Source organism: Elaeis guineensis, chromosome 9 (assembly GCF_000442705.2).
Source record: "Elaeis guineensis isolate ETL-2024a chromosome 9, EG11, whole genome shotgun sequence".
Taxonomy (NCBI): Eukaryota; Viridiplantae; Streptophyta; class Magnoliopsida; order Arecales; family Arecaceae; genus Elaeis; species Elaeis guineensis.
Window position 1 is genome coordinate 24,601,471 of NC_026001.2, and position 72,089 is coordinate 24,673,559.

General features: G+C 35.6%; 1 protein-coding gene across 1 annotated transcript; it reads left to right on the top strand.

Annotated features, from left to right (window-relative positions):
• Positions 1–14,682: 14,682 nt before the first annotated feature.
• On the top strand, positions 14,683–42,410 carry LOC105031938 (protein-L-isoaspartate O-methyltransferase). Its single transcript, XM_010906238.4, has 4 exons — positions 14,683–14,974; positions 17,447–17,717; positions 31,574–31,738; positions 41,917–42,410. Exons 1-4 carry the CDS (start codon positions 14,969–14,971, stop codon positions 42,165–42,167), a joined length of 693 nt encoding a protein of 230 aa, XP_010904540.2. The 5' UTR covers positions 14,683–14,968; the 3' UTR covers positions 42,168–42,410.
• Positions 42,411–72,089: the final 29,679 nt, after the last annotated feature.

The following is a 72,089-nucleotide window of genomic DNA, read 5'->3' on the forward strand; positions in this document are numbered from 1 at the left end:
CTTCTTGTTCTTCTTTTTCTCTTTCTTAAAGAGATGACACCTAGAAGAAGAGCCACTCATCATATTCATCGACTTCTTTTGAAATTGGTGATCTTTCTCAAATATCTGCAGTAATTCTAGCTAATCATGATAGTTTACTGTAGGTTTAATTATTCTATAATGACTAAAAAAGGGTAGATAGGACTTGGATAAAGAATTCAGGATCACATCTTTTTCTACCTGCTCATGCAAGAAAAACCCGAGTTTGCTCAGACGCTTGATCTGCTCGCACTACAAGAAAAAAAAAATTATAATAGAATTATTTATAATGAAAATATTTTCATCATCAATAATTGCATTTACAATGAAAATAATTTTTTATCATAAATAATTACATATTAGCAATGAAAAAATATTTCATCGTAAATATGAATTATTTATGATGAAAATTTTTATCATAAATAATTCATCATTTATTTTAATTTTAAGTTTTAAAATATTCATAATGAAAATATTTTCAACATAAATAATTTAAGAATTTATGATGAAAATAATTTTTTATCGATAATAAATTTATTCTCAATAAAAATATTTTTATTGTTAATATTTGAAAAAAAATAAAAATTTAAAAAATTTAAAAATTATAAATTATTTACAATAAAATTATTACATCATAAATAATTGAGTATTTATAATAAAAATATTTTCATCATAAATAGTTAAAAATAATCAAAAATTAAAAAGATCAAAAATTACTCATTATTTGTGTTGAAAATTTTTCATCATAAATAAGCACTTTTTATGATAAATTTTTTTTATCATAAATATGAGATTATTTTTGACTAAATATTTTCATCATCAATAGTTAAAAAAATTAAAAATTTAAAAAAAAATCAAAAATTAATCATTATTTATGATGAAAATTTTCTATCATAAATAATCACCTTTTATCATAAATATGGGATTATTTTCGATGAAAATATTTTTATCATCAATAGTTAAAAAAATAAGAAATTTAAAAAAAAATAAAAATTGATTATTATTTATGATGAAAATATTTCAACATAAATAGTCTATTTTTATGATAAAAAATAAATTTTCATCATTAATATGAGATTATTCTTGATGAAAATATTTTTATTACCAATAGTTTAAAAAATTAAAAATTAAAAAAAAAAATAAAAGTTGGTCATTACTTGTGATAAAAAATTTTCATCATAAATAAGCTCTTTTTATGATGAAAAAAAATCATCATAAATATGAGATTATTATTGATAAAAATATTTTCATCGCCAATAGTTAAAAAAATTAAAAATTTTAAAAAAATCAAAAGTTAATCATTATTTACGATGAAAATTTCTGTCGTAAATAATATCTCTTATGATGAAAAAAATTTCATCATAAATACTGGATTATTAACGATAAAAATATTTTTATCCAAATAATCAAAAAAAATTATAAAAATTAAAAGTTGCTTATTATTTATGATGAAGTTTTTTATCGTAAATAATGATTATTTATGATGAAAATTTTATTTTCATCATAAATATATTTATTTATGATGAAAATATTTTCATTATCAATATATAAAAAATTAAAACTTTAAAAAAATTATAAAAATTAAATTTTTAATTTTATGTAAAATAACTACATCTATTTTTTGTAGCAACTGTATATATCTTTTATCCTTTTACATGATAAAAAATAAATATGAGTTATGATCCAGATCGAATTTTTTGTATGAAAAAATCATATGAAAGTGGGTGATATTCGCAGATTAGAATGAATAGATTTTTTTGAATGAAATGAGTTATACATTTATTTATACATAAAATTTATCTGTTCATCGCTGTCACTATTACTAATGATATCAATGAATCTTTCTGATGGAGTGTCTACCTTAAGCTACATGAAAGGAACCTCTTTTCATATAAAAATCATATAGTTAAGTAATGTATTCTAACATGACTTCCACGATCTTGAAAGGTACTGCACTTTTTGCATCGATCGACATTTCAATGTATCTCTGTAAGAGTTTTAATCATGAGAAGACAAATAATAAGAGCACTTATCTTCCTAGCAATGCAAAGTATAAATATAAGCTTGTGCTTTATAACATAACTAGCACTATCTGCAAATCTGCTTTGATACTGGCTAATTGCTAGATCTTTGATACTCATACAATTTCTAACAAACTTCTCAATCTCGATCCTTACATGCATGCAATATATGAACTTTTGGAATAAGGACTCTGACTTCCGGAATGAAAACTCCAAGAAAAAGATGAACTCCTTAGAGATCGAAGATCTCAAAGCTATTGATCTCCCATAGTGCCCATTCCATTATGGAAGTAGAAGAGTTGTTCTTATAACAATTATTAGCAACATAAATAAAAATTTTTGTTGTAATTATATTTTTTATGTACATAATTCTTTTGGAGGAAAAAGTTTTTTTGGAGAAAAAATCATCAATTAACTATTTATATAAAGTTTTATTGATTAATAAAAAAATAATTTTTTTGATAAAATTATTTTAATTTTTTTTAGATCAAAAGTTTTTTAGATTAAAAAAAAATTATTTTATCTTTCACCATAAATTTTTTTTAATCTCATTTTTTGTTAAATTTTTTGGATGGAAAATTTTCTTGGTTGAAAAAATCTAAAATTAATTTTTTATAAAATTATTATTGAAAAGATATTTCATTATTAGCAACATAAAACCAATTTTCATCGTAAATAGTCTTTAAATTTTTTATGAAATTTTTTATGAAAATATATTTGCAACACAAATTTAGTTTTAATCAGCAATCATGTTTTAAAAATATTATTTTAATCAATTTTAATGAACAAAAAATTTGTTAAAGAGAAAAAATTTATTAGAGGGAAATTTTTTTTTAGCTGTAATTATTAGTGATGGAAATCAAATTTCTATTGCTAATAATTTTATTAACGATAAAATTTTTTTCCATCACCAATAATTTATTTTTGGATAAAATTTTTTTAGAAAAAAATTTTTTTAGTAGAAAATTTTTTTGATAGAAATTATTGGCAATGAAAATTAAATTTTTATTGCTAATAAATTTTTTAACAACGAAATTTTTTTGTTTCATCGCCAATAATCTTTTTTTAAAGAGAAAAAAAAAATTTAGTGGGAAAATTTTTTTAGTAAGAAATTTTTTTTGACAAGAATTATTGACGATGAAAATCAAATTTTCATTGCTAATAAATTTATTAATGATAATTTTTTTCATTACCAATAATTTTTTTAAAAGAAAAAAGTTTTTTAATGAAAATTTTTTTTTAGTAGGAGAATTTTTTTGGCAAAAATTATTGGTGACAAAAATCAAATTTTTGTTGCTGATAAATTTATTAACATTGAAATTTTTTTTCAATCACCAATAATTTTTTTTAAGAGCAAAAATTTTTTTAGTGAAATTTTTTTTGGCAGAAATTATTAGTGATGAAAATAATTTTTCATCGCTAATAATAGTATTAACGATGAAAATTTTTCTCGCTAATAGTTCTGTATTCAATGCACATCAACTCAACGTCCCTTCATGTGAAATCTATTTTCTTGCCCCCTCTCCCCTCCTCTCTCCCTGAGCTCTCCCCTCTCCTCTCTCACTCTGAGCTCTCCCCCCACTTGCTGTCGGTGAGTCTGTCTCCACCGTCGCCATCGCCGTCCACGTCGTTGTGTGCTGTCGTTGCCATCCGCCTTCTGTCAAAGGTAAGGGTTCTTCCAACCCTTTTTTTTTTTAGGTTGATCGGGCCATCGGGGGGCAGAGGGGGTTGCGATGGGGGGGGGGCGTGGGTGACCGACGGTGCCACAGGGCAGGAGAGGGGGTTGGTTGGTGGAGGGGGTTGCAGGATGGGGGTGGGTGGCCGGGGGTGACACTGGGACTGAGATGGGGTCCGAGGGCGACCGAGGGTGACACAAGGACGAGGAGAGGGCCGTGGGTGGCTGACGACACCACGAGGTTGGAGAAGGGGTCGACCAGCAGAGGGGGTCGGCGGGGGTGACACGGGGGCAAAGATGGGGTCGGGGGGTCGTCGGGGGTGACACCAGGAAGGGGAGGGGGCCGTAGGCAGTCCGTGGTGCCACTGGGCCGAGGAAGGGGTTGGCCGATGGAGGGGATCGGTCGGGAGCGACACTAGGGCAGGGATGGGATCGAGGGGTGACCGGGGGTGACACGGGGCCAGGGAGGGGGCCGTGGGCGGCTGACGATGTCACGGGATCGAGGAGGGGGTCGGACCGTGGAGAGGGTCGGCCAGGAAGGGGTGGGTGACAGCTGGGAGGGAGGAAGGGAGGAGAGAAATGAGGAGAAAAAAAAGAACAAAAAAAAAAATATTAATTAAATATTTTATTATTTAATTAATAAAAATAAATTTAGATCACGATTCGAATTGGATCAAGGTCAGGATCTGGATCGAGATCCTGATTCGGATTGAGATCCAGATCGGGATCTGATCAGGATCTGAGTTGGGATCCGGGTCGCGAGGGGTTGGAGAGGGCGGCAGCACTACAGGAGGTGGGTCGCAAGGGGTGGATGACGGCAGTGGCACTACAGGAGCGGGGGTCGCGGGGCCCAAGTCCAGGCGATGCAGGTTGGGTGACGGCGCCGGCACCGTGGGAGTAGGGCCTGTGGGCGATCGAGTCCGATGCTCATTTAGAAAAAAATATTTAAAAAATATTTTTTTAAATAAAAAATATTTTAAAAAATAAAAATTTATCTATTATTTTTAAGTAAAAAATATTTTAGAAAAAAATAAAAAACCATCAGGCCTCAGGATTAGGTTTCGTGTTATTATTTTGCGTTAATATTATTTTGCATGCTCAACTACTTATAGTTTATTTTATATTTATTATATAAATTTTATAGTATTACTGCTGAAATTTATAATTTTTTTATTCCATTGGCACAATGTACATTGCTGTTGCTTATTACAATTTAATTATTTTGTATGCGATAAAATTCTATTCATTAGAATATAATTTATTTTTTATTATTATTGTTCAATTTTATATTCAATTATATGTCAAGAATTATAGGTATGGCATCGGAGACAGATGATGACGTTCGCGTTCGTAGTCTATCTTGAAGGCTGAGATGCCTTCACCAATTTTCACTGTCGCACCAGCTCCATCGTCAAAGGATCCTGCACTGGCAGGTCTCATGAGGTAGGTCCAAGTGAGGCAGATCCGAGTGAGGCGGGTCCAAATGGTATTATTATACTTTTTATATAATAAAATTTATTTTTTTATTTAGATAGCTATTATACTAATGATTTATTTATTGTTGTTTCACGTCAGTCTCCATTAGTAGTGAGGTGAGGGTGAGGTCCATCGAAGAACCTCGCCCTAGAGTGTTAGAGAGCGAGCATCTGGCACAGCATCTCCATATTAAGATACCATCCAGCTATGCCAGGCCCATTAGGGGATGGTGCGAGCCGTTGCAGACTGAGCTGGGCATCACATGCCGCAACTATGCCCCCGTGATACTTTTCGATTGGCATCATATTGTACCAGCTCAGAGAGAAATTTTCTACACCCAGTTACAAGTAAAATAAATTATGCTGTGAATATTTAATTAGCACAGTATTCTTCTAATATTTTTTATTGGTTGGGTGTATTTGATATTATTGATTTTGAGGAGGATCGCGTGCGACGAGTTGTAGATGCTCATTTATCTTTGCATTTCAAGAAGTATCACCATCGCATTCATCAGCATTGATACCATGTGATGCAGCATCATGGGGTGGAGGCAGTGCGGTAGTGGCCCTATGACAGCATCACTATAGATGATTGGGCTCTCATAGGTCGGTATTATGAGGATCCGACATATCAAATTACACATCCAATTTTTTTTTTTAGAGTTTAATGATTGAATCATTTATTCTTAAATTCAATTTGTTACCTACTAATTTGACTACTAACTGTACAGAGAAGATATACCCAGAACGTCGTAAATCGGACGAGACAGATCGTATCGCATTGTGGATATTCGAGATCGTTCGCTCGTCATATGAAGCAGATGATAAACAATTTCTAATTAGTATATTTTAACTCTTTAACTATTTAAAAATTTTTAAATTAATTATTCTTAAATTGCAGAGAGATGCAGAGAGTGGCGAACTTCTTGGTACAATCGATATCTATCAGTGGACCCACCAGTGATGGTTAGGAGAGTGGACGATGGGGAGTCAGAAGCTTTTTATAAGTTTTTTCAATTATTTTTTTCATTCACAGTTTGATTTTTAGTATGAAATTAAAATAACTATAATTTTAATTTTCAGAATCGTATGATAGATATCAGATCTCAGTCTATCCCTAAAGGCTTGACCGTACCCATAAATGACGAGATCTATGATCAGATGCTTGGTATGAGATCCGGTTATGTTAGAAATCTAGGATATGGGATCACTACTCCCTCACCTCACACTCATCCAGGACTAACATCTATGCTACCTGCGATGCTCAACTGGCGGAGGTGCAGAGGTAGGCTGAGCAGCGAGCTGATGAGTTGATTGCATGCATCGACAAGTACCAACGGCTCCAAATCTAGATGATGGAGTAGATAGCACAGATAGAACAGATGATGCAGCTAATGAGGCAGCAGCAGGCCAGTCCGAGCTCATCCGAGTGCTCTCCTTCCTCGGCCCGTTCCCCTTCTGTAGATGCCAACACTTGACAGCCTATTTGTATAGCTTTTTATTTTTATTTTAGACCTCTTATAATTTTAATTTAATATAATAAAATAATAAAATTTATTTATAAATTTATTATATAAATTTTTTAGTTTAATTTTATATTTTTAATTTATAAAAAATATTATAAATATAAATTAAATATATATATATATTCATAAATTATTTTTTTTAAAAAAAATATATGTAAATTATTAGTGATAGAATTATTTTTGACAAAATATTGGTTGTAAATAAAATTTTTAATAAATTTAAAAATATCAAAATTTTATATTAAATTAAAAGCGATGAAAAAATTTTCATTATAAATAATTTAAAATTTATTAACAATGAAAATTTACATCAAAAATTATTATATTTACAACGTAAAATGTACGTCGCTAATATTTTTTTAAATTTAATTTTTATAAAAAATTTTAATTAAATTAATAGTGATGAAAATATTTTTATCATAAATAATTATTAGTGATAAAAATTTACATCAAAAATTATCTTATTTGTGATGAAAAATTTATATCGTTAATATTTTTTTAAATTTAATTTTCATAAAAATTTTTAATTAAGTCAATAGCGATGAAAATATTTTTATTATAAATAATTGATAATTTATTAGCAATGCAAATTTATGTCAAAAATTATCATATTTATGATGAAAAATTTATGTCACTAATACTTTTTTTAAATTTAATTTTTATAAAAATTTTTACTTAAATTAATAGTGACAGATAATATTTATTGTAAATAATTATTTTTTATTAGTGACATAATATTTCATCATAAATTATCTTTTTTATGACTAAAATTTTTCTTTGTAAATAGTCTTTAAAAAATAAGTTTTTAATGATAAAAATTTTTCATCGATAATATTGATTATTGGTGATGAAAATTTTTTTTCATCGTTAAAAATTATCAACAACGATATTATTTGTGATCAAATATTAGCAATGATAATTTCGTTGCTAATAACTATTAGCGATAAAAATTTATTATTAGTGATAATTTTTTTTTATCGCTAATATCCTATTTTATTGTAGTATTGATCATGTATAGTACATGATCAGTGATCGGTACCCCTTTCCTCATTCATGCGTTGAAGACAGCACAAGCTGTTTTGTATCTCTCAACGTCATCAGAAGTGCCAAAGGACTCGTTCAATATTTGAAGGATTTTCTTCAACTAAGCATCCTCAAATTATCAACTGAACTCATCGTTCATAGCCGCCCTCATAATGCAACACATAGTGACTCGATCATTGAGCCACTTCTGATAAATATCTCTGATCGCACTATGAGCATTCAGGGTAGGCTCCTCAAGTGCCGAATCTGTAAGTACATACAAGATCCTCGCTTACTTCAAGACAATCTTGAGCTTTCGATACCAACTATCGAAATTAGGTCCGGTGAGCTTGTTGCTGTCCAACAACGAGCAAAGTGATAAAATATTAGTTATTTCTGAAAAAAAATATAAAACTTATTAGTATATGAATTATTTAATCTTAAAGATTTGGACTTTAGTTTAAAGATTCTTTCATTATTTTATATGAATTGATAGCCTCTACCTCTAATTCGAGAAATTACATTAATTTCTTAGTAGGTACTAAAATCTCATAGACTGCACACGGATCTGAGTTTATTCAATCAATCCCTGTGCATCTATAGATAGATTTTTAACTAATTATTTTTTTAAATAATTTTTAATAATATATTTTACCCCAAGTATCGCTTCCGTAGACGTTTGCATCCCCATTAAAAATTTTAGTTAGATCCAACTATTAACATGACCATACCTAGTACATCTAACAAACGAATGCCCAAATTCAAGTTTGCTCGGCCAACCTAACCATTGATTTGAAAAACACAACAAGATCGTCATATGATGAATGATAATTTCAATACCTAATAAATATCAGGCATGTGGCACCTCCAATGTTTATATAGAATATTGGACTCATTATCTTGCACCTTAATGGGAGGCTATGAACTAGTTATCCCATAACCGTATCATTTTAATGACCTAATAATTTAGAGAATTTAATTAATTGGTTCAGAATAAAGAGAAGAGGTTAACCAGCATTTCGATAATCCTCCCATTAACTTTAACAAGTCATCAAAGAGAACTAGAAACTAGCTAGTTTGAGAACATCTGAATCAGTCACACTGATTAACCTTAATGGCATGGGTCAACTTGAATCATTCAGCGATCCAATCAAAACATAATCTATCAAATTGGTCAGGTAAGTGAAATCGATGGAAAAATAGCCAATGCTTGCCTTAGACACTATATAGGTTAGGTAAGCATACCCCCAATCAAAAACTATCGATCGTACTGTCGAACTTATCTTAGATACCAATTGATTGATTAGTTTTAATTTGATCAGCCAAAGGATTCAGACTCAACCACTGAGCCACAATCAGGTCTATTTAGTATGGTTAAAATATGAACTTGATCAAACTATAACTATTGAGGTTGATCTAGAGAAATCTTGACCTAATCTAATTCAACTCTTGATTAAATTTAATTTATTTCTCTATTTAGTCCATATTTATTTCTAATCCTAGGTCTAACCTGATTAGATGATCTGATTCGAACTAATCCATAGCCCTTGGTTTATGAAGTATCTTAAGATCTTTAATTCTCAAATCTAGATCTTTTAATTTTATATCTTAATTTTTAATTAAGTGTTGAAACTATTTCAATTTATAAAACTATTTTACAAAAGGTTTTATGCAAAAATTACATCATATGTGATTAATTTTTAAATTATAAAATTTATTTTTAAATCTGAATATTTTTCATAAATCAAAAAAATTAATCATAAATCTCTTAGATCTAATTTAAACTAATTTATGATTAGAATAATTTCAAAAAAAAATTTTGCTATTTTTTTTAAGAGTTATTATCACATCAGCATCCCTATACGTCATAAGAGAACTCATTGATTGGATAAAAAAGAAACTTTAATCCTTGCTTATTCTTATGACTGGATAGCCATAATGATCAACTCGATCTGAGTACTTGGCTACTAAGAATAATTCTACACTATATATCATATATGTAAAAAAAAATTCTGATTTATATCATATTCATAACATGATAGCATACAGAATTTTTATCTAATCTAATTAGATCATTACTACAACATAAAATTTTTAGATATAAATCTTAATTATATCATCACATGAATCATTAATTTTAGATCGAGAAAAATAATAAAATATATTCAAAATATATATATGATTGCATAGAAAAAAAATTTTGATTTGAGATATGATCAAACATATGTAGATATATTGCTCAAATCAGATCTGAAACTCCATCAAACAGATTCAGATCCGAGCCTGATTCAAACATCAATTCTATAATTAAAATATATCCACAAAACTCTATCAGAAATAGATTTAAATCCATGCATAATTAGGTTTTAAATCAGAACAAAAATCTGCATAGAAAATTTTGCTAAAATAGATTTTTAATTGATCAGATTCAGGGGCTGATTTTGATCTGATAATCTGATCAAAATTAGATCAAAAAAATATAAAAAATATTATATCAAAATAAAGTTTAATCATATCAAAAATTATGATTCAAAATCAGATAAAAAATTCAAAAAAAATCAAAAATTAAACTATGCGATCATGACATATAGCCTGACTCTGATACCAGTTAAAAAAAAAAAATTATCCGATTAGATCGGATGTTAGAAAAAAAGAAAAGATTTCTAATTTAAATTTTTCATAACTCTTATAAAAGTTACCTCGATACGTAGTAGAAAACTGATCAAGGTTGATTGATTCGTGAAGATCGTTGCTTCACAAAATTCGGATGTTCAGACCTTCTACTTCACTCGCACGTCAAACAACATAGGAGAGAGAGATAAAGAACTCTTCGGGAGGAAAAGGAGAAGAAAGGCTTGAGATCATATCTTCAAGCTAGAAAGAAGTCCACACACCACACCATGAAGGGAGAGGGAGGACACCCAAAAGGAGAGAGACGCCCAAGAGAAGGGGATGCCCAAGGTGATGTCACACCTAGATCACTTCTCAATTGCTTGATTGATTGATTTCTCTCCTCTCAACATCCCTCTATAAATAGACATGAGATTCTAGATCAAATCAAACACCTTTATGGGTTAGAAATAGGACTCTCCAAATTTGAATCAATTCTAAACTCTCTAAACCATGAGGATTCTTAAAGAAAGTAGAAGAGGCACCAATTTGCATCTCTCTCCTTATGCCGCATGCCCAAGGGGACTCCTCCATCTTGATCAGCCACAAGGTGAGAGAATGCAAGAACAATATGGCTTAGTGTATCAAATCTGATTTGGTTTAAATTTGAATTCAATTCAAATCATATTCGAATCCGATTCAAATCAAATTCGAAAAAAACTGTTAATCTTAATCTAATTAAGATTTAGGTCCAAATATAATTTAGATAATTAATCTAATTTAGCCTCAATAAAATCAAGCTCAATTAAATTAGATCTAATTTAAAATAATTAAGACTTAAATCTAAACTCTCATAATTCTTCGAATCATAGATTTGATTAAATTCATCCCCAAAATCAAACATATTCCTCATATGCAGTACTAGCTGCATATAGTCAATATTTAATTCCGTATGACTCATAACTTAATTTTTAATTAAATAAATCTATATATTCAATCAGGTCTCATACTTTCAAATTGAATACATAGATATTTGATCAATTTTTTTCTACGTTTTTGACTTTATGCGTGACTCCATAGGTTCGAACACTAAGTCCTTGCTATACTAATTGAAGTGATCATTTAGCAATGATATCCAACATTCGATAGATCGAATAATTATATAGCAACATTCAAGAACCTCGACATATGGTTATCGCATAATTCATCCCTTTGATCCTAATGCTTAGGACGACCTAAGATTTCACTGTTAATCCTGGATGAGTCATCCACATTATATTTTAATCTTTTCAAATCCTATAATAGATTACTAGAATTATCCTGATCAAGATTTTACTGGATTGAAACGTAGTGATGCATTAACTCCTATAATCTGAAGAAGTCAATCCCATCTTGACTCACACACCGACTTCTCAAGTATCTGACTATACCCAGTGGCCTTCCGTCACTATATTAGAAATATAGGTAGTCCGACACTAAAGTACAGTGAGTTGCTTGCAAGTCACCGTAGTGATCTCAAGTCAGAAGGACACTTATGCCCATATCCTTCTTGAGCTGTCTTTGATAGTAGAGTACTCAACAAGTGAGTCACTGTTCGATGACGATGTACTCCTATATCTCACCTATATAACATACTAATGTCCCCGCACTCCTTGATTAAGAGGACAACCAACCCATATGGCACACAACGATATATCCTCGATAAACATTATTATCCTTCTTAATAACATATTATTTAGTCATGAATATGTTTAAGAACTATTCGATAAATCTTTCTTTATCGATTATATTATAGTTTTAAGGACTTCATCATAACACAAGAGTTCAAAGAAAGATGTACTTTTATGATAAACTTGCCAGAAATAATTTTTATTCATTAATAATTCATATGTAAATTATAAAAATCTTAATCATCTATAGATAGATAATTGACTTTAGGACATATTTCTCAATAATACTATCTTAAGATAATCTTGATAATTAATTGTCAATATTTTCAAAGAAATATCAATAAAAATCTCTTTCTTAGCGGTAGTATATATAAGTACCCTTAAAATTTCAATCACAACATTTTATCCAAAATATTTAGTTGTAATTATATATGTTGTCAATAAATCATGTTATTTGGTAAAAAAATTTCAAAAATTAAACCATATAACCCAAAATGCAAGCAAAGGGATGATTTCAAAAGTCTCTTTTTTTTTCTCTAGTACAGGTAAAAAATCTCTTTTTTAGTGGTATACATAAGTGCCCTTAAAGTTTTAATCCCAATATTTTGCCCAAATATTTAGCTATAATCATATATGTTGGAAAAAAATTTCAAAAATAAGGTGTATAACCCAAAATGCAAATCAAGAAAAAATCCAAACTAGTGATTCTTTTTTAAGGGGCAAGTTGTTAACCACCAAGCTACAACTTATGTTATGATAAAATAAAAAATAATTTATTTAGCTCATTAAAATTATTCACATCATTAAATAATTATTTGATGAATATTGTAGTATTTTATATTTTAATCATTATTTTATTTTTTTTTCATTTCACAAACATAAAAAATTGAACTTACTTTATTTTGTTCTTTATGATATTTTTGAAATGTTATTATTAAAAATATTTAAAAATTAACTTTTGTGTGCCATCATATTCATATATAATTTTTTTACAAGCTCTCTGAATAGATAATTCAGGATCATTTTAATTAATTCTATAATAAAAAATAATAATGATTATTCATGCAAAAAATATTAATATTCTTATATTATATTTTTATCTTAAATAATTATTGATTCTTATTATTTTAATACAAAGCCAATCAAATCAATGATCTATTTAAAGTAATGCTAAGAAGATACACTAACTTGTTTTAAATATTTTCACCATAAGAGTTTGATCATGAGAGATTCGATGACTACCATAATATGTATAATAACATATTTGATTGCCCCGATATAACTAGACCTAAGCTCTATATAAAAATAATAATTTAAGATTTAGTGATGATCTTCCAAAATTCAATAAATTATAATATCATTTATTGGCATACTAGTTAAATACTATAATAGTAGTTCTAGTTTCTAGCATTCAAATTATATATTGTAGTATACAAATTTATAGCGATATTTATAATAAAATATGACTAATAAGAAAATACTTATTGGAAGTTAATTGTATTTATACTATCATGATGCAAAAAAGAAATAACGATATAAACATAAGAACTGCCATAAGCAATTTGTTGCCAAAAATCATTTGTATTATAGTGTCATCAGTGCACATGATATAATGTATGCCATAATGTGTCCATCTCATCAATGCAATGATGAATGCATTAAGGAGTATAAAGAGCAGAACATTGGTTGATACAAGTTGGTTAATAGACCCATCTACAATATTGGACTAGGTGATGAATCTACCATCGAGATTGAAGTAGATCGGTGCTAAAGCCTTATGATATGCTGAATAATGTATGCATCTCAAGTCAAAGAAGAGGATAGGCTTTGAACCATTACTTTTCACACTCACTACATTGGGCAATATATCTGTAATGTTATCACCAATAGCAAAAATATTATATCTTAAGAAATTATTAACAAGCTTAATCTAAAAGTAGAAAAATAATTTCATGATCATACAAAATTGCCCAATTCAGAAAATGTAAAGATGTAACTATCTTGAAACACTATATTATCAATGTCCCTATTTGTAACACTTATGTTGTTAATATATCGTGCAGTGTAACATTGATGGATGAATCCCTATGAAGATCATGCTTTGACCTATGAAGGTTGAATCCCTATCAAAGGAGGAGGATCCAAGTCTTCTTACAATCAAAAGCTTCCTTGGTGAAAGTAAAGGCTTGGGTTGCATCTATATGGCAATTTATGGGGATGGAAACAGGGTGAGTATAGGTGGATATAGTTAGATGAGGCGAGTTGGGATGGACTTGAGTGGGTAAAGCTACAAAATTTTTTGTTTCAATAAAATTCAATCACACAAAAAAATTATAAAAGTAAATCCCAATATTTTACATAACATTAAACAAAACAAGAGTCAAAGATATAGGCATAGTAAATCATGACATTGGATAAACATTTTAATGGCTAAGGTCAATCATCAAAAACTAAACTTGGATTACTAAGTAATTAGTGGAGGAAATCAAAACTTTATAAATTGCTCCAACTACTACTAGTAGTAAAGTTGTTGAACCCATTGACGTTTTACGTAGGAGAATTGAGACCCAAACACAATCATTGACCTAATTGGGCCGGGCCCACTTCATCTTAGGAAGATCCGGATATGCCACTCTAGCCAACCCAGCCGACTCACACGCCCACGTACGGTCACCGCCACCGAACAACCGGGCCAAAGCCCCAGAAGCTGGTAGCGAGCCAGCGAGGCGATGAAGCTGAAGCCGATGCCAATAATAAATCCAACGCCCGCGCTCCTTCCTGGCCTCCCCAGCCGCTGCGCTCCTCCTTCCTCCTCCTGCTCTCTCCGCCGCTGTTCTCTCTCGGGCTTCTTCTCTTCCTTCTCCTCCTCCCCTTCTCCTCGCCTTGTTCCTCGTGTTCTTCCTTTGAGAAGCTCCCGAGGCCCTGTCCGTGGTTCTACTCTTTCCCAAGAATGGAGGTACTTCACTTCTTATCTCTTAGTCCTTTGTCCCCTTTCCTCGTTGATGTTTTCTTTGGTTTTAGATTTGTATTCCCTTTCCTTGCCTTGTTTTAGCGTTATTTATTGGAATTCGATGAGTAAATTGATGGGGTTTTGTGTAAAAGGCTGGATTTTGGAGAGGTTTTGAACCGATCTTGCCGAGGGATGTGAAATTCAAATGTATGAGGGTTGTGGGATTTCTTGGCGGGGGATATGTTGAAATACATGAAGACGGATAGTGATAAATGTGGAAATAATGGACTGTATGGAAGTACTTGTATTGGAAATTTTAAGTGTGAAAGTTGTAAATTATCGGAGGCTGAAACTTTTCATTAATTATCTTTGATTTTTATTTCAACAAAAAAATTATCTTTGATTTCATTTGAAGCCATTTATTTATGACCACTGGTTTATATGCTGAGCTGGCGGATGCTTCACTATTGCTCTCTAACTTGTAAACCACATCATGTATCGATTAGATGCATATTATTACCTAAAGACTTTACAATTTTCTAGAAACGTTGACTGGTTCCCAAAAAAAAAAAAAATCCAGAACACCACTTCTTAGTTCAGACCTCTGCAAAAGGGACTTCCTTAGTTCCTTTGAACTCTTCATGACCAATTGAAGGTTCTGTGTCGTTGCTTTGGGGTTTGCTTTGAAATTCTTGTAATTATTGAGGGACTTACTATTGACTGCATTTGTTTGTTGAATAAAATATTTATAATACTTTGAATGTTTAACACCTCTATCTTTCTCTCCAAACACCTTAGTATGTGACTAGTTATTTGTTTTATTTAATAGAGCCATAAAGATGATTGTTGCATTGAGTTAAATCACTAGGCATGGTACTTTTAGATGATTTTTTTTTTTTTTTTGGTGGAAGAATTATCATTTTTTAGATGAGACACTAAAATAAACGATGATATAAATGTTAATGTACTCACTTAATTTTAGGGCTGAAATCGGATCGAATACAGATCGAATACTAGCATATCCATATCCATATCCATACTTGTTTTATCTGACGAATACAAATATGGATATGGATATTATTTGGATAAAAAAATTCATATTCATATTTGTTTTAAATGAATATGGATACAATTTGGATATTGGAAGTATGGATATAATCACAAATATAAATTGTATAATTAAACTTTATAACTATAGAATCAAAGATATTACTAAATAGATGATAAATCAAGTTAATAGCATTTTTTATAGTGATATATTTTTATTAAAAATTAATAAATACTATATAAAATTATATAGGGTTACAAATAGATTTGGATATGGATCGGATAATTTTTTATTCATATCCATATCTATTTTTCTTTGATGGATACGGATACGGATATTAGTCGGATCATTAAATTTTTATCCATATCCAAATTGATTCGGATACAAAAACGGATTTGAACGGATATTATCTATACCACTTTCACCCTTACTTAATTTACCAAATCTTTGACAATTTTATATCATTTCTACTTTTTGTTACTTCCAATGCCTATGAATTTAGTTATGTTTTTATATGTTTTAGTACCATATTCTTACATGCCCATTGAAGTGTCTACATGGTTGTCATGCCCCCAACCCAGAGGCATGTGTGCCAAGGGACATGGCAAGTCAATATATAATTGTTAATGTGTTCACTTAATCCAAAGCTGCACATGCATAAGGCTTGGCTCCACGAGCATACAAGGCAACAACCTACAATAAGTACAAATCATTCTAGCAGGAATCCAGCACAGGCAGGATAAATTTCAATACCATCCAGTTTCAAAAAATCTGAATTAGCCATGCATCAATCCTAAAACCACCACTAACAATGTCACAAGTAAACATTAAGAAATTTAGAAATTATACCTAGAAAATAACTCAACCCTCCAAGTTTCGACAAGTTTTCAGTTTATCTCAGATGGTACTGAAAGTAGCCAGATTTGGAAGGAGCAGAGATTTTGCAAGTCCTCAGTTGATGTTGTAGGACTGAAATATCGAAATCTCAGTCAATATGGTAAATCCAAGATCAGGAACTTTATCTAGTCATTAGTTTAGTTAAAAATTCATTTTAAGAAATCAAAGAGCTGATTGAAAATTGTAGGCTAATATGTTTGTGCTGTGTCGGCCAATATATTGTATCTGTTTTTATTGCCGAGATATCAGAGGCCTAGATGTATGAGACAGTGCCTGATATCTCAGCTGAGATGAAAACCATGCAGGACATTTAGGCTATATTAGTCTTTTTTGCAAACTGTGCTTATCAAACTTGCTCTGTTTGTTGTGATTTTACTTCGCTCTGTAGTTGGGAAATTGATGTACAAGTATGGGATTTCTAATGAAGCTTATCTGCATCTTATATTCCTTTTACTCCTGCTGAAGATGTGAGAGCAGGACTTGTGATCATATTTTGAAGATCTTCATTATTGCTCATTTTTTTGATATTACAGCATTTCTGGACTAGAGGATCGGTTGATAAAAACAAAGCACTGGTGGAGCAACTGAAGCAATATGGTATAATCAGATCAAAAAAAGTGGCTGAAGTAATGGAAACCATTGACAGGGGTTTATTTGTACCCGATGGCAGCTCAGCTTATATTGATAGCCCTATGCCAATAGGCTACAATGCAACTATATCTGCTCCTCATATGCATGCAACTTGTCTGGAACTTTTGGAGGAGCATCTCCAACCAGGAATGCATGCTTTAGATGTTGGCTCAGGTGCTTTATATTCACCTTGCATGCTTTTCTGATATTATATTTCGGTATTTTGTTAGACGTTTTACTAGTCATTAAACATAGGCAGCTATATTTTGAATACATTCTTTTAGTATCTAAATAAATGTTAGCCTATTTCGCAAGTGCACGAAATCGCTCAAGTAATATAATGATAAATAAGAGATCGTTCCCACGAGGACTGAGTTTAATTACCAAAAATGAATGCTAATTTTACTAATATCTAAACGATAGAAACTGAATGACAGTGGAAAATAAAATTAACTCTAAAGAACTCAATGAAAGCTGAATCAAAATTCGATTGATAAAGCACTAGGGTATATCTGATTTCACTTGGACCAATTATCAATTCCAGCTATTCCGATTAATAATCCAAATTTAATTATTAATGCAAGGATAAATAATCCTAAATTATTTAATAATCTCTCCCGAGTCTTATTAAATATACTAATTAAAACCTATAATCTATCTTCCAATAGTAAAATAGATTTCAATTAGTTCAATAAGCACAGTGATTATTTTCAAGATCCCACAGGTCAAATCTTCTGCTCTCGCTCCAATTATTATTCCGATGATGTTTGTTATTAACTCCAATTTATAATCTTCCTTCCCAGTACCAATTATAAATCGAAATCAATCAAGTACCAAAGATAATAATACTTAAAAGCATTAAGTGCCAATAACAAATAATTGCATTAACAAAGAAAATTAATACAAGATTCTGGAATTGAAATTAAATCCAAGCTACATCAGGTACCCTAGCTAGAAATTTAGCTTTTCATCATATCAAAATCAAACTCAAGTTTACTTGAATAAAACTCCAAAATCATCCTAACAATGAGTTCTAGAAAATAAATTCAAAGTAAACAAGAGAAAGAATTAAAAACTCTGAAGGAATTGCAGAGCCGAATAAATCCTCTCTTCAAATCTTCCAGATACTCCAAACTCTCCTTGCTTGATTTCTAGCTTTCAAAGATGATTCTTCTCTCCCTTTTGCTGGTGTTTTTCGATCCTTAAATAGGGCTAGGGCTAGGGTTAAGGTGGTATTTTTTCTATGATTTTATTCTATATATCATTCTTTCTATTTGGTATAGAATCTCTCCTCCTTTGGATAGGCTTTAAGCAACCACCAGCCATCTACTCCTTATGCTGCCCAAATTTTCTGATTTTATTATGATTTTCATAGTAAAAGAAGGAAAGGAGGCATGGTTAATTAGAGGAGAAGAATTTCTTCCTTACTGGGTCCACAAAATCTGCAAAACAAAGTAAGGTTTCGGCTGCCCAAATCAAGTTTTTCAAGAATTGGTTCCAATTCTTTCTAAGTTTGCTCCTCATGCAGAATTAGTTTGGACTCTGATTTTCTTCCATTTAATTCTTTCCAAGATAGCTCTTTGCCACCCAAAATTGGTTGCCATATCAGATCTTTGTGCCAAGAAACACTAAGAAGAATCTGGGTGTATCGGGTGTTTCTTGTTGTGTCCAACATTGTTACCAACTTCAACCTACTGTAGCCACCTCATCTGAAATCCAAATTCAATTCTGTAAATTATGTTCCTTTCTTGCTTCTCTCAAAATTCTGTAGGATCTAATCTTGCTCAATTTGGAGTCCTGTAGCTTGCCTTTTAGGGGTCCTCACACCAAAATATCCAGAATTTAAATTGGTTGACTAGATGGGAGAGATTAACTGCTTGATTTATTTCCTGCACCTCTAGTTTCTTTTCTGGCTGATGATGCCAAAAAGGATAAAGTGTGGGGTCCATTGATATCTTGATTTGGTTATTCTGCTTTAAGGTGGACTCTGATTTTGATGTAAGACCTGATGACTCCGGATGACAAATCCTGCTGAATCGGACTCAACCAATTTCACTTAATTTGACTTTTAAAATATGGTTAAGCCCAATTAGGTGTGACCTGGCTCAATTACCTGCAATTGACATAAAACATATCAGGTTCTTACATTTATTTAGTTAATTATTATACCAATTTCATCAAAATCATTAAAAACTAATAATAATAATTACTATAAAAATGCAATACATCAAATACCCCCAAACTTAAGTTTTTGGTTGTCCCCAAGCAAAAGAAAAGTCCAAATAAAAAATGGAGAATCTCAAAAAATTAATGCTAAAAACTTTATTTAACATTAATATACTCAAAATCCATCTAGACACAAAGGAGTAATACCCAAATGCCATGGTTTAACCACCTCAACCCAAAACCGAAAGGCAAACCCACAAGCTAACTATTTCAAACTCATTCATACTCAAATAAAATTACGCACAATCAATAGCTACCTTGCTTCCTTTAGGTTTTAATAAAATAATTCGGTTCAAACATCCAATCCTGAATGCAAAATCCTATCAGTCCATCTCCAATAGTGTAAACAACGTACTCAAGAGATCAATAGGATTTTTTCGGATTAAAAAATGGAAAGCAAGCAACAAGAATGATGGTTATGGTCACATAAGTGAAAATAAATTAACCACAATAAATCAGAGCATACTCAATTACTTATACTTTACATCCCTTCCTTTATTTATTTTATTTTATACTTTTAGAACAGCCTATACACTTTGGCACTCTTCCTTAAGTCATCATTTGCCTTTTTACGCGAATACCAACATTGGCGATGAAGGCACCCGGTTACTCAGCAAGTCATATACTCAAAGTGCTTTGCATACTCATAATTCAAGTCACTGTTTGACGTAAAAGTAAACATGGGGCTCATGAATGCTCCTAGTTACTAGGCAACTTGAAACAGATATGAGATAGGATGAAAAGAAAATACAAGGGGTCAAAAAGGGTATGCCAAAGGAATGCCTATATCATTTCTCCCAAGTAAATTGTCTACATTTTATTGCAACAAAGCTCACAAATAGGATTGGCGAAGCAAAGTAACTATCTCCTATACGAGATTTTATTTAAGTATTTACAAGTTTAAAACAGTCAATCCCTGAATTTGACTTTCAAATTTTAAAGCTAAGATAGCCAAACAATAACACAAAAGTAAAATTGTCCCCCTCTATATCCTTACAAGTGATCAATGAATCAACATTCTAATTTTTTTTTTAAATTAAATTTTATTAAAAAATAAAGACAGATGCAAACATAATGGCAATCCTATATTATTAACACGAAATGCTCATGCAAATGCACCCCCAAATCTGAATTGGACATTGTGCTCAATGACAAGATCATCGTCACAATACATATTATAGCAAGGCATTCTTAAAGATTAGGGGTACTCCCCTTTGTAGCGTGCCTATGCGCTTGTGCGAGTTTGCAACTCGTCCTCAGTCATTTCATCTCTCTTGTCTTCTTCAATGTGCCTACAAAAAGTGAACAACGTCCATTCAAACCTTGAAAATATAGTGAGGATTAAAATTGACTCAAAAAATAAAGAAAATAAAAAGAATTTTGCTTGGGTTGCCTCCCAAGAAGCGCTAGTTTATAGTCGTTAGCTTGACTATCCCAATGCATTATGTCAGTGATATGGAGGTTTTTGGTTGTTCAAATCCTCCATCTATGTATTCCTTCAACCTTTGCCCATTAACCTTGAAGGTCCTATCACCACTCTTCAGCTCAACAGCTCCATGTGGAAAAACTTGTATAATCTCAAATGGACCTGACCACCTAGACCGGAGCTTGCCTGAAAATAGCTTTAGACGGGAGTTATACAGCAACACCTTTTGTTCTGCTTGGAATTCACGCCTCACAATATGCTTGTCATGCCATCTTTTCGTTCTCTCCTTGTAAATTCTTGCATTTTCATATGCATGGAGGCGGAACTCATCAAGTTCATTAAGTTGTAATGACCTTTTCTCCCCAGCAGCTTTCATATTGAAATTTAGCAACCTAGTTGCCCAGTAAGCTCGATGCTCTAGCTCCACAGGTAAATGGCATGCTTTTCCATAAACTAGACGATACGGAGACATCCCAATTGGCGTTTTGAATGCTGTTCTATATGTCCATAACGCATCATCTAATTTTAGGGACCAGTCCTTTCTTGATGAGTTGACAGTAGTCTCCAATATTCTTTTAATTTCACGATTGGAGATCTCTACTTGTCCACTTGTTTGGGGATGATATGGTGTTCCTACACGATGAGTAACACCGTATTTTGTCAATAGAGAATCCAAATAACGATTACAAAAATGCTTACCTCCATCCGTGATGATAGCCCTTGGAATACCAAAGTGTGTGAATATGTATTTTTTTAAGAACTTGAGCACACTCTTGGCATCATTAGAGGGAAGTGCTACTGCCTTAATCTATTTGGATACATAATCCACCGCCACCAGGATGTATTGATTTGAATGAGAAGGTGGAAAAGGCCCCATAAAATCTAATCCCCATACATCGAACAGTTCTACTTCAAGGATATTGGTTAGTGGCATTTCCTGTCTAAAAGAAATATTTTCAGTTCTTTGACATCGGTCACAAGAAGAAACAAAAGCAATAGCATCTTTAAACAGGTTAGGCCAATAAAAACCACACTGTAATACTTTAGCAGCTGTTTTGTTGGCCTCCACACTCTAATGAATGGCAGTGTTTTAAAATATTTTTAATTTCATTATCAGGCACACATTTCCTAATAAGCTGATCTGGACAATACTTATATAAATATGGATCCTTCCAAAAATAATATTTTGCATCATGTAAAATTTTTTTTTTTTGCTGGTAATTAAATTCAGGAGGAATAATATCACATGCCTTAAAATTAACAATATCAGTATACCAAGGTGTACTAGATGTGAGTAATGCAAATAATTGCTCATCAGGGAATGACTCATTAATGGGTACCTCAGTGTTCTCAATTTATTTACTTAACTCTAATCGAGACAAGTGATCTGCTACAAGATTTTCTGCTCCTTTCTTGTCCCTAATCTCCAAGTCAAATTCCTGCAATAAGAGCACCCAATGAATTAGTCTCGGTTTCGCATCCTTCTTTTCAAGTAAATATTTAATTGCTGAGTGATCAGTATAAACTATTATTTTTGCTCCTATAAGATATGGCCTAAATTTATCAAAAGCAAAAACAATGGCGAGCAACTCTTTCTCTGTGGTGGCATAGTTCAACTGTGCATTATTCAGTGTTCGACTCGCATAGTACACCACATGAAGTCTATTCTCCTTTCTTTGTCCCAAGACTGCTCCTATAGCATAGTCGCTTGCATCACACATGAGTTCAAATGGTAGATTCTAGTCAGGTGCAGTGATGATAGGAGCTGAGATTAATTTTCTCTTTAACTTGTTAAAAGCAACCAAACACTCATCAGTAATTTTAAAAGGCGCATCCTTGATCAATAAATTACAAAGAGGTTTGGTAATTTTAGAGAAGTCTTTTATAAATCTTCTATAGAAGCCAGCATGCTCTAAGAAACTCCTCACTCCTTTAACAGATGTTGGTGGTGGTAATTTTTTAATGACCTCCACCTTTGCTTTGTCTACTTCTATCCCTCTAGATGAAATCTTATGGCCTAAAACTACTCCTTCCTGTACCATAAAATGACATTTCTCCCAGTTCAACACAAGATTAGTTTCTTCACAACGCTGTAGAACTTGGGAGAGGTTAGTCAAACACATATCAAAAGAAGGACCAAAAACTGAAAAATCATCCATAAAGATTTCAATGAATTTTTCAACCATATCAGAGAATATAGACATCATACATCTTTGAAAAGTTGCAGGTGCATTACATAACCCAAATGGCATTCTCCTATATGCAAATGTTCCATATGGACAAGTAAATGTAGTTTTTTCTTGATCCTCAGGTACAATAGGAATTTGAAAATATCCTGAATAACCATCTAAAAAATAGTAGAAGGGATATCCGGACAATCTCTCAAGCATCTGGTCAATAAAAGGCAAAGAAAAATGGTCCTTTCGTGTGGCTTTGTTTAACTTCCTATAATCAATACACACGCCAATCGGTGACTGTTCTAGTGGGTATCAGTTCATTTTTATTATTTGTAATAACAGTCATCCCCCCTTTCTTAGGAACTACTTGAACATGACTCACCCAACTACTATCAGAAATAGGGTAGATAATTCCTGCATCAAGTAATTTCATTACTTCAGCTCTAACTACTTCCTTCATATTAGGATTTAACCTACGTTGATGCTCAATTGAAGGTTTGTAGTTTTCTTCCATTAAAATTTTATGCATGCATATACTGGGACTAATTCCCTTAATATCATCAATAGACCAGCCTAGTGCTTTCTTATGCTTTTTCAACACATGCAATAATTTTTTTCTTTTTCAGCAGACAAATGAGCAGATATAATGACAGAAAAAATAGATGAGTCTCCCAAGAATGCATATCTTAAGTGAGAAGGGAGCTGCTTAAGCTCAAGCTTGGGGTTTGGCTTAGCCTCTACTGAATCCTGTATTTTCTCAACATCATTTAATACATCAACATGCTGTTTATTTTTAACACCATCAATCAAGTCATATTCAGAATTGTCAATTATTTCACTAACAAATTTATTAATCACATCTAATCTAAAACATTCATCATTCTCAAGAGGATATTTAGAAGAATTAAGCACGTTAAAAATTACCTCTTCTTGTCCCACTCTTAAAGTAAGCTTACCCTCATGGACATCTATAAGTGCCTTGCCAGTTGCAAGGAATGGACGCCCCAATATCAAAGGAACCTCTCTATCTTCCTCTATATCCAAGATAATGAAATCCACTGGAAAGATAAATTTGTCCACCTTGACTAATACATCCTCCACTATGCCTTTAGGATATGTCACCGATCGATCAGCTAGTTGTAATGAGACACTGGTCGGTTTCACATCCCCTAGTCCAAGCTTCCTGAAAACAGATAAAGGCATTAAGTTAATGCTAGCACCTAAATCGCACAATGCTTTAGTGAATTCGATATTGCCAATATTGCATGGAATTGTAAAACTCCCTGGATCCTTTAATTTTGATGGCAACTTGTTCTGAATGATTGCACTGCACTCTTCGGTGAGCATGACTGTCTCATGATCCTCTAGCCTTCTCTTTTTGGAAAGGATGTCCTTCAAGAATTTGGCATAGCTAGGCATCTGAGCTAATGCCTCCGCAAATGGAATATTTATGTGTAGTTTCTTGAAGACCTCCAAAAACTTCAGAAAGTTCTTGTCATCCTTACTTTGCTTGAGCCTTTGAGGAAAAGGAACTGGTGGATTTTAGGGCTTTACTGGCTCTTCCTTTTTCTCTTTTAGCTTCTCTTTGACCATAGTCTCTTCTTGAGTTTGTTCCTTTACTTGTTCTTTAACAGGCTCTTTCCCTTGTTATTTTCCACTCCTCAAGGTAATTGTCTTCACATGCTCCTTCGGGTTCATTTCAGTATTGCTAGGCAATGACCCTTAGTTCTGTTAGCTACCATGTTGGCCAACTGTCCCATTTGTATTTCCAAGTTTTTAATGGCAGCTTGCTGGTTTTGAAAGTTTGCCTTAGTTTCACCCATGAAATCAGTAGTGGCCTTGGTGAGAGTTGCAACCAATTCTTCCAGGTTAGACTTCTTTTCTTGCTGTGGAAAATCAGGTGGTCCTCTATTCTGATAATTCTGTTGTTGCTGTTGATTTTCCCAGGAAAAATTTGGATGGTTCTTCCAGGTAGGCGTGCAGGTATTTGAGTATGGATTGTTCTGTTGCCTTCCTTGGTTTGCCACATATTGCACTTGTTCTTGTACTGGAGGCATGAATGAGCTGTCAATCGGACAATCTCGAGTAGCATGTTGCTCAGTACACATCTCACAGGTCTGCACACAAGTATTGACAGCATTAATAGACAAATGATCTAATTTTTGAAAAGAGTGTCTACCTTTGCATTGAGTGCAGTAATAGCGTCTATCTCATGAACCCTAGCAGGTCTCCTCGCCATGTTTCTCTTATTGGGCCATTGGTAATTGTTGTTGGCCATTTCCTCCAAAAGATCATAGGTCTCATCAAGCGACTTTTCCATCAATGAACCTCCAGCAGCAGCATCAATATTAATTCTGGTATGGTTGTTCAGCTCATTGTAGAAGGTTTGCACAACCAACCATTTAGGCAGCCCATGGTGTGGACACCTCCTAAGCAAATCCTTGAACCTTTCCCAGGCTTCATACAAGGTCTCCATATCGAATTGCACGAAGGTTTGGATGTCAGTCCTCAACTTGGCAGTCTTAGCAGGTGGAAAGAATTTTGCCAAAAATTTTTGTGCTAAGTCATTCCAAGTGGTGATCGAGCCGGCAGGAAGAGACTGTAACCATGCTTTAGCTTTATCTCTAAGTGAAAATGGGAACAATCTTAGCCGAATTGCATCATCTGACACTCCATTATGCTTAAGGATATCACATATCTCCAAGAAGTTTGCAATGTGCGCATTAGGGTCATCATTGGGCAATCCTCCAAACTGAACTGCTGTCTGGATCATTTGGATTAAAGCAGGCTTGATCTCAAAGTTGTTTGCTTGCACAGGTGGTCTTGTGATGCTAGATGAAGCTCCATTCACGGTAGGCATGGCATAATCCCGCAGTGCCCTGGGGTTTGCCTCTTTAGCAACCTCATTATTTCCTACTAGGATTACTTCTCTCCTTGGATCTTCAGCCATTTCTGGATCTACTTTTGCCTCAGATTTCTTCCCTTCTCTGACTGCTTTAATGTTTTGTTTACAAGTGCGTTCAATTTCTTGACTTGAAATGGGGTTTGATTCAATTCTCACAAGTCGACCCGATTCTCTTTTCCAAATTGTAATTTTGAAAGATTATTATCTCTTTTTTTTTTTTTTAAGAGAAGAGAGAAGAGAAAAGAGAGAGAAAAGGGTTCTAGAGATGAGTCCTAAGGAGTCCTAAATCTAGAGATGAAAGAGAAGAGTGTTTTAATTAGGTTTAAATTTTAATGGCAAACAAGTTAGCACAAAATGGACTTTCTATCCTAGGGTTAACCTAAATCTAGACAGCTCCTAACTGTTCCAAGATCGCCTTCAAGCACTCCAAGCTCAAAACTGACTAACTATCTCGGCCAGATAAGTGTAAGATGTGGGAGGTCCCCTGCTTGTTGCTTTCTTTAGACACCAACTGAGTTGGCCAGGTCAGACAACGGAACCAATTGAAAATCACCTTCTTAAACCACTTGCCTTAGACACCGAGCAATTAATCAATTCGAACCCGGTCTAACTTTAGGGCTTTCTTGTCCTATTAAGCTCGAATATCCTAGGGCCAACGTTTAATTGATTTTAGATTAAGGTCTAGGTTATGCAGGATGAAAGATGTGGTTTTTGAGCTAAGGAAGGGTGATCAAATCCCCACCTTATCTGATTAATGGGTTAAGTGCCCTTAAAGTTAATTGTGGAGATGCAATGCAAAGAAACAAGATGTCCAATCAAGTTTGATTTTTTTTTTTTTTATTTTTGGTTATACTATATTAGTTAAGCGTTATGAAATGTCAGTAATTTTTTTTTTTAAATATCTAGATTACTAGTAAAATCAACTATTCTTGATATTAAAGCACCAGTCCCCGGCAACGGCGCCAAAAACTTGTTAGCCTATTTCGCAAGTGCACGAAATCGCTCAAGTAATATAATGATAAATAAGAGATCGTTCCCACGAGGACTGAGTTTAATTACCAAAAATGAATGCTAATTTTACTAATATCTAAACGATCGAAACTGAATGACAGTGGAAAATAAAATTAACTCTAAAGAACTCAATGAAAACTGAATCAAAATTCGATTGATAAAGCACTAGGGTATATCTGATTTCACTTGGACCAATTATCAATTCCAGCTATTTCGATTAATAATCCAAATTTAATTATTAATGCAAGGATAAATAATCCTAAATTATTTAATAATCTCTCCCGAGTCTTATTACATATACTAATTAAAACCTATAATCTATCTTCCAATAGTAAAATAGATTTCAATTAGTTCAATAAGCACAGTAATTATTTTCAAGATCTCACAGGTCAAATCTTCTGCTCCCGCTCCAATTATTATTCCGATGATGTTTGTTATTAACTCCAATTTATAATCTTCCTTCCCAGTACCAATTATAAATCGAAATCAATCAAGTACCAAAGATAATAATACTTAAAAGCATTAAGTGCAAATAACAAACAATTGCATTAACAAAGAAAATTAATACAAGATTCTGGAATTGAAATTAAATCCAAGCTACATCAGGTACCCTAGCTAGAAATTTAGCTTTTCATCATATCAAAATCAAACTCCAAGTTTACTTGAATAAAACTCCAAAATCATCCTAACAATGAGTTCTAGAAAATAAATTCAAAGTAAACAAGAGAAAGAATTAAAAACTCTGAAGGAATTGCAGAGCCGAATAAATCCTCTCTTCAAATCTTCCAGATACTCCAAACTCTCCTTGCTTGATTTCTAGCTTTCAAAGATGATTCTCCTCTCCCTTTTGCTGGTATTTTTCGATCCTTAAATAGGGCTAGGGCTAGGGTTAAGGTGGTATTTTTTCTATGATTTTATTCTATATATCATTTTTTCTATTTGGTATAGAATCTCTCCTCCTTTGGATAGGCTTTAAGCAACCACCAGCCATCTATTCCTTATGCTGTCCAAATTTTTTGATTTTATTATGATTTCCATAGTAAAAGAAGGAAAGGAGGCATGGTTAATTAGAGGAGAAGAATTTCTTCCTTATTGGGTCCACAAAATCTGCAAAACAAAGTAAGGTTTCGGCTGCCCAAATCAAGTTTTTCAAGAATTGGTTTCAATTTTTTCTAAGTTTGCTCCTCATGCAGAATTAGTTTGGACTCTGATTTTTTTCCATTTAATTCTTTCCAAGATAGCTCTTTGCCACCCAAAATTGGTTGCCATATCAGATCTTTGTGCCAAGAAACACTAAGAAGAATCTGGGTGTTTCTTGTTGTGTCCAACATTGTTACCAACTTCAACCTACTGTAGCCACCTCATCTGGAATTCAAATTCAATTCTGTAAATTATGTTCCTTTCTTGCTTCTCTCAAAATTCTGTAGGATCTAATCTTGCTCAATTTGGAGTCCTGTAGCTTGTCTTTTAGGGGTCCTCACACCAAAATATTCAGAATTTAGATTGGTTGACTAGATGGGAGAGATTAACTGCTTGATTTATTTTCTGCACCTCTAGTTTCTTTTCTGGTTGATGATGCCAAAAAGGATAAGGTGTGGGGTTCATTGATATCTTGATTTGGTTATTCTGCTTTGAGGTGGACTCTGATTTTGATGCAAGACCTGATGACTCTGGATGACAAACCTTGCTGAATCGGACTCAACCAATTTCACTTAATTTGACCTTTAAAATATGGTTAAGCCCAATTAGGTGTGACCTGGCTCAATTACCTGCAATTGACATAAAACATATCAGGTTCTTATATTTATTTAGTTAATTATTATACCAATTTTATCAAAATTATTAAAAACTAATAATAATAATTACTATAAAAATGCAATACATCAATAAATATATACCTGTTAACACAGAGTCAATGATCTGACAGCAGAGGACTGAAAACATATAGTATTTTTTAATTTTCTTGTGTGCAAACTGATCTATTTATTGGAGTATTCTGTGGACATATTACTCAGTTGAGCGCCTATGTAGGCCTCTAAATACATTCCATACACTTCTATACATGGCTCTAGCATCGCTCTTACATATCATATACATCCTTTTGAACTTATAGAGAGTCTTAAGGTGCATTGGAAGTCAGAAACTGAAACCAAAAGTTTCAGTTTTAGCCTGAACCTGATTTGCTGGGGTCTATCCTGGCATCTTGGCCGAAACTAATTTATGGAACTAAATTCTTTGCATATGTATCTTATTTATCAGGATTATTTGCGTTTTATCATTCCAGCAAGATTAGGGAATCGATAATTTCTTGACATAGGCCTGACTATTATAGAATTAAAGTTTCATCAACAAATGTGTACGATCTTTTAGATTGTGAACGCTGTAATGAATTCTAAATATGGCTTTTTAATCTTTTATTTAGAAAAGAGAACATTTTTATTGTTTGAATGCAAGTTGATATTTTTTCACTATTCTTTCACTTTATTTTTAAATTTTAATGAAGTTTGAATTTTTATAGTTTTGAGTCAAAACTACCTAAACTAGAGAGATACTGCTGAAATCATTGAAGCTGTGAAAAACCAAAACTCATTTCATCTGGCTTAGAATCACAAGGGACACCTAAACCAGTTTCTTAAATGTGTAACTTTTTGTAGTTATTAGAATTGGAATCATGCAATGCACATGATTAAGGAAAGATATAAAAAAAGAAGCATGCTATCTGGGCAGCATGTGTTACACTGCGGTTTTAAGATGCATAAAGAATGGGGTTTTTCCTTGTCCTAATGGCATTGGCAGTCTTAAAGTCCACTTACAAAATGGCAATTCAGCTTTAGAAGTCCAGCTACCAAAAGGTAATCATCCACAGACAAAAGGTCCAACGTCTTAGGCTTCTCTCATTTATATGTTAGAGATGTGGTTCTGTTGTACTTATGGATGCTGAAATCACCATTACTATCAGCTAATTAGTCTTATGATGAAATGTATGCAAAATTGCAAATAATTACTACTTGCCATTTACCTCATTTATCTAACATTAAAAGAAAAAAGCAGTATGGCCAGAATAAAATAAGAAAGGTAGCGTGGTTACAATGTATGTTGACCTTTGGCTCTCATTCATTGGCCTATGAGATGACAATGCTTCTGGCTTTACCAAATGTTGTACTTGTAATGGTTGCAGTTTATTTGTCTTCTTCCTATAATTTGTTTTACTTTCTTGATCTTTCTAGATTTTCTAGCTGGTAAGGTTGGTCAGGTCATTATGATCCCATATTTAAGCTATTGCTTGTAAATGCTTGTAAATGTATGTTATGATAGTGAATTGTAAAAGCATGCCTTTTGGATATTGCAAGGTATCTTGTAAGGAAACTAATGTTACAGCATTGTATATGTGTGAAAAATCCATCTCATAGATGAGTCATGAGCATATTACATATCAGTGAATATATCCCTATATATAATCCTCTTTATTGGTTAACAAGATTTCAAGTTTTGGCTGGGATTAAAATACCCACTTCCATCTGCTTTCAGCTGATTTTATTGAAACCAGCTGAAGCCCATACCATATTTGTCATTTGAAAATGAGGCAGTGACTCTGCTACTTGGATCCTGGAATTGGATTTTGTGCTAGCACTTGGCTTGGCTGCTGGCAATACACCTAGTGCAGTATTTTAAAGAGAATTAGCATACAGGTATGCACTATGTGCATTTAGTAACAAAAGAATGTTTAGATAAGAACTAGTATATAATGTTGAATATAAAATTAAAATAAATATAAAAAATTAAAATGGAAGATGGAGATGGGAGGTGTGTAAGGTTGTTACGGAGGGACATATAGGGGAACAGGTTTGTTGGAGAGATTAGTTAGGATAGAGAGAAAGCAATTTGGGCTTTTAAAAACATCCAGGAGGGGTTTGGATGCAGGGAGGGGATTGAGATTAGTTACATGCACATTTTTGTTTCCAAAACTATCTATATTGATGATTATTGTATGATAAACTTCTGTTTGTAAGATACTCCATTCATGGGCATGTTTGACAAACCCAGAGAACTCCTTAGTGCTCTTTTAGTTTTTAATATATACCATAGATAATATGAAAGTGAATGGATGACACCATCATTTATGACAGTGACAGACTAATAACAACTGTCCATTCTTTATGTGTAATGACAGCTAGAATTAGATTAATAGACATCTGCACTTTGTGAGTTATTAAGCGCACACCCTTGCAATGTTATTTTAAACTCAATGTATTATTATGTTTCCTTGCTTGTGACTGTCATGTAGGGACTGGGTACTTGACCGCATGCTTTGCAATGATGGTTGGACCACAAGGCTGTTCTGTGGGTGTTGAACACATTCCAGAACTTGTTGCTTCTTCTATTGAGAATGTTAAAAGAAGTGCTGCATCATCATTGTTGGATGAAGGTTCCCTCTCTCTGCATGTTGCTGGTATGTTCTGCTTACTCAAACTATAATTTTATGAGAGATAATATCATTACTCAATTTATCCGGCAGGCAGCTTGAGCCTGTAATCTGAGTATTTTCAAATCTTTTCACCAAACCGGAGATGATAAAAATCATCTCTATGCATTTAACCTTCTCAACTAGAGGATGTGCTTTTTCTGATTTCCAACAGTCAACAAAACCTCTCAGAGTAAAATCATAATCATAAGAAGTAAAAAGGAAATGACATGCACATTAGGAAAGTTCTGCTGTTTAGGGCTTGTTCGGGTATTCCTGCAGGAAAATGCTGCAGGAATCAGAGAGGGGGGGCACGGGTGGAAGGGAATGATGGAGGACAGAGAAGATGAAGCATTGACTTGGATGAGGAGACGGAGATCAGCAAAAAATGACCCATGGTGGTCCTTTTTGCCCCACATGCTATGGTTTGGTTGGAATTCGGTTGATATGGGCGATGCCTAAATGGGCTGTCTAATCGATTCATGGGTCAAGCAGTGGGCTGGATTTCCTTCTGGATTACTCAAACTGGCCCTTACAATTTTGACTATGTAACCTGTACTTAAAAACTGTAATGTGTATATCAAAAGCTGAAATTGGGGGGTGTTTATACAAGATTTTATGGGTGGAATCTACTCGGAAGATAATATAGCACTTTATGAATGCAATAGGTTTTCTTATTTATCCTCTACCGCTTCCCTCAGTCAAAAAATTGAACAATGCTGCCAACCTATAGTGGTAATTGGGAGTTAAGTGAAGTCTTAACATCTATGATCATCTATAAAGGGCTTTGCACCAGCTTTTTTGTTTGTTATTTTACTCATCTACCTACTTCCTTGGCACTTTTTTGCAATATTTTTCTTGACAATACGGCTTGCCCAGTGGCATCTAAATCGGCTCCTGCACTTTCTTCTGAATTAGATAACTAACAATTTTAGATAACTAACAATAATATGTAACATGAAAGGAAAGTTGAAGACTGAACTTGACGATGTAGGATCTAGAGATGGCAATGACCCAAGCGAGCCAAGTACTTGGTAGGTCAGGCTTGGCTCACTATATGAAAGGGGTATTCGAGTCCGAGCTGAGCTTGAGTCAAGCTTGGAAAAAATGTTCAAGCTTGGCTTGTTGGTTATCTAGCGAGGTTCAGGGTGTGTTTCGATGTCGCAACAATCTATCCGCCAAACAGACCATTTATGGAGGCAGGGAAGAGGTTAGCAGGCAGAGAGGGAACAAGGGGAACTTTGGCCTTACAGTCCTGGAAAAAGGATACCAGAAATCACCTCTCATAGGGAATCCAGTATCCTTAATTTTTGGATTTTATAGTCCACAAGGCCTCCTTAATACAGTCATTTTTCCCTACTATAGCTGTGTTTCTCTTTTGAAACTTCTGGTTTTTCTGGAACTTATCCTTGGATAGTGTGTTTGGGCATCCAAATAAGACCTTTGATGATGTTGTCATTGAGTTGACTTTTAAAGTTGTCTCACTTTGCTAATTGAGCTTTAACGAATTTGTTATGAAGTCAAGTTGGAGCTTCTATTTGTTTGCGCAAACCCAGTGCTAAACCCATGGTTTTGTAGAATCGAACCATACTGGAGCATGATGGGCATACTGGCTTGTATTAGTGGTGAATTGATATTTAGTGTACCTCCCATATCAAGTGTCGATACCAACTATCAGACCTAGTGATACTGTAGCAGTCGGGCACCAGTACTAATGCTGAAACCCGCACTAAGAACCCTACTTCAACCATTTCTCTTACTGGAGTTTTGAAAATGATGTTTAGTTTTGTCTCATCTCCTCACAGAGTGAGATTAAGCCTGTTATTGAGCTGGGCCTGAGCTACTCATGAATATCCTGGTTCATTACCAGCCTAGTGCGATCAGATGGTAGATTTTAAATGGCATTCTTTTAAGTTATTTAGGGGTAAGCTTTATCTGAATAATAGATCAAATACAAAAGGATTTGCTTTAAGAAATGAGCAAGATTGAAGCCTGGGAAGACAGTAACAAAAGTTGAGAAGTTTAAAATTAAGTCAACATGTCTAGTGTAATGATGTTATGTGTATTCATTGGCAAGCATGATCATTGCATTTGAATAAAGACAACCTACCGTCAATGGTAGATGGCAAAGTCTAAAAGTTTAGAGATGCATGAGAAGCTGCAGCTAATGGTTTTACACAAGAAAATGATAGTAGTGAAAATGGAGGGAAAAGGAATAAAGAAAGAAAGAAAATGGTTAGATGAAAACATGGTCTCAAACAATGGCAGCTAAAGAAAGAAAATGGTTAGATGAAAACGCGGTCTCAAACAACGGGCAGTTATGATGTTTTAACACCGAGATGCTCCTTGTAATATGATCCTACTATTACAATGCAAAAGGCTTAGGCTGCTGCTATGAATGCTGGAGTTGCCTGCATTTGTCATATAGTAATGAAAATGTCTCTGTGATAGCTTTCGCTTATGAAATGGCAATCTCAGAAAAATTTGTTTCGAACCCATTTTAATCAGGTTAGGTGATGGATCATATGGAAACTAACCTGAATTTTATATGGTTTAGGATGTTGTTCCTGGAAGTTAGGAACAAATTAGAATAAGGAGGTTAATGATAACTTATCTGTAAACTGAACAAAAAGACTGCTCCGCCACAGAAAGAAATTTTGGCCACGAATGGGAGAACAAAAAATAAACTGTTGTGTTGTTCTTTGTGCTGTTATAATGGTATATAAATCATGGGTTCTTTTATATTTAGGTTATGGAATTTATATCAAAACAATTGTATTTGGATAAATATAATAAATTTAAAAATAATAAGCACTATAATATTAAGTTTTGAAGATATTTAGTTACCTACTTATTTCGCTTTTGTGACCATTAGATCTAAATCTAAATGGTCTGGATTTAGCCCCTTTTCAACATTTGGACGGAAAAAGAAAACGCTAAAATGATTGATGTTGAAATCACAATTTTTTTACCTACCTTTGTGGAGCCATAATTCAAGTGCTTTTTCCCCTCATTTTTATTTCTTTATTTCCCATCTATGTTCTTCCAACAAGCCTCTAATACTCCAACTGCCCCCACCCAAACTCAAACCTAGCCCACTAAAGTACTAGCATAGACACCTTATAATAGCCCCCTTCTTCCTTCAAGATCATAGCCTTGGAGAAGAAGGCAACAACCACCAGGGCAAACTTATAGGAAGATAAGATATGGTACTGGAGGAGGCAGCCAGAAGTAGGGTGGAGATGCTAAGGTGTAGAGAGATTGAAGATGTTGACATTTATGTAGAGTGTAGACTCTTATGTTGGTGATCGTGGCCTTTGGAATTAGGGTAGGTTGGGGATTGCATTGGGTGCAGCAATGATGGTGCCAAAGGAAAGGAGGATGATAGATTAAACCTCTTGAATTTTTTTGGTATTTCACTATTGTTGGGGGAATGTAGGACCCAATAGCCAGGGTGAGGTAGTGTTATTTCATGGTTAGTAATATATAACTTATTTGAGGTGGCGTTTGAGGAGAGGCTATAAAGAATGGTCCCAAGCCGTTACTTTTATTTACTGTTATAACATAAGCAACCATTATTTGGATTTGCATAGATCAATTGGTCCACTACATCTCAAAATAAAATATCAATTATTATGATGATTTTTATTGTGCTAATCATAATATGTAACATATGGATGTTTGATAAATTTTGTTTGAGCACTGTAATTAGCAAAAGCGCCACATTGAGATGTTATACTTTCATTTACTGCAGACATATTGTTATGGAGGGGACGAGTATTGTTGGTTGTTGTTTACGAAAATTGTTACCTTATTTTATTTTTTTTCTTTCCCATGAAAGTTAGGGTTAGGATTTTGTGTTTGGGACAAGCCAATTCATGCTCGATCTCCTTGAGGAAGTTGCCATGGCTCTAGAAATAGAGGTGGGAAGGATAGGTGGTGGCGTTGTTGTTTTAATTGACAAAGGCAGCACAGCCCTCTTTGCCACTGCAATTAAATAGTGTTGGGAGGAGGGAATGTTAGCTTTGATGGATGGATGTGGTGATGATATGTGTGAATCTACATTTGGAAAGGCAAAGGGCAGTGAGGGAAGATTGGAATGGGGGGATTAGTTTGCTGGAGGGGAAGGATGTGTTGTGGTTTGAGAGGGGGAAAGCCGGGGGAGGCAGCTCTTCTTGAATAGATGAGGGTGCTTGTAAAAAGTGGTATTCCAATTGCTGCAAATAATAAGGGACCATAGTCCATGACTTGAGGAACGTATCCTATCCTGTCAATTTGACTGCAGGATGAGTTGCTATATTGAGGTCAAAATGCAATTCAATTTGCTACAGCTTGCCGAGCTGTGGCTCAAACAACAAAAGCGGCCCAATTTAGTGCATCTGGACTTGCAGACCCATAGATGCATATCACATTAGGTGCATTGAGGATTCAAGTAGTATAACAAAGCATTGTAAGACCTAAGATGTTATTTGTTTTTCTTTTCCAAAAGTTATGCAATGAGATCATATTAAACAATAACAAAATTGTTAAATATGGGTAGTAGTAATTAGTGCGAGCGTGTCATTTATGTTGTGCTTTAGAATCTATTTGTAGATCAGTTTCAACCCATCAACCTTCATTTGTTCACAAATATAGGACTGGTGAGGTCAAAACCCGAAGTTTCATGAAAATATTATTGGAAAATTGAGACAAAGAATTCAACTACTCAAAATATTAAATTGATTTGTCACAATCTTTATAATCATAATGATTCCTTGGATGTTTGAGATCAAAAGAGATTGGGCAAGTGATGAGATGGATGAAAAAGTGCTTACTACAACTAATGTTTCTTGGTCCAAGCCTCAACAAGTGTCAGTTTTATGGAGGAGCGTCGAGCATTCTTAGTTTAAAGCCAGATAAAAGTCAGAGTAGCATGCTCGACAGTGATTGAGGAAGCATCAACCATTGCCTGGATGTTGTTGAGTTGCTTAGTGATGCAACATAGAGTACAGCCAGTATGTATTATGACTAGTTGGATCAAAGTTTTCTGAACCGGTACTGGATGCCGTTTCGATCGTCGGTCGGTATGGTACGATATCGTATCGATATACGGTACGATATCGGTTCGGTACCATACTGACACACGATACGACAGGCATGCTGGTTTGACCGTACCGACACACAATACAGCAGGCATGTCGGTCAAATTGGCATGCTATTTTTATTTTTGTTTTTTAGGAGTATTTAATGATTTTTTTTGTTTTTTGAGAAATTTTGATTAATAAAACTATTTTTTGATCCCAAGTTGTGTTTTTAGGAAGAATGAGTATCCAAAAAAAAATGCCACCTTTTTATCAAGTAACAAATAATTCAAAGGAGAGGCCAGATGTTTGGATTGACAGCCCTGACAAGTTGGTAGCTCTTTTTCTCTTTCAATTTCATTAAGTATATCTATGATCTTGCAATTCTTTATCACTTTTTAACTACCGATATCCGAACTATAACTAGCGATATCCGAACTACAAAGTTTGAGGCACTTTTTAAATTATTTAATTATTTTTTATTATTTTTTTAAAAAATAATTATATTAAAAAATAAAAAATTATGATAAAAATTGATCCTAGACCCATGTAGGATCCCACCATTTATGCTACATATACATTTCTTAGTCCGTGGAGAGCGATAAATGCTTTTTTTTCGAAATTTAGGCCTAGAATACTATGCGCAAGATGCGTCAAAATGTTGATCAATCGACACCAAATTTATGTCAAAAGTAGATTGTACAACCCTCATTCATAATCTGATTTTACAGTTCTTTTTTGAATTTTATTTTTTTAAAATAATTTTTTATTCCAAAAATATATTTTTAATTCTAAAAATTATATACTTAACGAAAATTAATGATTTTAGTGTCATTGTGTAGATCTTTCATACATCTACAACATATATTAAAATCAAACAAAAAAATAAAATTTTGACATAGTTTTCCTTCATTTTTTCCTTTTTCACAAATTTTAAGAGGAAAGGTGAAGAACGGGAGCTAGGATCGAATACGTACCTCTAATTAAGCTTGATTGCATATTTTTTTGGCCGTTCTTGAAATGAAAAAGGGACGAAAGATGTCTCTGCTACGTCGAAATAATAGAGAGAAAGCCTTTTGGCTTCTTCTTAGGCCTTTTCCCCTCTTAAAATAGCCGAATCAGTTGGTTCGGTCTGAAACAGAGTCGAACCGCAGTTCACTATTTTTTTTTCCTGTGCCAGTTTTCACGGCCGAACCGGGCCATTTGGCCATTGGTTCAGTTTGAAATGCCCCGAATCGGGCAGTTCAAGATAGTTTCGAAAACCATGAGTTGGACCATGCCAAGCTTTGCAGGAGCAGCAGATTGTGGGTGAATATTTCACCGGATTTTCCAATAAATTTTGCATTGAATAGTGTCAGATTTTAGTTTGGTTTCTATGTTTTTAGTTGAATAATTCTAGCATGTTTCATATTAATTTTGTAGCAGGTTTGCTCAAGTTAGAGTTAGGAATCATATCCTATTTATGGCTTCCAATACATTGTATGAAGGAGGATTTTTGAGAGATCCATAAATTTTTTTGGAGAAAACTTTCCCTTGACCAAAAGAAGAGTTCTTCAATTCAATTTGCTTCAATTTGTATGTTGATCTTCGAAGTTTAATCTCAACGATCAAATCACTCTTCACCCTTCTCACTGTGTCACTTAGGAGGTTATTGGTGATTGCATCGGCCCTCTGCCATCACCTTGGTGCTACAACAGAGGAGCCAAAACTCAGATTAGAAGAGCAGCAGGATATGTGGATGGTGGTAATCACCTTAGGAATTTTGAGAACCCTGGGTTTTGGAATTGGAGGAATGAATAGGGAAACAATGATAGGGGGAAGCCTATCATCTTGCTTTTCGATTTCCCTCTCATTCTTCCCTTCTCAGTTGACTAGATGCAAAATAAAAATTGGTATTGAAAATTGACAAAGACTGAGATTGGGAAAAAGGAATGAAGGATTTATCTGTTGGGAAGGTAGTTTCAGTAGAATTTGGATTTAGGTCCAGTCGAATTTTGATTTTCCTGTGGTGAAGTCTGTACCCTACTATCTAGCCACCAAAGTGCTCTAGACTCAGCAACCTAAATGTGCTATATGGAAGCTACTTATGTCTAATTAAGGTGATCCACATCATGGATCATTCTTATGCCTTCACATGCTTTCCCTCATGTCATATACATGAACTTGTTGATAATGCCCTTGAGGCCTGTTTGTGAATAATGGTGGGAAGTTATATCATAGGAGGATAATTGTGAAAGGTGCCAAATGAAGAGTAATGGCCAAAAAAAATGGAGGATCATTTAAGAGAATGTGGACTTAGAACTCAAAGCAAACATGCATTGATTTTATATAGAATGCATTTTGAAAGTCATATTTAAGATACCAAGAATGATTTATTTTCATTATCTCGCATTTAAAGATTCACAAAAGAATTTGTGAATGAGGATTGTCAATTTATTTAGATGAGATGGTGCTTTGAGAAAAGAAATATTATGCATCTTGATATGCAAACATACAAGTCGAGAAAAATCAATAAGATGAAAGTTCTAATCTGACAGGAGAGAAGGACTTTCTTCAACCAACTTGAATCTCTCAAAAATAATGGAAAAATAAATAACTTTGAAAGTAGGATCCTTACGCTCCCTTTTCTTTCATTAATTCCATAATAGATTGATTGCAGTGCCTTTTAGTTAAGATAAGATAGCGCTTTGAAGAAAGAAATCTTATCCATCTTGATATGCAAACATACAAGTCAAGAAAAATCTAGAAGATGAAAGTTCTAATGTGATAGGAGAGGATTTTCTTCAACCCACTCAACTTGAATCTCTCAAAAGATTAATAGAAAAATTAAATAACTTTGAAAGTAGGGTTCTATGTTCCCTTTTCTTTCATTAATTCCATAATAGATTGGTTGCAGTGCCTTTATTTATGTTATTGAGGTTCACGCATATAGAATCTTGGTTAGATTCCACTTTTAGTTGAAAGAGGTTACAATTCCTAAATAACCATGCTTAGTTGAAGTAATTAGGGAAAGGTTAAAATCCTATCTCGATCTTTATATCCACTTTGTCTTGGTCACTTCGCCTAATTCTTCTCAGATTGAGGGATATGCTTGATCAACATCTTTCGCGAAAAGGAGACTTTTATGTTGACTGGATCATTTGAAGGTTTAAACATTGTTATATGCGCCTGATTGATGCGTTGTTGCAGATCTTGAAAGTTGCTTCTTTTATTTTTTTTTTTTAAAAAAAAGCATCTCAATTGGATGTCACATAGGAAATTTATGGCATGCGGAAGTTTAGGTGCATGATAAAGTCCTGGATATGGTGATCTTGCTCCACAACCCTATCTAGACCTATGCAAGGTGGCTAGAGTGGTCTACAATGGGTTTCTGATTCTCCTGGATCAAGCTTGGTTTAAAAAGGAAAAGGAAAAAAAATTAGAATTCTGGTTAAAAAAGGGAAAAGGCCAAAAATTAAAATGCATATTTACATTGATTGCACTGTTCAAGGGTAAGACATCCTAGAGTTGTTCATGTATTCATTATACATATGAATATTCTCATGCTTAAAGAATATTGTGATGTGATATCTCTCTTTTCCCCAGTGACCAGATCTTTTTGCTAGACCAAATCATTCATTGTAAATTATCACCCATGAACCCTTAGAAGTTACTGATCATAGCCATTTGAAGTAAATTTTTAACTTTTGCAGCAAAATTATGTCCTTGTTTAAGACAGGAATTGCTTACGGTGGATATTGATATTGTCATCTTCTATATTTCATATATTGGCTTTATTTCAGCCCTTTCACAAAGAAAAGAGCGGCTTTTTTAAATGGCATTGCTTTGTCCGAAATTACTATATTTGAGAGCAAAAATGACCCCTAAGGGATCAAGGGTCATATTAGTTTAGCTGTCTTATGGCATGAAATTTAAAAACCACAACCAACAGAATCACAACTTGTCCAAACAAAATATGATCACATTTGCAGTTGCTCTTTTATACACCTACATCTGCCGAAAAATATTCACCAATTGAAGGCTCTATCTTGAATTAAAGTTCAAATAGAGAGGAGGCTTGGTTCCATTACTGGTAAAGGTCCACCACATAGAGAATCTCATTCTGATATATGGTCACATGCAAATTCAGGAAATAGGGAACCCTTGAGGATTTTGCTCAAAGAAAATTAAATATGAGAGCTGTAGGTACAAGAAACAATGGCATCAGCATAATCATGAAGCAAACCCTTTTTTTTTTGGGTGACAATGACACAAACCCTTTGCAGTTCTATCTCCTACATATATTCCGGAAGCTATACTATGAATTATTAACTAATACTCTCCTAATAATAGTGGCTTGGAAAAGGAATATAATATTGCTATTTATCTTCAATTACTCAGTTTAACCTGATAGTAACCTGACATTAGTTTACTGCATAACAACCCTAAAGTATAATCATGAAAAAAAATCTACTGACATCAGTTTGGAATTACAAAAACCCATTCCAAGTTTAAAAAGATGGTACATCAACAAGAAGTCAAATTTTCTGTCAGACAGCATTTTTATAAACCCTATATATGATGCATGCAGTTTTATATTTTCCCAGATTCATGCCTTGCTGGTTTTTTCATTCATATCTTTCTTCTTTGAGAGACTGGTGTGCATTAATTTGTACAAGAAGCAAGAAAAAAAATCTTTTTGGAATGAGAATGCCGGACTTGGTGTGAGTAGACAGAAAAGGCTTGTAAAGCCAGTGCCAGAGTAATAGGATAAAAAATCTAGTTGCTTATAATTATTATTTTGGCATAATGTTTCCAATTATGCTACAAATGTAGCTTATGCAGTCTGTTTTTTTTTTTTTTGGTGCTCATCTTTGTATTATGCTGTCTCATTTAAAAAAAAAAAAAAAAAAATCTTTGTTATATGCCATTGGGTATACTTGCTCAGACCAAGGTAGTAGAAACTCGGATCTAATTCTTTACATTGACATTTCTTCCAGCTGGGTTCATAGTTTTAGAAAATCATATATGCTTATCTTTATTTCTATTTACCAAGTCCAATTTATTTGAACTGAGGAGCCATGACTTGCTTGTAGACCACTGATGAACCTATTCCACTGGTTGCAGATGGAAGGCAAGGTTGGCCAGAACATGCACCCTATGATGCCATTCATGTGGGTGCAGCTGCTGCTGAAATCCCTCAGCCACTGCTTGAGCAACTGAAACCTGGTGGAAGAATGGTGATTCCAGTGGGGAACTTCTTCCAGGATTTGCAGGTGGTTGATAAGAAGCTGGATGGCTCCATCAGCATTCGAAGTGAAACATCCGTGCGCTATGTTCCGCTGACGAGCCGAGCAGCACAACTACAAGACTTCTGATGCATGGAGTGCCATCAACTTTTAGATGCTGGTAATAAATAATCAACAGATGAAGAGATTTCAATGCAAAGTATCGTTTCATCTGTGTTGCAGTCGTGTTATTATCTTCATGTTACAATGTTGTCTCTTATGTATGTGCGTCTCTAATTTCATCCTTCTGTATCTGGTCCTTGAAAATGGTCTTTAGTATGTTTGACTTTAAGTTTTACTTTATAGAATTATCTTGTCATGATGTTTTGCTAAGACCAGCAACGTATGAGAGTGGATTTGTAAGAAAGCCTGGATTTAGAAGCCTGGAACAAGTCATTCCATAGCAGCTTGTATAGCTATATAGGTTGCCTACCATAGAACACCTGAAGCATAGATTATGAAATTTAAGAGCCTACATTTAGGGATGGCAAAATTAATTCGACCCGATGGGTATACACCCTACCCGAACCCGGTCAAACCCGAAAAATAGGATTTGACTGGGTTTGGGTAAAACCCGAAAACTATAGTACGGATATGGGTAGGATATGGGTAGTGCTATTTTCTACCCGAACCCGATCCGAACCTATGGGTATGGGTAATACCCGAACCCATATCCGAATATATATATATACATATATATACATATCTGAATATATATATACATATACATATATATATATACATATACATATATATATATACATATCCGAATATACATATCTGAATATATATATACATATACATATATATATATACATATATATATATATATATATATCCGAATATATATATATATATATATATATATATATATATATATATATATATATATATATATATATATATACACACACACATATATATGATCTCTCTCTCTCTCTCTCTATATATATATATATATAATTATATATATGTATGTATGTATATGTATGCATGCATGTATGTATGTGTGTGTGTTAGAAGTGCGTATGTGCGTATGTATGTATGTATATATATATAATTGATAATATGCATAAAATTATTTTACTTTTTTTTTTGGTATAGAATGGATGGGTATGGGTTGGGTATGGGACGGGTATGGATTGGGTATGGGAAAATGGGTTACTCACGGGTATCCCCGAACCCGTTGGGTATGGGGATGGGTATCTTTTTTCTTACCCGATTGGGTATCGGGTAGGGGTTTGGGTATAGAGTATTAAGTTCGGGTTTGGGGATGGATAGTATACTACCCGATCCAAACCCTATCCATTGCCATCCCTGCCTACATTGTAGCATTAAGTAGCAGATGACAACTAGCAGAGATATAGTGTGCCCAAATAAATAGAGTATAAGACCCGGACTGTAGTATTGAACAAGGCCAGTGCAAGTTGATGAGAAGATCCACTGGGCGCAGTAACCCTGTAGCAGTAAACCGATGGTAGAAACCAATGAAAACCATCCAGCACATACAGGATCCCCACTCCAACATTTTAGACCAGATCCATAATGTGCCCCATGAACACTGTTGACAAAACGTTAATATTGCAGCATTGTAGCAAACAAGAGGATATGAAAGCCCCTGTTCCAGCTGGTAATCAGATAAGAGCCGATCAACTACTAGGCTGCATTTAGATGGACCAAACATCCATAAACACTGATATTCCATACTTTTGAGTAATCAGTGTTGGCATCATAAAAAACTGATCAGATTATCATCATGCACCGGTCCTTGCTCCTAAGCATGGAGTATAAACTAAGATCACAACAGCAATGAAATGACTCGTATGAGACACCAGTGTGCTGCAGAACCCCACCAAATCTTGTGTGCCAACTATCATGTATAGGCTGCAGGAACAGCCAGATGGGGAACTGAAGCCAAAAACAAGAAAAAGCTTCAGAAGAGATAACAGGGCAGCAGAGAGGAGAATAGAACTCTATGATTTTCTTCATTATAGATTAACAGATATAACCCAGTCCCACTCTATCGGACTGCAATATAGCATTGAGTTGGGGAGGTATAATACTATCTGAAAAGAGATTATTTTCCTCTTCCAATGCCCTTTTAGCCACATAATCAGCTGCTCTATTTCTTTTCGGTAAGTGTGTAAAATTTTACAGTTCGGGATATTTATTAACAAGTGATGGAGATCAGCTAATGAGGTATGGATAAGCGTCAAAAGAACCTGAAAATTCCAGCCAATGAAAGACAGTAGTTGAATCTCCTTAAGGTGTAACGTAAGGCCAGGAAACTCCACATGAACGACAGATTAAGTCTAGCCAAGCTGCGGCAAGTTTAGCATAAGGCATAGTGAGTTTATGCAGCATTTTATCTCACGTTCGCAATAAATTACCAGAAGAGTCCCTAATAACAAAACCAACTGATACCTTGGATTGGACCAACGTAGCATCAAAATTAATCTTAATAGTTCCAACGGAAGGGAGCAATCAAGAGATCAAGGAATGAGAAGGTAATGAAGATGCAGCGATACTACACCCATGCCATGACAAAACTATAACAGAATTTGATTCAAAAGACAATGTAATGTCAGCTAATACCTTGTGCACAAGTTGATAAGGAGATAACCCAGCTTGTTGGAAAATTTGCTCGTTTCGAGCTAACCAGATTTGACAAGCAAGGCTGGCATATGTAGCTTTCCTATTGGACTATTAATGCCGGCAAAGTTTTGTTGAGATTTGATGTCTTGAGATTCGGTCCACATTGAGCCCACAGTAAGATCCAAGACAATGAATGGAGTCCAACGAGTCCAAGAACAGCCCAAACGGAATCCAGATGGCGAAAATACATGTGAAAGAAGTTCGAAGCGGGTGGCACGGTGCACGAGACGGCGGAGGCCGACGGTGGTGCGGTCGGGCCCAGCAGACACATGTGTGCGCAAGTGCATGGGCGGGCCGGCCCAGCGTATGCGAGCACCCAGGCCTAGCGCCCTTGTGCAGTCCACCATGGATCGCGGGGTGCTGGGCGGTCCATAGGGCCACGTGGACCGAACACGCGGTCCACGCATGGTCTACGGTATTTTTTTGCGTTATTGGATGGCTCTGGAGTGAGTCGTTCATGATCGGATGGCTGAGAATAATTTTGTGTTTGATCAAGTGATCGGTGGTCCTGATGTGCGTGATTGGACGGCTCTAGTGCGAGCCGGTCACGATCAATCGGCCACGGATAGTTTCAAAGTTGATTGGTACTCTATATTCCTACTGTAATAGTATTTTTAAGATTCTGGAGCCTATATAGCTCCGATTGATGAGCTGTTTGTTGCGTCAGAGATCTGGTGAAGTCCTGAAGGTGTAAAAAAGCTTCAAGAGAGGTTTCAGAGAGCTTTTGTGATGCTTTTGGGGCTTTTCAATGAGAGACTCTTGTACAAGGGTTGAGTGGTGAGTCCTCTTTATTGATTTTGTTTTATTCTCTCATAGTGAAGCTTGTACACCCCATGGAGATAGGCTTGAGGTCAATTTATGTATTTGTATTATGTTTTTTATTTTGTTTCTTCTTTCTTCTTGCTGCACCATGTGGTACCGAATCCTGCACAACAATTGGTATCAGAGTATGGTGGTGCCAGAGCGTAAGTTGCGACGATGGTGATTGAGATAGAAGATAAGCATAATCAAAATGAAAATCAACAAGTTTGATGGAAAGAACAATTTTTCTTTGTGGCGGCAAGGATGAAAGACGTGCTCATCCAGTAAGGATTAATAGATACTCTCTTATGCGAGGAGAAGCCAACTGTCATAGAGGTACAGAATTAGAGACGGTTCTAGATGCAGGTGGTGAGTACAATCCACTTGTATATAGCGGATGAGGTGGTGATCCATGTGCTTGGCGAGACTTCCCCGATGATGCTGTGGTCGAAGCTCGAGGAGTTGTACATGACGAAGTCTCTCACCAATATCCTCTTCCTCTGAGGCAGTTCTACCCGCTGCGGATGACTGAGGGACAGAGCGTGCAGGAGCATCTCAGCCACTTCCAAAAGATCCTTATCGATCTCCTCAGTATTGGCGAGAAAGTTGAAGGGAAGACCACGGCGCTGATCTTACTAGCGTCGCTTCCCCCTTCGTATGAGTCCTTGGTAATTGCTCTTCTAGTGGGGAAGAGCACCATCAAGATGGACGAGGTTACCATGACGATTCTCTAGAATGAGATTTTCAGGAGAGAGAATCCAGCTTCGAGCTCAGGTGGCGGCAGCTCAGCTTTAGTGGTTTCTGGAGGAGCAGGAGACGGTAGACAGAGCGACAGAAGATCATGACGAGGGTGGTCCAAGTCCAGGATGAGAGACTTAAGAAAAATCAGATGTTACCGATGTGACGAGTTATGGTATCTAGCCAGAGATTGTCCTCAACTCAGGGATCGGACGAGGGCTACTACAGCGACAGCCAGTAGCGAGTCAGAAGATGATATCCTAGAGATATCTAACGAGGTATCTACTTTTTTTCAGTAATGAATTTTAGATTCTACATGCACCTATCATGTATGTTGCAGAGAGGAGCAGTTTGACTCTTTGGAGAGCAGTGAAAGTACTGTTTATCTGTCGGATGGATCGAGCTGTGCGATTATAGGCATCGAGACAGTCAGCTGGAGGACACATGATGGTGCAGTGAAAAGATTGAGGGAGGTCTAATACATATTCAATTTCAATCGGAATCTTATCTCACTGAGCAGATTGGATTCGAGAGGCTACAGGACAGTAGCTGGTAGAGGAATCCTAAAGGTGTTGCGTGGCGATAGGATTATTCTGAAAGAAAAGAAGAGGACGAGAGGACATTACTATCTGACAGGGAGTCCAGTGCGAGGTGGAGCTTCAGGAGCTAGGAGGAGCCCAGAGCGAGGTGGAGCTCCAGGTGGAGGTGGATCGGGCACTAGATGGGAGACTCGAGAGGATGAGAGGAGACAGCGCAGAGTGAAATTTTTATTACCGTAGGAGACTTCTCCGAGCAGATCTTTGGTCAGAGTGGACACAGTCCATGACAGAGGTGGGATCGAATGACCTGGCTCGACTCCTACATTTGCCCATCCATGAGACAACAGGCATGCCCCAGGGCATGGGAGTGAGATGGATCACAAACTCTCAGAGACAGGTGGAGGTCGAATATCGATTCGAGATGGAGATTGTTGAGATTTGATGCCTCAAGATTCAATCCACTTTGAGCCTACAACGAGGTCCAGGATGACGAACGGAGTCCAATGAGCAACGAGTCCAAGAACAGCCCAAACGGAGTCTAGAAGATGAAAATATGTGTGAGAAGTTCGAAGCAGGTGGCACGATGCACGAGGTGGCAGAGGCTGGTGGCAGCATGACCGAACCTGATAGAGATGCGCGCGTCCGGCTTAGCGCGGGTGCACGCACGGGTGCCTAGGCCCAGCTCCCCTGCACTATCCACCATGGACCGCGGGGTGCTGGGTGGTCCATGGGGCTACGTGGACCGAACACGTGGTCTACGGTATTTTTTTATGCGATCTGACGGCTCTGGAGCGAGCTGTTCACGATCGGACAACTAAAGATGATTTCGGATTTGATCAAGTGATTGGTGGCCCTAATATGAGCGATCGGACGGCTTTGGCATGAACCGATCACGATCGGACATTCACTGATAGTTTTATGGTTTCTATATTCCTACTGTAACAACATTTTTTAGATTTTGGAGCCTATATAGCTCTGATTCACGAGTCGTTTGTTGCATCAGAGAGCTGGTGACGTCCTGGAGGTGCAAAAAAAGCTTCAAGAGAGGTTTTAGAGAGCTTTTGTAAGGGTTTTGAGACTTTTCAGTGAGAGACTCTTGTACAAAAGTTAAGTGGTGAGTTTCTCTTATTTTGATTTTGTTTTATTCTCTCATAATGAAGCTTGCATGCTCTGTGGAGGTAGGCTTAAGGTCGATTCATGTATTTATACTATGTTTCTTATTTTATTTTTTTTTCTTCCTACTGCACCATGTGGTACGGAATTCTACACTACAAATTCCAGGGAGAAAGCATCGCAAGGTAAAATTTTGCAATATTTCCCAACATTATGTTGCATAAGAACAAGACATGATAACATGTCGGGCATCTTCCTGGACAGCCTCACTAGGTCACATTAGAGGATTGGTTGGTAGTTAATATTCCCTTCTTGTAGAGCATTTGCTTACAAGGCAAACAATTCCAACATAAATGCCACCAAAAAACTTGGCTCTTCTAGATACAGCAAACTTCCATATCCAAGAGAAATTATTAGATAAACCATCCTATACTAAAGGGCAAACAAGTGAATAAATATTGATAAAATAGACTCGGGATTGTGTCCTAACACAGCTGATTAGACTAGTTTCCTCTCAGCAAAATTATGCCTTCAATTTGGATTATCATCTCAACTGAAAATAAAGAAGCCAAAATAGATATGTCCTATTGCCAATTTGGGGTAATAAGCCTATGTATCATCTAAAAATTTATGTTGTCAACATTGACAAAAGTAGGCTACTTATAAATAGGAACCATAGATAGCCAAGGATCACAGAACACATCAACTACTTCCCTAGTACCTATTGACCATATGAAATGTGGTTGAACTAGGGCCCCAACCTTGTATATTTTAGACCAAATTGCAAAACAATGTTGGGGTTTGTGGTAGTCATCCAAACTTCCCTCAAAATGATATTTGGCATGAATGAGCTTTGCTCGTAGGGAATTTGAATGAATAACAACTTGGATAGCCAGCTTGCAAAGTGAAATAGTGCGTCGAGCCACCATAGTAACTAATCTATGTCTACCCTATTTCTTTGGCATACAAATCGTGGATCAAGCAATAGGATGGAATGCCATTAGATGAAAAGGGTATCTCTAAAGAAAGGCTTTAAATTCTTTCTCTAAATTGGATATAATAGAGACCGTTACTAGGGTCGAAGAAAGAGAATAAAGGAGAATCGAGATCAACATAGATTGAAGAAGAGTTGCTCTACCAACTAGTGGTACAGGCTTCCACTCTCAGATCATAATCTGTGAACAAACATTCTCCCTCATGGCACTGAAATCAAATGGGTGTAATGTCTTCCTAGAAATTGGCACACCTAAATATTTCTAAACTCTCCTGTATGTGAAATAAATTACTAATTGGATGCTTCACATTGCAAGGAGTGCTGAGAACAAACATGATTTAAGACTTTTGTGTATTGGGAGATTGTTTAGAAAGAGAATAGTATGCATCCATAATCGATAGAAGGGAAATATTATCTTTGACATTAGCCCTACTAACAAATAAGCAATCATCAGCAAAAAAATAAATGAGAAATTGACAGACCCCTACATCCTAGCCAGTAGACCTTAAGGATTTGGTTATGCACTATAAAATGAAAAAATCAAGAGAAGACCTCTAAACATAAATAATCATGTATGGGGATAGCGGGCAATCTTAGCGAAGCCCCTAGTTTGTAGAAACCAAGAAGTAGGTCTGCCATTTATAAGTAGAGCAAATGGGGATTGTGTGACACAGTGTTAAATCTAGTAAATGCATTTAGAATGAAAAAAAAATTATTGAAGCAATAGGAGCAGAAATTCTCAAGAAACCTGATCATAGGCCTTCTCTATATCTAATTTGAGCATCATTAGGCTACAAAAAGATGGAGCCCTTTGAAGAGAGTGCATAAACTCCTAACTAATCAAGAGTTGGTCATTGATAGATTGGCCCCACACAAAAGCATTTTGGTCTGGAGAAATTACATGAGGCAAAATAGGTTATAACAAGTGAATAAGGATTTTAACAGTAAGCTTATTAGTAGTATTACAAAAGCTTATAGGCCTAAAGTCATTAACAGACTCTAGTTTGCTAGATTTAGGAATGAGAGTAATATAAGTTTACTTATAGTCCTCTGACAGGATGGCAGTATTAAAAAAATGGACTGCTTGAACTACATCCTCGATGATATACCATAAACGTCTAAAGAATAATGGCTGAAATCTATCAGATCCAGGGCTTTATCAGGGTCCATTCTTTGGAGAGTATCCTCTATCTCTTATTCCATGACTCATCGGATAAGATCAATATTATGCTGCTCAATGGCAATTGATGAGACAACAAGCAAGGCTATCAATTGAGAATAGGTTGCGATAATTAGCATTGTTGAAAAGATTCCAAAGCATTCAATGGATTTGCTCTAGACTCTTGATAAGATCCCCATTAGAGGAATACAGCTATTGAATTTTTATTCTATCTTCATCTTAAGATTGCAGAGTGATAAAAAAATTTTATATTAGAGTCACCCTCCTTAATCCAAGTGATTCAAAATTTTTGCCTCCAAAATATTTCTTGATGACAAAGATTCTAATGGTAGTTCCTTAAAGAAGCAAGCAATTGTTGATATTAGTTGGCTTTAAGACCCCCTTATTGGGCTTCAAGAACTTATAACTAATAAATATAGTCATTCGATATAGCTCCTGTATGGAATAAATTTTTAATAGTCCTTTTCCATTTTCTTGACCCTTTACTAGTGTTAAAAGATAATTTAATCAATTTAACATCTGAAGAATATTCTCTAGAGCATGACCAAGCTCACTTGACAACCTCTTAAACACTAGCACATGTGAGCCAAAATTTTTTAAAACTAAACGAGGCTGGTCCACGAGGAATATTATTGATCATGGAAAGGGAGATTGGGTAATAATCCGATCTATACCTTATTAAATGATGAACAATAAATCTGAAAAAATTATCTATCCATTTGTCATTGGTAAAAGCTCTGTCTAATCTCTCCTAAACCTATGCACACCCTTGTTGGATATTGCACCACGTATATTTTGGCTCTTGAAATCTCAGGTCCAACAAGCCTAATTGATGTAGAAAAACCCTACACTCTCTAACTTCTCTATCTGGCTTAAAAGGTTTACCACCAACTTTATCTTCAGCCACCAATACACAATTGAAATCTCCAAAGCAAACAATAGGTAGCCCCAAAGATATTATCGAATTCAGCTACTCCCACAAGTATCTATACTCATGCATACAAGTACTTGTATAGACAATAACCAATAATCAAGTTGAGCTAGACATCAGAGTAAAGAGCCCAAGAATAACTTGCCATTATAGTGCATAAAAGTTATAGTGCGCTCCCCCTTTAACCAGGCTACTATAATGCCTCTGGACAATCCTATCGAATGAATCATATAAATATCCCATTTTGGCCTCAAAATCTTTTAGACATGAGCCATAACATCGGTAAACAACCTTGTTTCTAGTAAGCTCAACATTGATGGGCCATATCAACGAATAAGATTTTTTGTATAATTGACAAAGGAGGGTTTAGCCACTTCTTTGTAATTTCATGAAAAGATCTTCATTACATCAAAATGATGATCTACCTATCCCATCCGTACTAGGAGCCAAGCTATCAGTAGGTAGTTTAAGTTGCACACAACCCTCCGAATCTTGTGAAAGATCCAAAGAAGAACTTGGACAACTAACATTAGAAGCAAGCTTGGACCTTAACTATATGACATAATTGAGATGAGGATTGGTGTCAATACTCTACTGGGTATGATGATGCCTTTGGTCCACCTTGAGTGGTTGATTATCCTCCATAAGTCCTATGGATGTGTGCAATAAGCCTCTAGATCCCTTTTGTGCATGCTAAGCCACAACCACCTTCTACCTATGTTGAGCAATTACAATAGCTGAATCCTAGGACATATCTGATGCTGCCCCTTATTGCTCCATAATGATGATCTTTTGCTGTTGAGAAGAGTTTGAGCTAGGTGAAGAAGTATTCTTCTATGCTTTGGTGGAAAATCTCTTGCATTCTTCTTTAGCTAGTGGTGTATTAAGATATGCTTGTTTTGCCACATATGCCATAGTTATTTCCATGTTTGGGCTCTCCAATGCTACATCACCCGAATCATCCACTAGAGACCTGAAACAAGATACAAAGGCATTCACTATAGGGTCCATTGGGCTCTGTCCACATGGGGGGGATGTTTTCTTTGTGGTTTTCTTTGACAATGTCTATTTTGTATTGATCTTTAGCCATGATGGATTTAGGAGAGGATTTACATTCTGACTGGATACTTGAAATCTGAATCCTTGTCACTCGAATCCATAGGCCGTAGACCGGCTTTGCTTCAATCATAGTTGCTTCAGTACATGCATACAAGAGTGTTGGAGCAGCAAATTTATCAAAGGAGTAACACATCTCTGATTATTCCTCATGGATAAATTACTGCTATATGGTGGTTTCATCTAGCCAGACCTTTGCCCTTGGGCATAGCGGTTTGATAATATCAACGATCACCAAAATCCTAGTGAAGCCCATTCGAGTCGAAGTAGCTATCCAATCATCAACATAGAGTGGAGTCCTGGCCACTAACACTAACTTTAGAATTTTCTCAATCTTCTATAGTTTCAAAAAAAGATTAGGGAGCCAAATTTGGATGCAGGCAAATCAAATAGAATCCTTCTCAGGCTAGAAGTTGGGTCTCCAATTCTCAAGAGCTAAGATCTGTTCGGCAAGGGACTAAAATCCCTTATCAGGGACCTGATTCTTTACAGTTTCAGAAAGAAACTCAAACTATAGCAACCCATCAAAGAGTGATGAAATCTGAAAATGACCTTCTATATTTCACCTAACCGTCATCTCCTTAAAAAATAAAGTCAACTAAGAGACCCTCTATCCAAGAATTTATCTATTAGCTCATTCTTCCACCTTTTAGTTAACTGTTGAAGCTCCTCTCCTGAGACTACCACCAATTGGTTGAATCTAGTCTCCAATGTTTCAATCTTAGCTTTGGTAGCTTTGGAATACCTCTATTTGAACCTACAAGCACCCTATACAATCTAAGACTAAGTGTTTGCAGAGCCGAAACCCTTCAAATCACCTCGCTATGAAGAGCTTCTTGGCAGTGAAGAAGATGTTCTTTTGGACCCCGAATCCAGCCTTTAGTAGAGCTCCAATGAAGAAACTCTCATCAATGATGGACAATCTTGGACGGCATCAGTCCGCATCCTCCATGCTACAATGCACTCCTTAGAAATGACAAAGATGCCCCTTTGGACACTGAAGGTAGCCTTTAGTGAGCCTCCAACGAAGAAGCCCCTATCAAAGAAAGCCAATCGAGGTCAAAATTAGCCGATTTCCACCTTAAGGATGGTCCAATAGAAACCCTCGCCTTCCCTTTGTCAGTCACAAAGCCTTGACATTAACTACAACTAAATAGGATTAAAGAAATAGTTAAATGAAATATAAAAATAGCTTAGGCTAAAAATAAATATAGCTTTATTCATATATTAGATTGAAAATTGTTGGATTGGGTCTAGGTTGCTTTAGATTTATTTATTTATTTAGGCTCAACTCTAATGCAATCCAACTAGGAAATACTAGTTTAACTAATATCCAATGCCAATTGAGCTAACAAGGGTTGTGGCATAGTGATATGCCAAAGCAAGAAATTACAAATTGTTCTACTATGTTAGTAGTACTAAATGAGTCGATGCCTTCTTCCAATTGGGTTTCTAAATCTAGAATTTATTATATGTTGTAAATGTAAAATTTAATAATTGAAAATATTTTTATATTCTATCCAGTTATTTTTGAAGTAATCTATGCAGCAATTAGACCTCAGTTGTTTTCTTTTTGTTATTTCCCCCTCGCATCAGTCCATATGCATATATTTCAGAAGAAAAGGGACAAAAAAAAAAAAAAACTATGGGATGTGTTCCAATAACAGGTGACCAAAGATTACATTTTTATTAATCTGGTTAGATGTAATGACTGTTCCATTTAGGAGTGATCTTATTCCATTTGAGATTAATCTGATTAAAATAGTTGTTATTTTGACATAAAAATGATGTGTGCTCATGTGTCGTCCTGTAATAGAACCTTGGGAAAAAGGAAGGTAAATGTATAAAACAAAGAAAAAGACTGATGTTCAGCTTTGAATCTTGGAGCAAACTCGTTGCGTCCTCGTGAAACTAGCCAAGAGAGATGTTATAATATCTTAAGACACTTCTTTGATTAATCAAGAATCCGTTTCCAATATAATGTTAGATGCACTTGTTATTGAATTGAGAATGTGTTTGGTTTGTAATCAGAATCGAAATTAAAATCGAAATATATTGGAATGAAAATTGGAATGATCATATTTTCTGATGTATTTGATTGGTAACTAGAATTAGAATGAAAATATGATTTGAATATTAAGAAAGAGTTGGGATTAGTATATTTTCATTCTCCCCTTAGGATTGGAATGAAAATGGAACTCCCTCCGATCAAAGAGTTAGAAGAGAAGTCATTCATTCTCATTCCTATTCCCATTCTCATTCTAATTCTCGATTCTATCTACCCTCAACCAAACATACTTTATTTTTATTCAGGCGTTATATGGGGGCGGGGTGGATGGGGATGTGAGAGTAGCTGAAAGAGACTCTTTTTCCGACATATTGTTAGATTCTTGTCATTGAATTGATTTGTTTGGTTCTATTTAAAAAAAAAAAAAAAAAGATTTGTTTGGATGTGTTAGGCGGTATGATGTCTATCTTTTATGTTGATAAATATTGTGGCAGTCGTGGAAGGACAACGTCCGTAAGGTTTTTTTTTTTTTTTTAAGTATTTGTTTTCTGTATTAATCCACTAAAATGTAGTTTGTCTAATATCTGCCTTATCAAATCAAAAAATGTGCACTGGTTATATTAATTGAATTGGTTTACTATATATAAAAATAAAAAGTGAGTCAATTAGACAATTGCCTTTGTCCTTTACATTTTTTGGCATTTTAATTTAAATTATCTTGCATATTTTGGTCAATTCCAAGCATTCAGCAATTGTATAACAAAATCAATTTTTGCATCAATATAAATAGATTAATAAAGATGAACTTTATTATCTTATTTGAGTCAAGTTGCTAATTATTTTTTCAAAAATATCTAATGTAAGCAAACCAACTTGAAATTCTTGACTTATTGCAAGTAGTCAAAGAAAAATGCTCATAGTTGAGAAAAATAACAACACATGAACCTATCATTAATAGCATAATCATATTTTTTTTTCTGAAAAAAGATTGTTTTGTTGACTGTAAATTAAACATTGTAGCTCAAGGCAAATTCTGCTTCATTATTCTTGTCTCTTCATTGATATAGGCTATCAATTCCGAAACCTATCTTGTTTCGATTGGTATGATCTTTCATCTTTTATTGCATTACTGTTTTGTGTTAGGTTAAGCATGGATACATAAGAGTCCATTTATCTATCATGATACATTGTATCGCCAGGCAATTTCTGCTTTGTTTTTCTTGCCTCTTCATTGATATAGGCTATCAATTCTGGCACCTAACTTGTTTTGTTTGGTATAATCTTTGTTTGCATTACTGTAGTCCTTTAGGTTAAGTATGGATACATTGGGTCCATTAATCAATCACTCGATGCAATTAATTTTTGGTTCGTTGTTCTTGTCTCGTCATCGATTCATGCTATCAATTCTGATACCTAACTTGTTTTGGTTGTTATGATCTTTTATTGCATTATCGTTTTCTTAAAGGTAGGCTAGGTAGCATAGACACATAAGAGTCCATTCATATATCTATCACGATACCTGGTACCTCGAGGCATATTCTGCTTCATTATTCTTGTCTCTTCACTGTTCTATGCCATCAATTCTGATATCTAACTTGTTTTGGTATTTATTAGATTACTGTTTTTGCATTTAGTATGCACGCATGGAGTCCATTAACCAATCACGATCATCACATTAATCATGGATGACCATGTAATTAAAGACTGGATCTCTCCGCTAATTAGTTGTCTATTGCTAGAGGAGTAACCATGCACTGATGCATATATCATTGTAGACCTGTAAGCTCTGGTTGCCCTCAATTAAGATATCTGATCTATAGATATTTAGTCACAATATTTGAACTAAACTTGCACTTGATCAGAGGCTACTAGGAGCCTTCCGAGCCTCCTTGCAGTTGACACCAACTGTAATCCCTAGTTCCAACTAAATTAAGTTCTCGTTTCGAGTTCGGATCATCTAGATTTTAAAGCTGAATGAGGAGGGCTAATTGATCAATCATGGCCATCCATTATAGCATATGATGACCCATGCAGTACATGTAGCACACTCCCCTATATACAACATAGGGTCTACAGAATCATGGTTATCCCACCATCATACATGGATGCCCATGATTGATCAACCGATCATCTCTAATTCGATGCTGAACCAGAGATTATTCGAACTCTTTCATTTCGATTCATTTGTAAGGCAGATGGCAGACTTTAAGATCAAAAGGCAAAGCCAACTCCCTCATAATTTTTCAGTACCTTTTCTATTCAACATTTGATGACAAGCATGCAATTCAAAGTTTTTCATGTATCGAACATTTTATCCACAATCCAAAAACTGCATGAACGCAGTTGCTGACAAGCATACAATTCAAAGCAATTTACGTGAGACGGTCCCCTAGATAAGACTGTTGGGAAGGGAAACCAACGGTTTCGGAGCCTTTGGCAGTGCAAGCAGCTTTGGTGAATGTTGTTTCCCGCTTCCAAGTCCCCCGATAGTGACTGAATTCCGAAGGTGTTGCTTGCCATGACAAAAATAGAGACTTTTGTTAACTATAACAAGAGAAAATAAGAGGTAATAAAAATAAAATATGAATAGAATCTTCATCTAATAGTGATCTTTTTGAGATCACATTAACATAATTAATAATTTTATTTAAATATTAATTTGAAATAACTAACATGAAACTTGTAACAATCCAAGATCTCATCCAAAAAGACTAATCGGATATTATTTGGATTCTTTGGTCCTATAAAAATATTCAGAATCTTTTTAGTAAATAATCGATATAGGATTAAATACATGCTCGTATGGAGATCTTCACATACTTTTCCCATTTATGCTATGGCATTCTTACCAGGATAAGGATTCAAATCTATACAAATCCATTCATAAGCGCCATAATTGGCTCGTGGTCAATACCAATGAATCTGTATTGTAATGTCTCCTAGTCTAGATGGATTACAAGTTGGATCGACTCTGACATCATTTATTATGACTCAGAAGTCAGGATCTCGATCGGAAGGTATTATGCAAATTTCTTAGGTCTTGTATAGATACTCAAGATCATTCTAGCAAACAATCGATGTAAAATTAAATACACATCGGCATTGATCCACAAGAGACTTTACTAGCAATTTTGCGGGATGCCAAATAAGTAAGTAATGGCAGATTCTTACAGCAACTTTAGCTACCCTAGGATAGAGTGTTTCTAGGTTGTCTGCCTGTGAAAAATATATCTTAAATAGACCATTAGAGCAGTTGCTTCACAAGAGAGAATATAACTGTAAACTTGACACCCATCAAAAGAGACATCAAGGCAACTGCTTTAAAGTAGCAATGACCGGACCTTGGGTTTTCTATATTTCAGGATGTGCAGAATTCCTTACACCCCTAGCTGTCAGAAATTCCTACAAACCAGGTCCACGGCAAATCTCTATTGGCTGTGCAGCTATGAACAAAATCTAGTTTTTGGGAGGTTGGTTTCTGTGTCGGAAAAAAAAAAATCATACATTTTTCTTTTCCCATCATACTATCAGAATCTTCCATGAACCTTTTATCCCATAAAGAGTTACAAAACACCGCATATATCTCCCGCAACTTAGGAGAACTATATCATCATCAAAAATATGTCTTGATAATTAACTCCAGCTACTCTTTCATTATTTCCTCCCATGCTGGTCTCAGAAAGTGAGAACTCCTTTAATGTGGCTACAAAGATTATATAAGGGACATGCACCAGCACTACTTTTGAACTCTAATGCGACTAAAGGATTATATAAGAGATAACAGCATTACTTTTGAATGAGTATATAAATCTTGCCGATACTTAGAAGAAATGACATCCCTGGACTTCAATGGACTCTTGAAGTCTCAGAACCACATTAGATGTGACGTGGTGCTCTCTATCATGAGTTTGCTGCTTACATGTAACAAGCAATATGATACCAAGTTATAAATGAATCTCGTTCATGATGCTGCTGAAAACTCTCCTTATGAACCATAGACTGGGTGAAACTCAATTTTACACCACATGAGTACATGAATATGTGAAGCATATATTTGTTGAAATGCTTGGGAAGGTTGCAAAATATAACCATACAAATGGCTAGATTAGGAGTAGAAACTAACAATTCTTCGCATTCATAGCTTATTTTCTCTCCTTGTTTGCTTTGTTTATGTGCTTTTTTGTTAATTAGCTTGCATAATATATGTAGTTTTCATGTTTAGAGTGTTCATAATTAGGGGGAAAAAAAAAGCACAAAAAGTCGTGGTTAAGGAACGAGGACAAACAACCAAGGTCAGCTTCAGAGTGGGTGACTAAATCCAGCACAACTTTAATTTGTAATTGTAGTCACACCTAATCTTCCTAGGCTTCGAGAAACTCTATCCCAAATCATTAAAGGAACTCTACCCAAAATCATTAAAGAGTCGTCTCCCTATTTTTGATTTGCCTTCTACTAAGGATGGCAACAGTCGGGTCTGGGTTGGATATGCCATTACCCATACCTATACTTATCTCTAGGCAGGACAGGACAAGTATAGTCTTATGAGGGGCTGGATCGGATGGAATAAAATGGAAAAGGTTGGGTAAATTAACTTACAAAAATCAAATTTTTTAATGTGATTTTTTTTTTCTTTTTGCCTCGGGGAAGGGATTTGTGAATCTATATATATATATATATATATATATATATATATATATATACTATTATGCATATTTCCCCTGAAGCCATTGTGTTCGGGTCGGATCAGGCATCTAATAGAGTAGAGTAAATTGCCATCCCTAACTTCCACCCATAAAAGTATTTTCCTGATATGAAAAATCCATTCACTATCCAATTAAGAAGTTAATAAAATGACATATGGTATATATATATAAAAAAAAAAACTGCATGAAGAACCAAACTTAAATGAATTAACTTTCTTAAAAAGCTAATATTTGCCTCCACCTTATCAATCAATTAGGTCTAGTCAGCTTATCACCACAGATAGGGTCAGGTTACTGTGGGCTACTAAGATGTCCAGTTTGAGACTACTTGGCCAATGAAAAGCCTAGTTTCATGTAAAATGAGAAAAGCTAAAGTGGCCCAGCAAATTGGATTCAAGAAATGCTGATATCACAATTGAAGGAATAGCCGTAAAGAACTGCTCCAATGAACTGGTGATTGTTACATCCATCTCATAGTGGAAAGGAAGTTGATAACCAGGAAAATTTGCAAGAAAGAATAGGAAGCAAATTCTCCTTTATTTTATGCAGTTTATAAGTTTAGGATGAAACAATTATCTATATCACTGGCTAGCATTAATACAATAATGTTGCAAATCGACTAACATTAATATAATCACAGTGCACCTACCATTTTGACAAATGACAAGATAAACATGAAACATATGCTCAAATAATTATTAGCCATATTCCAAATTTCTGCACCTATGACACCTTCATTGAGATCTTCTCAACTGTCTCATCTACTCCACGGAAGGAAACAAATAAGGAAGCAACAAATCTTTGTCACCGTAGTGTGCTGAGCCTATCAGTTGAGACTTTCGCAAAAGGTTAATTTGACCTAAGCCAACTATTTATGACCCACATTAATTTGTTAGGCTTCGTTATCAATCGAGCTCCTAGGGGTCCAAGCTTTCAAGATACCAATCTGACCAAGTTATAGTTAACAGCTAACGAATCAAACAACTATGACTAAATTATTAATTCATCAACTTGGACTGATTAAACTAATATGGTGTTATGTTAACATCATCCCATCAATTACAAAGTTTTATACTAATATGATGTTATGTTAATATCATACCATCGATTAAAAATTATCTTCTTCAGTATGGATTTGAGCTCATTTTAGTAGGTTATAGACAGTAGCTATATGAAAACAGCTTTTGAAGAGTCAAGAGTGAGATATATATTATGGTGAAACTTAATAAAATTAATTTGCCATAATAATTAAGATTTTTTCCTTCTAAAACTACATGTACCAAAATGTCATCAAGTTCAAATCAAGATGTGTGGTTTAGTAAACTATATACTAGCAGCGAACAAAGTATAAATTTGGGTGGGCTTTGGAGAAAACAAGAAGGTTCTTGTTCTAGTATGTACGGAGCCCAGTGAAATAAAAGCTTGCACAATTCTTTGGAAGCCTACGTTGGCAGGAAGGTTAGATATTTTTGCAGGCTCTCGTGGAAAGAATTAGAACAATCCTAACCATTCATTATAATTGGTAGAACCTATAAGAGGGGGAAGATCCAAAGTATCTATTACGGGATCATACAACCTCAGCTGATGTTCTCGGCTGATGTTCTCGAAACTCATCCTCGAAAATTCCAAACCGGCCGAAGCATCGGTATGAACCCAGATGACGAGCATCATCAAGTCTGTCATGGAGTGCTAAGATGAAGCAATTTCTTCGACTTTCATCCAACTCTTAGCTCGGGTACCACCAACCTCCAGATTGACATCTCACTAACGACAAGAATAAAGCCCCATGACCAATGACCAATATGGACCTCACCGACCTCCAGATCAAGATTCCACCGACCACAAGGGATAAGGTCCCATAATCTACCTTGATATTGATGTGATCAGGCCAGTACCTTGACCATGGGCCAACCTCAGTCCACCAACAAGTTAGATCATGTGGAAAATTAAATAAAATCTTTCAACAAACTTGCAGAATATGGTCACCTCATCTAATAGACACCCACGACTAACAACTTAATCAATAGGTGAATTTTCTATCCTAACAACTTATGAGTTTAGACATAACAAACTCCAGCACCTCTCTATATAAAGATAATAAAGGGATCCTAAAAGGTATGCACACACATAACGTCATGCTTGGCCACTCTCTCTCTCTTACTGTGCTCAAGTACCAACTGACTTGACTATCGGAGAGTTTCCCATCAGAATACCCCCCCTTCAGTGCTAGTGGACTTCTTTTATAGGTCTTCCGTGACATCCCAGAGACTCGACCGACATCCCTCCTCCGCTACATCAGTCCTCTCCGAAGCTTTGATGCAATAGTTTAGTATTAGAAGAAGGGCCTAGCAACCCACTGGAGGAGAGCAAGAGAGTATGATGAGGCACAGCCATTCCACCGCTCCCCATCGATAATCCACCCAGCAAGATCAGGTGGAGTTGCCTAACCACCCACCCTGAATTGGGTCCAAGCAATTGACACTAATGCCAGAGATGGCTCACTTGCAATAGTCCCATGGACTGGTCCTCTAGATCAAGACCATGCTCCATAGAGTGTGCACCCAAGCTGGACCCGAAGTCGAATCTTCTCCAACTAACAGAAACCCATGTTTGAGGAATTGCCCCGATGCCTACTCATTGAGATAGCAACAACCGACCAATGGCCAGCATCATTAATATAAGCTCAACCATCGAAAGCGACTAGGGGCAAAAGATCGTGCCAAAAATTAAAAAAGAAAGAGAAAAGTGACTAAAGAACGTTGTTGATCTTTGATGAGTTTGGGTTCTTTGTGACCATATCATCGTCGTATTAATAATAGCCAATGGAGGACCTTATTTGAACTTCCATACTTTGGACTCCATTCTAGGAATCTTTGAATATGAAATCGGCAAGGCTTGTAAATATTCAATTTCATTAATGAACTTACCTTATCATATTTTCATGGACATCGTATAAGTCAAGAAAATCTCCAATGATGACTATGCATCCTCAGTTAAGAATCAAGCATGACGATAATTATGGAATATTTGGACATCGGTCTGAACCCTGATGACTGAATTGGTGGACTGATCCTTCGAAAATATCTCAACTTAGGCTAAAAGCTCCGAATATCAGTCAGCAAAGCGCCAACGAATGGAGATATTCTGGTCCAAGTTAGAACCTCCATAAGTAAATATCTCAAAGATATCTCGGCTCAAGCTGAGACCTCTGAATATCAATCAATAAAGCACCAATGATTGGGGATATTTTGACCTAAGTTGGGACCTTCACAAATGAGATCCTCTGAATTGGTCTAAGAACGTGATCAAAATCATCGACTTTGCAAACTTTGCCCTGATATTGTCGAAACTAATTTCAGAAATTTACAGAAATTTACATCGGCAAAACATGACTTTGAGGATAGCCTCTATCCAAAAAGACTTCGGACACAGCAACCACACAATAATATGGGTTACCCTGACCCACTCGGATCTCCACAAATTAAGCATCTCAAAGATACTCCGACAATGAAGGGGCTAGCCCTCTGGGGATCCCACATAGTCATCTGACGCTCTTTGCCCACAGGTGAGTCGAGCATCTCACAGGAATGGTTTCAGAAGTCATACGACATAGAACGAAAGTGAAGGGATATTTTATTCAGAGAAGAAAGTCCATTACAAGAAAACCTCAACCGTACAAAGGTTGCAAAAGCTAACAAATTGAGGCCCAATCAACATCCTTGCTATCATCTTCTGGCCTAAAAGCCGGACTATGCTCGGTGGAGCCTGCGGCGGCACCCGTGTGTGGAGACCTCTTCTCCTGAAAGTTGACGGCCCTCGATAAAGGATATGGGGGATGGCATAGCATGTCCGCTGCTAGGGACACGCCCTATCCCCCAGATATTATTTCGAGGAGCTCCAGAAGTCTAGCTCATTGGCAGGGAGGGGTTGGCCCCTAGAAAGGGTGAAGACCTTACTTTGGAGCATGATGTGGAAGCGGCCTCCAATCACCACTAATTTGATTTTCTCGTCAGAATGGTAGACTTTTCCAACACCACCCATAGCAAATCGGACTTCATGCTGGTGTACTCCTTCGAAACACCCTGTAGCTGGTCAAGTGATGGTAGAAATTCTTCTAGTCGAAGGAAAACACTGATTATTTTTTCACGATGAATGAAGCGGCACCTCTACGTTGTGGAAGGTTTTGAGTTGACATTGACCTCGAGCAGCAGAGACTCCATTTATAGAGAAGCTAGAATTAAATGTTTCCAACTATCCCCACTGGCTGCACGGCAGGTGTCGCCATGTGAGTGGTCTCAAAAATCACATCTTCTGATGGTCAGACTCTCGATCATCTACTCTAGTAGATTATCATTATGGAGAAGCATTGATATTAAATGTTATGCTTCCCCAAGACCCTCAAGGGATAGCCCTTCGATGTATAGTCTATCGAGATATCTCAGAGCCACTCGAGACCTCGAGTTTCAGACCTAGCAAGTCATCGACAACGATGATAATCATAGAATATTCGAACATCAAACTGAACCCCAATGATTCAAAGGCCAATTTTTTAGAGATATCTCAGATCAAACTAAGACCTCCGAAGCATTAATGGACCTAGCACCGATGACTTGGAAATTTCCTAACCCAAACTCAGATCCCAACAAACAGGATCCTCGAAACAGATCCGAAGACATAACCAAAATCTTCAACTTGGCTGGCTCTACAGAATATTATTGAAAATCTACATTAGGAATCTACGCGAGCCTAATGACTTGGAGAAGTCTCAAAAATCCGAGCAAACCTCTAGAAATTGCTTCGGCACTCATCTGACCATGTATTCAAATATCTGATTCTAGAGGATAAGACAGGAATCGTCCAAAGGATCCGAGATCCATTGAAATTCACAACCTAGAAAATTTCAAGATAACAAGACCACAAGCCAAAATCAACTCTAAAAAATACAAAGAACAATGAGATATCAGACTTTAAAAAGTAAGACCATTTCATTGAAAAAGTTTAGTTACAAAAAATGTCGAAGGCAAGTACAAAAGATGTAGTTAAAAGTAAAGGTACAAAAGCTCAACACTCATCGGACCACGTTTCAACCTCAACATCAGTTCTTCCGACTCAGCAACCTAGGCTTCTGCTATGACCAACTCAATGGTGAGACCCTTAGTGAAGATTAGCTCACCGACTATGATTTTAGTAGCTTCAGGAGGTTCAGCTACGATAGGCTCCATATTAGGCTCAGCTGATCCTTCATCTTGCTGTTGATCTTTTTTCCTCATCTCAGTGTATGGATCAAGTCGGCCGATATTAACTTTAGGAAAGAAGTGCACCACCTAAGTCTTACAAGCATCAAAGCCACACCCATAGGCAACCGAAGAACCTTCGATGACCTCTACACCAAATTCTGTCGAGGTTTTATACTCTTCAATGGCTTTTAGTTTGGCTTTTGCAACCACCTTTGCCTTATCGGCCTCCACCCGAGCTTCCACTGACTTGATTTTCTCCTTTGACATCCTCACCTCTAGCTAGAGATCCGCTTCCAGCTCAGCAATCCTCTTCTATCATGCCTTTGCAAGTCCATGCTCCGTAGCAAGGAAACCCTCGAGCTGCATGATCCATTCCTTGGCAACTTGGAGTTCAGACCAGGCTTGAGAAGCATCATCCTCTGAATTCTTCTTCTGGGGTTTCACTGTCTGAAGGTCTCTCTTCAATTTTTCCTTCACTTGACCCAACTTGATGATAGCTTCATCGAGCTAGACCATATCATGCATCAACTGTAGGAGGAGATTGAAGTTAGAGAACTCCAAGTTAAAAAAAAAAAAGAAGAAATGACTAAGTCGAAACTTGCCTTTAGCATGTCCTCGAATGAAGTGGATAGTGTTTTATCCAAGGGTTGAGCCTTGGTCTTAGCCCAATCGGCTCACAGCAGTGTCATCTTGATGATTTTCTGGACGAGCTGCTAATTATGGAGAGCCAAATTATCCCTCCAAAACCTCCTTGTCATGGTGACGAACTCCTCCTCAAACATCGACAAAGAAGGTCCTGCTCGCTGCTGAGTTGCAGAAGTAGGAGCCATTGGAGAAATCGAAAATGACTCTGATCGGACCGGCAATGAGGATCGAGGAGGAGGTGGAGAAGACACCACCCGAACTAGTTCCATGGTAGCTAGGAAAGCTGCCCTCAGAGGCAGTGTGATAACAACCCTCTCTGCATAATCTATGCCAGAATTCCCAATCGATCTAGAGATGGCAGGTGGAACCAGGGCCGAAGAAGTCATCAGCCTTGTCCTCTTTGAAGTGCCTCCCTCCGAGGTGGAGCTTGGCCTTTTTTTTTTTAAGGAAAGCCTGATCGCTTTAGATATGGGTCTCATTGCTGTAAAAATCAAAGATGACAAGTTAGTGCCAAATCAGCTAAACGAGAATAAAAAAACTAGATAAAAAAATAGATTCAAACCTACCCCAAGTAAGAGCTGGGCTGTGCCCAACATTATAGAGCATCTGCTCAACCATGAGATCGCTCAACTTCAGCATCTCTATGTCAAGTAACTTATGAAAATCCTCCTCATCTCTAGGGAGGATCGATTTCTCCTTGTTCGGAGAATGTCTGGGATCACCCTAAATCCAATTGATGTCCTTAAGAAAATTAGAAGAAACGAAGAAAAATCTACCCTTCTGTCATGAACAAAAGAAGAAAGGTTCTCAATGAACTTGTACCCTGACGATGACTAAAATACCACCATCTTTTGTCATAAAGATGCTTCTTCAGGATGAGCAGTGTCCTGAAAAGAAAAGTCCTCATATGGGTACCAATCCAACTACAAAGGATTATAAAAATGGAGATCACCCAAATGATTTTTAGGGTGACACAGATTGGAAGAATTTTATAATAATCAAAAAGGTTGGAAAAATAGAAATGAAAGGGTATTCGAAGACTTGCAAAAATCAGAAGGAATGGAATACTAAGATTGAAACTCTTCAAAGACAGCCTTAGTAATAAATGATCCTCTCCCCTAGGCCCAAAAGAGTTTCGGTGCCTAGATGTAGAAGCACCTATGGTAATGGTCTGAGAAATTCACCTTAAACTCGGATCGTTGAGGGGGTGGCCGAGAACTCTGACCACCTTGACTTCCACCACAATCCCTCCTACCAAAACATTGCAAGAAAAAGATCAACAAAGGAAAAGATAGACAAACCGACATAAGGGAAAAGACAAGAAAACCAATCAAAAAATAGAAATCTAGATGGGCTAAGCTCCTCAGAGAACAAGAATACTTGCCAGAGTTGGAGAAGGAGGCAGAACACATGGCAATAGGATTGAAATGCAGACAGTAGTTAGTGATCGAAAAATAGGGATGGTAAGGGGATAGGCCTATTTAAATTATGTTCCAACAGTCCTGCTCAACATTTCAACCCACTGGATCACTACCGTGTGTCCCGACCAAAGCCATCTGACCTCGCGACTTTTCAACACATCACCATTTAGATTCAACCATGCTGACAGCTCCATATAAAACATTACTTATTCAATCAATATTTGACAAGTGGCATCGTATGGTTGGCAGATCTGTAACCCCCAAAAAGCATCTTTCGAAGTCAAAATAATAATCTATCTCGTGTAGCAAAAATTCAGTGCAGGGGCAAAATGATAATTTTAAAATTTTTTTAAAATTACTATTTTACAACAGAATTATTAATTAATCTCATTAATTAATACTAATTAACCCTACACTAAGATCTAAATATGATACAACAGCATGCATTTAAATTTGAAATTCAAATTTGAAACAGTAAACTTTTACTGTATTGTGTTCAGAACACATCACCTTTTGCGGATAGTCGATCACCGCAATCTGATCACCGTTGGGGGGGCTCTAATCATCATGTCATAGCCACACTAGTGTCTGCCCTCTGTGGATCATCCACACGAAGCTCCCATCTGATCGGCTCCTCACGAATGCTAGTTCGTGATTTCACCCTTTTGATCCTGATGTTGATCGAACTCCTTCGATCGATGTGTGCCGACTCCTCGAATGCTCTGGATCATTTGCACGATTGGTTGAGAGACTGATGGATCTCTCTCTGAAATTTGGTGGACTCACGATACTCGTGGCACACAAATCTCACTTTTCGAACCCTAGGTAGAAACCCTAGGGTACACACCAAAAACCCTATGCCCAATTTTCTTTCTTTTCTTTCTTTTTCTCTCAGAAGGTTTTGGACCTTCACCTCATGCACAAGGCTTCCTCACGCCCCACTTTCTTTCTCAGAATTTTTTTACGCACGCCCCAGCTCCCTATCTCTTTTAAAACAGTTCAAAACGTGTCTTATCCACGTGAGAGGATAAAGATAAGTGGTTACACATTTGAATTCAAATCAAATTTGAATTCAAATGAAAATCAACTCATCCCTATCCACTTATGGCGTGAGAAGAGAAGGGCGTGGACTCTTTGTGCATGGAAAGGTTTCACGAGAAACTCTTTCTCGTGTGAATTATGTGGCGCACAAGATGGATAAGCTTGAAGGCAAAAGAGATAAATTATCCATTCAAATTCAAACACGCTTTGAATTTGAATGGTTAACTAATCAGCTTTATCCATCCATATGGTGCACAAGAGTGGGCATGAGAAGGACTTTGCATGAGAAAAAATTCATGAGAAGTTTCTTCTCGTGAATTCAAATGGGCGCAGAGATTTAAGGTGGTGCAGGGATTCAAATTCAAATGGTGGTTTGATCTTAATTGAATCAACCTAATCAAAATAGGTCAAGCACAATTAGACTAAAATAAACCTAACTTAATTAGGCTTAATTAGGCTCAATAAAATCTTAATCAAATTAAAAATTGACTAAGCCCAACCCCTGATCAAATCAGAGACCAAACCATCTCGACGATTAGGTCAACTCTTAACCTAATCGGGTCAAATCCAACTGAATCCAATTCAATTAGACTTGATCCAAAAATAATTACTCAATCAAATTGAGTTAATTAATGATCAAATCACTAATTAAATCTCTTATAAATATTGAGTCCAAATCCGATGGGCAATTGGGCATCAGAGACCATCGATATGAAACCCTGATCAAAGAGTTCAAATTTCAAATTCAAAATTTTGACCCCAGTACCCAAAATATGTGGAACTCATGATCAGAGAATCCTAATTCTCAATCATAGAGTCTCAAATACATAAGACTCATAATCAGCCATCAGATCAGAAAGGAACCTCTAATGTGTGTGACCCCGCAGGTTCGAACCTAAGCCGGTAGCACAGGAACCAATTCCTGTACTAATCGAAGTGACCATCTAACAATGGTATCCGACGATCGGATAGGTCGAATAGTCGCAATCGCAACATTCAGAACCTACGTGAATATGGTTACCGTATAATTCATCCCTTTTGACCCCTATGTTTAGGATGACTCAGGGTTAAACTGTCAACCCTGATGAGATCATCTGAATCATGCTCAACTCAATTAGTCCTGTGACTCCTCACTAGGACTACCCTGGCCAAGATTTTGCTAAATTAAAACACGACTGTACACAGCTGCTAAACTGGAGTGGTCAATCCCATCTTGACACACGCACCGACAAGTCAAGTACTTGACTACACCAGCAGCCTTCCGTCACTGAATTAGAAATTCAGGTAGTCCAGTGTCTAAGTGCAGTGAGTTGCTTGCAAGTCACCGTGGCGGTCTCAGGTCGGAGGGACAGTTATACCCTTATCCCATTGAAGCAAATCTTGACAGCAGAAATAGCTCCGGAGTCAGTCACGTTCAGTGTAGATGTACCTTTATATCTCACCTGTATGCTATACCAGTGTCTCCACACTCCTTGGTTATGAGGACAACCAACCCATATGGCACACAATGACCTATGCTCGATAAACGTTGTCGTCCTTGGTAACAACGTATCATTTGGTCGCGAACAGGTTTAAGGACTAAGCGACAAATCCTCCTTTGTCGAGTCTAAATAGTCCTAAGGACTTCACCATAATACAGGAGTTCATTAGAAGATGAAATATTTATGATAAAAAAATATCAAAATAATTTTTATTTATTTATAATTCATGTACTAATATAAAAGGAGCACAACCGTCAATAGGCTGACGATTGGCTTTGGGATACTATTCCCAACATCTCGAGCCATCCATCCCTCATAAATGACTAGGATTCACGAAATGTTATATTTTTTTCAAATAATTAAGGCACGATTCATAAAGCGACTTGTGAAATTGGGTCCGATTTTGATGAAGTGATGCAACAAATCACCTAGAGACCAAATAACTCGGATTTGCCAACTTGGACGAAGCTTTGAGGATTTTTTTCAAAGACTATTTCCTTCACTCAAAATGACCACTTCAGACTCAGAAGTAGGAAGCAAGTTTTACAGAGTCATGCCACTTCAGCCAATGTCCTCGAGACTCATCCTTGGAGATCCCAAGCTGGTGGGAGCACCGATGTGAATCTAAACGACGAGCACCATCAAGTCCATCATGGCGTGCCAGGGCAAAGCAATCTCTTCGACTTCCATCTGACTATTAGCTTAGGTACCACCGACTTTCGAGTCGATAACTCACTGACGACAAGAATAAAGCTCTATGACCAATGATCGATATAAACTCCACCAACCTCCAGGTTGGAATCCCATCAACCACAAAAAATAAGGTCCCACAATCCATCTTGATGCAAATCTAATGAGGGTGGCACCTCGATTATGGGCCGACCTCAGTCTACCAACCAATTAGGTTATGTGGATAATTAAATGGAATCTTCCAACAAACTCTCAGAATGTGGCCATGTCATATAACAAACACCCACAACTACCAACTTAGTTAGTAGATAGATTTTCTATCCTAACAACTTACGAATTCAGACATAATAAACTCTAGTATCTCTCTATATAAAGATAATAAGGGGATCCTAAAAAATATGCACATACATAACGCCATGCTTGGCCACTCTCTCTCTCTTATTGTGCTCAAGCCTAGACTGACTTAACCATCAGAGGGTCCTCTCCAGAGCACCCTCTTCTCTGGTGTGAGTGGATTTCTTTTACAAATCTCTTATAGCATCTCAGTGACTCGATTAATATCCCTCCTTTGCCACATCAGCTCTCTCCAGACTCTTGATGCAATAGTATCCAAGCAAAGAATGTTAAGAGTTTTATAGAGAAATACTACTATCTATTCTCTCAAACTCTTCTCTTTTTTTCAAATATTTTTTCTCCCTCTCTGAGAGTTCTAGCATATGAGGCTCAAGCGGTAAACTAACTTACAAGCAATTATAGGCAGGCAAAGTTTTATAATATTAGCTCCCCTTAAATATTTTATCGTCATGGATTGTAGGGCCATTTGTGGTCACTTGTGATTAACAAAGTACTAAGAATTTACCTCCATCAACTAAGAAAATAACAACAATGTGGCAAATTAATTTGCTTTACTCGATTGCAATAATACGAATATCAAGCTAATAAAACATAAGAGCCAAAGGCTATTCATTAGAAGTAGAAATAAATAGCTTAAAAAGTTTACAAAAGGACCATCTCATTACAAGATATAAAAAAAGAGTAATACAGACATCCTCCTAAGATTTGAACAAATTCAGGAGTAGAGAGTACAAACACAAAGCCATATCATGGAAATCATAAACTTATTTACCAGGGTCCAAGGAGGAATGATTTGTAATGCTCAAAACAAGGTCATAACAAAGATTACTTGAGTGCATATAAATGCTCTAAAGGAAAATCAAGATAATCAAATCTTGAGCTTGAAGCAGTTGAAGGTGCAACAAGCCTTCAAGATCCATCCCAACAACATGTCTGTGCCAAATACAAACGGTAGTAGCTTTTGGAGTTTGAAAAGAAATCAAAAAATCATAGAGAGCTTTGACCTAAGACCGTATGTTAGAACGCCCAAGTCTTCTTCTAAAAATATTAAGCATGACATAAAACTTCTGTGCAGCTGTTGCTAGACCTCTATTAGTCCATGATCATGCCAATAGCATGGTGAAAAACATGGGAGGATGAAGGAGAGAATATTTGAACTTTATGGAATAATAGAAATTATATAAAGAAGAAGCCATTGATGCCATCCAGAATATCTCAAATCAATCTGCCTGCAACCATAAAAAGAAATCGAGCTGGATATGCTCCTTACTATCCATGAGCAATATCTTGATTTTCAAATTCGAACTCCAAGTATTTTTGGTAAACTCTCTAATGAGTTGGAGACTAAGTTCATATTCTTTTATAACGTGCCTCATATATTAGAGACAATATTTGAATTAATCACAAAGATTGAAAGATGGATATTATCTATGATAGTTGTGTAGAATTTGACTTTATCACAATAACCATCAAGTATATTTCTATCACTTTATTGAAGGTTTATCTTTAGTCAGAATCTAGATCAATCTAAAATATATTTTGATGTGTATTAGTTTCCATCATATTCGGATAGGATTAATTGGATAAATTCTAACGTCCACTTGACCCAACCTAACACATGCCACTTTATTTTAATTATTTAAAGTATCTCAAAAAATATTTAATAAAATTTTACTTGGATCTAACAATTAAAAATTGATGTGATCACATATAAAATTTAATTCCTCTCTACGTTATACACTGTATACCTGATTATAAAATAATCATCAGCATGAACCATGATGATAAATATATTATCAATCAACACATGACCTTGTGTGCATCACAACACCAGTAACACTTCATAATCAAGTTCTTTATGTAGAATTTTATTTCATGAATAGATGAAACTTTATGTCTATTTCTTAATTATCTTTATATCATATGATAAATAGCCGATCAGTATAAAATAAAATAAACTAATTTTTTAACAAAATCTAATATGATGATTTTATATATAGTGTTCAATGTACATATCAATCATAAAATGAGCTAATAAGTCCCATATGATCCACATGATCCCTAAAAATTTTGAAAATAAATCCTTTAGTCAATGGATCTTCAATCATTGGTTCTATACCAATATATTCTACAGGCATTATGTTCTCATTTTTTTTTTCATGAAGAGTAAAGTATTTTATATCAATAGACTTATAAATTTTTGTACTCTTTGTATTATAAAAAAAATTTATTATAAAACTATCATAGTATATCTTTATTGGTTTGCTATATAATAAAGTCAACAACTCTAAATATCGTAATAAAATTCTATAACCATATAACTTCTGAGAAAGTCTCATAACAGACTATATAGTCTATTTTCATA

Coding starts and splice junctions, on each gene's coding strand:
- LOC105031938 (XM_010906238.4), top strand. Junction 17,718..31,573: donor TGCTTTAGATGTTGGCTCAG/GTGCTTTATATT, acceptor ACTGTCATGTAG/GGACTGGGTACTTGACCGCA. Junction 31,739..41,916: donor CCTCTCTCTGCATGTTGCTG/GTATGTTCTGCT, acceptor CACTGGTTGCAG/ATGGAAGGCAAGGTTGGCCA.